Source organism: Gadus chalcogrammus, chromosome 14, assembly GCF_026213295.1.
Source record: "Gadus chalcogrammus isolate NIFS_2021 chromosome 14, NIFS_Gcha_1.0, whole genome shotgun sequence".
NCBI classification, from domain to species: Eukaryota; Metazoa; Chordata; class Actinopteri; order Gadiformes; family Gadidae; genus Gadus; species Gadus chalcogrammus.
This window is the reverse complement of record NC_079425.1, coordinates 21,963,765-22,022,241: the sequence shown is the minus strand read 5'-3', so window position 1 is coordinate 22,022,241 and position 58,477 is coordinate 21,963,765. Positions and strand designations below refer to the sequence as shown.

The window sequence follows — 58,477 nt, the reverse complement described above, 5'->3', positions numbered from 1 at the left end:
TAGTCTCAACAATCTCTCCCAGTCAACCCCCCTCCCCGCTCCCCCCTCCCCATCCCCACCCATCCCCATGCCTAGAGCAAATATCACCATCAGAGTTTTATTTTGCCAAGTAAATTCGCATCCACCACCATGTAAGCATGATTTGATCTAAATAGAACCAGAAGTATTTAAACTAAATATTAATTATCTTATGAATAATTGTATAGTTCTTAACATTATTTACTCATTAAGAACGCTACATGATGATTGAAGGAGGCTGTGAAGGGCTCAGAGGCAGTGAGAGGGCGAGACGCTAGGACATGTGCATGAGGCATGACCACTATAATTAAAATTAATACTAATAATATAGATTTACGTGTATATTAACATTTGTATTGCAGATGTTGATTCGACCCGTGAGGGCTGATAAATGTAAAATATATACAGATTTTAAGAAAAATAACACTTACTCTCATCCTTACTTAAATGTAGGTTTCTCGTTTTCATCTCGCATGACAAGTAAATAGGGGCATTTTATTTCTCCTAAAATTATATCATACACCTGTACAAATGCAGTTGTGTTTGGTCAATAAAAAAACACAGACACATAAAATAATGACACAAAAATACCATCTACAACAATGAATGAATCGAAAAATGAGCTGGCTATAAAATAGAAGATATACAGTGCATACGTCATCGCATGCTTTTTGTATGTGCTTGTTTAGGAAATGGACAAACTTTCTCAATGTCCAAGTTTGGGTTTCAGCAGCAGTGCTTCCAAAGCCCTCCGTCTTTTACAGTACAGCTGTGTGGTATGTTTGGCTGGAGCAACACATCTGAGCGATATACCATGAAGTGGATAGAGGTTGGGAAGGGGTCATGCTAGTTTGTGCTTATGCAAAAGTTTGTGAGGGTGTTTGTTACTCTGTGGGTGTGTTTGTGCATGCGTGTGTGTAAATGCATGTGTGTGTTTGTTTGTATGTGTATGTGTGTGCATAAATGCATGCATGCGTGTGTGTACATGCATGTATGTGTGTACGTGTATGTGTGTGCGTGAATACATGCAGGTTTGTATGTGCATTTGTGTGCTTACGTGCATTTGCGTGCGAACATGCATGTGCGTGCATTCATCCATGTCTGTGTGTGTACGTGGATGTGGGTGCGTACGTGCGTGTGTGTGGAGGCGGTGTGTGTGCGTGTGGTCCTGCAGAGATGATAGATGCGTGACGGGGGGGCCAGGGAGAGGCAGGGGGTAGTAAACAGTGAGCAGTGTGTGTAGGAGGTCTGGATGCAGACTGAAGCCAGAGCTGTCAGGATCCCAGACAGAGATAGAGAGCCATCCCATCCCTCTTCCCCGCTGCCACTCGGTGTACACGGCACATCGACCTCCCCACCTACGCACCGCCCCCCGGTCATTGGTCACTGACCATCTGACCAATAAACCCCCCGGGGTCAAGTCCCGAAAGATGGGCCCGTCAGGAGACTCCCAGAGCACCCACGTCTCCACAGTCGGGCTGCTGCATGGAAGGACCTCTGGTCGCTGCCGGGGCTCGGATTACAGCCCACGGATGAGGTACACGTTTGTTTGAATGGTGTTCTACTTTTAACAACATGGAAGTAAACGGCTGGTCATAGGGCAACCGAGGTTCACATCGTAAAATGGTTACATATGTATGCATAAAAAGTGTATAGTATGGTGTGTGTGTATAGCTGTGTTTGTGCGCGTGTGTGTGTGTGTGTGTGTGTGTGTGTGTGTGTGTGTGTGTGTGTGTGTGTGTGTGTGTGTGTGGTGTGGTGTGTGGTGTGTGTGTGTGTGTGTGTGTGTGTGTGTCAGTCTGTTGTGTGTGTGTGTGTGTGTGTGTGTGTGTGTGTGTGTGTGTGTGTGTGTGTGTGTGTGTGTGTGTGTGTGTGTGTGTGTGTGTGTGCTTGCGTGAGTGTGCGTGCGTGCGTGTGTGTGTGTGTGTGTGTGCGTGTGTGTGTGTGTGTGTGTGTGAATCTGTGCTGGTGTAAGTGATGGTCTGTGTACCAGGAGGGGGTCACACATCGTTCAGGAGGACGCAGACACACACACAGATAGATGGTCGGGCTGGCCGTTACCCAGGTTACGGCCACCCTCGAGTTATAGTCATTCAGATAATGTAGATGATGTCTAAATGTGGAACATCAGGATTCATTCTTAGTTTAAGGATGCATTTTCTAGGTAAAAGGAGATTAGGGTATGCTGTATCTCCTTTCAATACAGTTTTACACTGTTGGGCTGGGGTGTGTGTTTGTGTGTGTGTGTGTGTGTGTGTGTGTGTGTGTGTGTGTGTGTGTGTGTGTGTGTGTGTGTGTGTGCGTGTGCGTGCTGTGCGTGCGTGCGTGCGTGCGTGTGTGTGTGTGTGTGTGTGTGTGTGTGTGTGTGTGTGAGAATATGGATGCAGCATAAGTTTTTGAATAAAGCTTGGTTGAATGATATAAATGTAAATAACAGATTAAATGATGAAAACTTGGCAACTTCACAAAGCTAAATATGACCATATTTGCTTGTGAGATATGAAAACCATACTATACTGACCGCAACCCAACCAAACCACTCTCACATCCCTAAAACCTACAGTGCACAAACAGTAAAAACTAAAAGCGATGGTACACAGGTTCTCACATTTTAGAGGCCAGTGTAACCGTATTACCTCAACGCAGACGAATCGCATCTGCGTTACTAATAAAGAAGTGCACGTTGAGATTGCACGTTGAGCCCTGTGTGTTGCTGCATTGACGTGAGCATGAACAAAAAAACATTAGGCCCCACATTTCTCCCCTGCCAGCAGATAATGACATCATAGGTCACAGACGGACGGAAGACCGATTGTTCTTCCTTTCAATGCACACCACGCTCACTCTAATACCCTAGCTCTCTGCCAACTATTCAATTAGGCCGAATGAGTAATTAGGTGTGGATGAGGGATAGATCATCCTCAGACTGGAAGAGGGAAATCTTATTTTGTATGTGTGTGTGTGTGTGTGTGTGTGTGTGTGTGTGTACATGCATGTGTTTGCGAGTGTGTGTGTCTGTGTGTGCACGTGTGTGTTTGACTGCATGTTTGTGGGTGTATGTGTGTGTGTGTGTGTGTGTATGTGGGCGTTATTCGTGTGTTCATGTGTGAGTGTGTGTCTGTGTTTGTGTGTGTGTGTGTGTGTATGTGTGTGTGTGTGTGTGTGTGTGTGTGTGTGCGCGATGTGTGTCTTCATAAGCGTGTGCAAGTTTGTATGTGTGCGTCTGTGTGTGCCTCTGTGTGCGTACGTGTGTGTGTTTGTCAGGTGACATGTTGGAGTAACTACGTGACGGTTTTTTACGGTACACAAACTAAAGAGAATCACATTTATTGATCTTTACGTAATGAGGACCACAATGACTGCAGTATTGTTTGGCTGAAGGTAGTCCTTGGCTATTATTACAACATTGTTTAATATTGACTGACTATTAAGACAGTATAAATGGTTTTGTTGTAGCTGGACAGCAACAACGCCGCATACATAAAACACAAATTGCATCGATCGGGAAAAGAAACAACGATAACCTCTAAGTATTTATTCTTCTTCAAAGGTTTGATCGTCCTGTTTAGGACACAGGATGTCGACCCATATGTTTGACTGTTCTTCTTTTGGAAGAACCTGTTATCTGTTTAAGATTACATCTTCTATGGTCCAGCCGTTTATAGACTTATCTTAAGAGTGGACCGTTTTTATTTATCTGTCTTATCTGTTTTTATCCTCAATTGTATTTGATGTATTTTTATGTGCGTGATACAATGTCTGTTTGATTCAATTTAATAAATCAAATCAAATCAAATCCAATATCTTATGAGACTTTCGTCATCCTACCTCACTACTGCATTTTGTGGTCCATTAGAAATGTGCACAGTTCTCCCATGACACCAGCCTGGAATGCCTGCTTTCCTGCTTGTGCTTTCCTGTGTGGTTAACCTAACAGAAGGAGAGGAGTGGTCAAATAGGCATGGCATATCAACACAACATTTGCCACTCAACCATTCAGCAACAGAAATATGTTGACACATTGATTTGCACATTTAAAAACATGGAATCAGTATTTAGTCAAGATGAAATTGTGGAGATAGCTTTAATTAAAGTTATGTTAAAACGTATTACTCCTGTTATAAAAATTGGGGTTTAGCCCCGATAGGATTACAATTCAGCAAAAAAAAAGAAACAAATAAACAATTAGCAGATAGTGAAAGTTGATTCCATCTGTTTGTCCTAGAGGAATCATTTTGGAAAATGAGGGGCTGGAATAGCTTGGCCGGAGTTCGGCGTCCAGATGAGAAAAGATATCTCCATGAGAGCCTGGCCTTCATCAACCCACAGAGTCCTGGAGGATTTGGATGTGTGTGTGTGACGTGTATGATGACTTATCTCAAAGTTTTAAAGCCCCAAAGCCCCAAACACATACAAAAAGCATAATCCCCCTTTACAAATGACCCCATCTGTACATAATATATCTATAAATATATTTCATATAAAACGCAAATGTATATAACAAGACCATATCAGTAAATGAGTGATAATTTGCTTCGTGTGGCCATTTTAACTGCAACATGTAAGCCGGCATTCTCGTGTAATTATATCTTGCCACAAGGGGGCGATAAAGAAACGTACCTTCAAGGACATGACCGTTGACTCTATGACATAGCATAGAATAGCATAACAGTTAGTCCAGTGTACGCTAACCTATATCGAATAAAGAACAAAAAAGTCATTACTAAATTAGTCATTCGGTTATGATTATTTATTTATTTTTATTAGTAGTATTATTAGTAGTATTTTGTTATTGTTATTTTTTTAAAAGCTTTATCTCCTATGTGAACCTCTTCTGAACTTGTTATAAGCACCGTGACGTGGTCATACATGAGTTGCTTAGACGCTCCCCTGGGAGCCTCTTCCATCCGTGGGGCAATAGCAGAGCGTCACGGGCAAACGCACAGACAGAAATACACCCGGCCTCACCTGCTCTCTGCCAGATACGCAAATCAGCACAGATTCCCCTGTATTTTAGCTGTGCTCGTGATGTTCCCCTGTGGCTGTGCTGAACGTAATATGTGGAGAGCGGACAGTCCACCTTAGTCACGTGAAATGTAACCTATACCAGGATTCTGGCTTTTCAAAGAGGGAAGTGTCCCGCGCCCAATGTCACCGTACGCAGACGTGTGGTGAAGGACGGGGGAAAAGGCACGCCAGCCTCAGCTGCGATGGGGCCCTTTTAGAACAACTTTAAATAATCTCCATTGAAACAGCACGTGTGTTCTGGCCACAGAATGGCGTTTCCACATAACAGGTTGTGTAATAATGTTACCATGTCTAGGTTTAGACAAGGGTGGAAATGTGGTTGAGATTTTTTTCGAACCCACAAGCCTGCTGTGCCTCTTGCAGCAGGTAAAACAACACTAGGTTCTCATGTTATTGTGCAAATAAGTAAAGCCAAGGTGTTCACTGTTTGGTAAGAATGCAGGGTTTTGGGCAATATAATTGTTTTTCCTTTTCAAGTTTTTATTGATTAAAGTACATTTAAGAAACGATTACAATATACGACCTGCAATGTTGTAGCCTATACTCCCCACCCCCATAGCACATACACATATAAAGTTCGTCAAACCTGTGCACCAGTATGCAAATATTTTCCTTGCTACACAAAATTAAAATAAACGAAAGAAAAACAAATAAATAAATATATACACATCCAAAAATATAAAGAAATGCAATTTAGGGAACCTTAAGTGAAGAGCACATTCACCACGCCTCTTCCCCAGGTACCTCACCAACTCCTGCGGCTAAAGGCTCATCACACAAACCACTGACCTCACGCACTACCCAAGGCCTGATGCAAAGGCGTGTTACATTTAATTGGTTCCCCTTCATCTGGAGCAGACAGAGGAGCACCAGGAGAGAGAGGGTGAACTAGGGCCCCATACCAAGGGGAGAGTGGTCTTCTTATGAACCGTATGATCTCCATATGAGCAGCATAAAACCGGAATGAGAAACGTCTCAAAGTCTCTGCTGGAGCTGATAATGGGATGAAGCTAAAAAATAATAAGGGTTTGACTATATGGCAAACTGTATTATAAAGTTAATCATGATGGGGTAAACAATTTCATAAATATCGCTTATAGTTGATGGATAGTTAAAGTATGGTATCGGACTAAAACTAGTTTTCCTCTGATATTTTTCGAAGCTCCTATTTAGAGCGATTATAGATTTAAAAATAACTATAACTACCAGTATCGGTATAGATATTTTTTTAACTTATATGATGAGTAATACATGTTAGGATTTGACCAATACTGTTTATGTATCCAAACTTGTTTGTTGGGTGGAAACATCAATCATGCATTCCGAATCAAATAGAAAAGTACAAGTGGTGTGAAAATAACAACACTCATGACTGATACTGTTCTATTTGTAACTTTCAAACTTATTTTAACGCACGCAAACACACACATGCAAACACAACTCACAGACACACATCCTAGCACACACCTCATGTGCGCTGGAGCTTGGAGCCGTACTCATATTGTGTGTTTGCTCCGCTGACTCTTACCCCCCAGAGGGCCACAGTAATACCCTGAACCCGTGCTTACAGCCAACCCCGGACCCCACGCCAACCCCGCAGCGACAAGTTCTGTTTTACACAAAGACGAAACAGAAAAGACCCCTGGGTCTCAAGAGGAACTCTGCCACCAGGTTGCATGACCATTTTGAACTAAGCGGGGGTTTCTGCAGATGGTGCTTTTGAATTCTGCAGACCAGTGATCCTCAAGAAGCATCAGGGCAGCACCTTAGGATATGTGTAACTATGAAGCGTTGATGAAGTGGTCGACAACAGGGAAATCATAGTGAATTCATCATTTGTAATGCAACACATGAATACTCATTAGTAAGCAAATCATAAACAATTATCAAAGATGAATGAGATAAACATACACCTTTTATAAGGTGTATGTTAATGATTGACAAACAAGTTTGTGATAATAATGTTTTTTTAAACATTTAATTATTCTTTAATTAATCGTAGTTATTTGCTCACATGGAGACACTGGCCTTCAAATGCTTAAGTCTAGTTACCAATGGGTGTCACTCACGCCACACCTGCTCAAACTCAGATGGCTAAACTTTTCAATAATCTGTCAGAGTAAAAGAGAGACCTGACCTACTGGGTTGGAATGGAGCAACAGGCAGCACAGAGAGGTAGAGGAGGAGGAGGAGGAGGAGAATGTGCATTTATGTGTAGGCGGAATAAAAAGAGGAAGACAAGCTAATATTTCAAATGAATTTGTGCAAATTTAGTTGATCACGTAATTAAGCATGGGTTGGTCATGAGCGAAGCTGGCAAAAATGATTATCGCACCGATAAAAGAAAAAATCATTTTGTACACTTGAATATGAAACATGACTGCATGAGGCCAGAAAATAGATATTGTAATTTGTGTGTTTTTTACTTTTCATTAATCGCATCAGTTGGAAGTCATTGCCCAATAAGTCTGATTAATATACGGCCTGTGTGAATCATTTTGATAGAGAAAAGTCAGCTTTGAGTAAAGACAATATGATTTTGAATGAATGGCTTCATTTTGCAAGGGATTTGTAGACTGGGTAGCCCGGCCCATTCTGCCGGCGGTTCGTCCTTCGGAAGGGTCCGTTGAAGAGCAATACATTTCTTTCTGTTTCCGATACGTTTTTGCGGGAGCCAATCACCAAGCTGGCTTTACCCCTGGCGCGCTATCTGCTGGTTTAACCCAATGACGACAGGGAAGTGACGGCAAGCAGCCAATTGCGTACAGAGCATGGACAGGTACAGAGTCATTTGTACTCGGCCCATTGATCCCGCTAGCCTGGTCCTACCAGACCATCGTACGACGTACTTCATTTCATTTGTACAGAAGGTCTGGAACTGCTCAATTGACAAACGTTCAATCACTTGGAAGCGGGTGTCTGTAGAAGTTTTAAAATGATTGGATCTGCCCAGTGCCACTCTGGATCTGCGATAACCAATCGCATAGCGTTTGGTCGTGACGTGTGTCATGCGACGGGACCGGCCGGAAACTACGTTGCGCGCACGCGTAGACTGTACGCAAACAAAACAAGATGAAGCGTGAAGATGTCTCTGAACGATAGCTGCAGGTTTTGTTTATCTGATTTAAGAGTTCAAGGAACAATTGTACATTCTAAATTAATATTCGATAGTAAGGACAGAGATAATGTTTGTGGTCAACTTTTATTTAGCAGGTGCATGTGCAGTTTTGTCGAATTGCACAAATTACAAACACATTTACAAAATATGTACAACTGACACCAACCATGATCCTGCAGAAGTACACAGAGGGTTTAAGTGTTCTGATCACAAGCATCACCAAATTTACTGTTCAGACTCAGAGCTACTGACACGGCTCATGAGTGCATCTTCAACATTGTCAAAGTAGTTACTGTAATAGAGATCTGGGTCAGTTAAATACCTCTCTGAATCATATTGCAGATCCCCATCAATATCCCCCAAAACATCACTGATGATAATTAAAATCTCCTTCACTTGGTCCTCCATAAGTGCAACAAGAGGGGAGACGACAACAACTATCGGGTTAGCATTGCTAGCGTTCGCCTTAGCTAACTCCTTTACCACTAACGGAGCCAGCTGGAAAATCTAACTTTTCCCGAACCCGGTGGGGAGAAGCGCCACAACATCATGGCCACCAACAAAACTCAGCAAAGCTTGTTCTTGCTCCGGCTTTAATTGATCGATTATCGGCAGCGATCCCACAACAGACCGAATAGCTTCTCTCGTATCCTTCTCCATTGTCTTCCTCTGACAATTGAAACTGGCGCGCGACCTAGACGTCATCGTTCTCAGCCACTCCCTCTGTTCGCTGATTGGACCGCCATAAATCTGGTTTCCATGGAATGCATTCATATTAAGCAGACCCAGACCTAGTACTGAAGTGAAATGAAAATTGAGCGGAAGTAGGTAGGTCGGCGGTGCCAGGCTATGATCACGCCGCTTTTGCTGTAGAAAATGACAGCAGCTTCCCCAGACCAACGTGCAATCTACGATTGAGCTGAGCTTGGTCTGGCATTAGCCAGGCTAAGGGATTTGTGTAATTTTGCAAAAGTTTGACTTCTGCTCTGCTTTGTTTGTGAAATTGACATTTGACTGTTATACAATACAACAGGGCCACATATTCAGACAGAGACACAGAGACTGGCTTGGGTCAGATCTTTGCTACGGATGGCCCACGCAGAGCCGGTTCCTCTTTCAAAGGGAGAAGTTGACAAGGGTTTATAATGCTCTTCCTTGGCTAGTCTCCATGTTTCCTGTCCGAGCGCAGATCAGGCGCTCAGGAACGACTCTGGCCTATCAGAGCAGACTGATGCAACTCACTGTCATACCCCAACCCCCAACCCCCCCACCTCTTTCTATCGCTGACAGACTTTCTAACCACCTTAACCTCACATTTCCCTCATCAGAGTCTGGTTGTTTCTGCAGATATGTCTGTCTGCTATTGTTTTCAATAGTTATCACTGCACATTCAAACAAACACAGATTTGTGTGTTTGTATGATTGTGTTCATGTTTTATTTGCAATGCATCTGCTAAACAGCAGAGGTGTCAAAAGTATTCACATTCATTACTCAAGTAGAAGTATAGAGCGTTTAAAAATACTTCTGTAGAAGTTGAAGTATCAACTCAAGCTTTTTACTTAAGTAAAAGTATAAAAGTACTGGTTTCAAAACTACTTAAAGTATTAAAGTAAAAGTAATGCAAGGAAAAAATAATGCCATTAAGGACAAAAGCGTAGGTCGTGCCACAGGGGCCTATAGAATTACAATCAGCTTTTTTTGCCAAGTATGCTTACACATACAAGGAATTTGGTCTCTGCATTTATCCCATCTGTGAATTAGTGACACACAGCACACCTCTATAGCACACTGCCCCACTTCCCCCGAAAAAACATTTTTCTAAAGGCCATCTAATGACTATAATATTAATGTTGAAAAAATTGGGATGCACCTGTTTCAGACACATTTATACTCATTGAAAATGAACGCAATTAGTACAATGCAAATACATTAAAGAACCATATATGTGTACTGAATGTAGACGGGCTATGGTCATGCGCAGGTGCCATGTATCGCGTATAAACCAATAGGGTGTCAGAATGGTATATGTTTCTATTCTCATCCAACCAATCAAATTCACTCTATCCGATGGCGCAAATTATCTGGATGTTTTTTTTTTTGAACGCCGGCGGAATAAAAACAAGCCGAAATTAAATAGGAGTAACGAGGCCATTTTTAAAAAGTAAGGAGTAGAAAGTACAGATAAGTGCGTAAGTAAAAAGTAGGCTGAAAAATAATTACTCCAGTAAAGTATAGATACCCAAAATTTCTACTTAAGTAAGGTAACGAAGTATTTGTACTTAGTTACTTGACACCTCTGCTAAACAGTGGCAACTGATGATAGGTTATGTATACAACATGGTTATGCATATAATGTGTCTATATTTCATGTAGAAAAGTGTGTTTGTGTGTCTGTGTGTGTGTTTGTGTGTGTGTGTGTGTGTGTGTGTGTGTGTGTGTGTGTGTGTGTGTGTGTGTGTGTGTGTGTGTGTGTGTGTGTGTGTGTGTGTGTGTGTGTGTGTGTGTGTGTATGTGTGTGTGTGTGTGTGTGTGTGTGTGTGTTTGTGTGTTCGGTGTCTGTGTGTCTGTGGTTGTGTGTGAGTCCAGGTCTGTGATTGTGTGTGTTCGCATGGCAGTGCGGTGTGTGTGCAATCTGTGCGTGTAGCCGTTCTTCTGTGTTTAAATATAAGCGTTCTTCATGTCCGAGGATGTGGGCTGCGTCTCCACCTGCCTGCCCATTATAAGTGATCTCAGGACTTCCCAGTTCCCCTCTCCAGGGGCCTATTCTCATCTGTACTCTACAGCTCCCCAGAGTACAGCAGAGAGCAACAACACCTACAGAGAGCGTGTTGCACAATGCAATCTCTGCACGGCAAATGAAAACCATTCAACCCCTGTTTTTTTATATGTGTTCCCCTTGTGACTAGGATCGGGCCCTCTAAAACACATTTAAATGTTCTCGCTGGACTTTTAACAATTCTTTGTTCAAATCAACTTTATTTCTTTACTTGTGGGTTAGTTAAAATTAGTACTACTGAAACAAGTTCTACTCTCTTTTTTTAATTGATCATAACTCATATAACCAACCGCTTATACCAACATTTAAAAAAGAAAGTCACAAGCCTTTAAATTTGTCTTTCACTATTGATTTATACTTCCTTCAAGTGATGAATTCAGATAAGTGTGTATGTTATGTGTAAAAGAAGAGCAGAGAGCTTCCCAGCGTTGAAGTGCTTGTTACATGTTGTAATGGAGTACTGTAGGAAGCCTCAGACTGACACCACAAGGAGAGGTGTTGCAACACGAATATGTCTACTTTGCAGACGCGCAAAATGCATTAAAAAAAAAGAAGCGCGTACCTACGGGGCACTCTGAAAAACAACATGCGGGCGTTTGTATCTAAGAGAAAGAGAAAGGTAAATGAGAGGGACTGATTAGGGTGGCAGCAACGCTGACCATAATTGATCCTTTCATAAGTTCATTGAGAAACTGTTGAAAACAACATGATTTGTTGAGCGGATGCTCCTGATCTGTAGTATTCTTTACGGGCCAAAATACATTATTCTCTGCCAAACACAGACGCACACACATACAGGGACACAAGCACACACACAAACATTAACTGGCACAAACACAGACAAACAAACACACAACACACACACACTGGCACACACACAGACAAACAAAAAAACACACACATATACATAAACAGTCCCGCACGCACATAAACACACATACAAACACACACACCTTCACACACACGGACACACTATTTTGTCCAGCAATTTAGGATAACAACCTTTTAACCAAAAGGGTCGTAGGTGAACTGAGAGTTTGTGTGTGCGTGTGTGTGCGCTCCACTGTTTTAGCACCCCAGCTTTACTGCGTGTTCACATTACACCTGGAATTCCAGTGAAGCAACCTTCTATTGGGATTGACAACGCCGTGACTCGCATATTGGCCACGATGTAACACAATATTTTCGCTTTTACTTCCAACTCATTCTAAGGGGATGTCCAGCCGCCCCCAAGAGCGCGTGACATCCTGCTTTTGCTTTCAGTTGTCATATATTCATTTCATCATCGCAATGCAATGGCACCAAATGTCAATCATAATCACGGCCGATGATTCACTCATTCATTATCTATGGATTTCACAATCTAGATCAGGGTGCCCCAACTTGCGTCCGCCATAGGGGAAGATCAGGTAGTTCTACCCAGAGGGGCATCTATCCAGAGGGGTAGATGGAACCAATCCCTAAAACACCACCAATAGGAACCTCTAACTGTTACCATAACCGAAAACCAATCCCCAAAACCCAAACCCTAACCCCTTACTCTAAACTGAAAACGTAACCATAACCCCAATAGGCACCCTAGGGCAACATATAACCCCAGCTAACTACACAGGCAGTGCTCTCTTTTAACCCAGGTAAACCTTTCAGTCACATGCATAACACTAGCAAACTTGCCCAGGTACACTTTGTTGTTCTTAATTCAAATTTTCTTTATCAGGAACTATGACCATAAGTATAATTCATAAATAATTGATATCTATAGTTATGAATTTTTGTAACAGCAAGTAATGGTGACAAAGGTATTAGAAGTTTTGTAAAGAATTTATTAAGAAGTTCTGAAGTTTATGAAAGCTACATAACAGGAATAAGGAGAAAGTAATCGCCAGTAGCCAATACAGATAGTAAAACCTATCTGTAGTGGTTTCATTGCAGATTAATAAACAACTTTTACAAACATTTACTACACTCAAACATATAAAAATATAAAGTGTATGTGATTCTGACCATAGTCAATTACCTCCCTCTTTACAGTAAAATGTCAATTTGACATGCGTTTCACGAACACAGTACAAAACAAAGATGAGATGAGAGAAACGCATTCAGACTTAGAGAACAAATTCCTCATGAAATCATAATTACAATGAGTTCGGGGGAAAGAGCAGTACCTTCTACGATGGGAACAATGTATATCCACAACCACCGTAGTAGCAATAATGTACCGGGGTCTGTTGAGACAGTGTGTTCATGAGCTTAAAGCCCGGAGCTCATGCGGTAATGGTCATGTTGTCCCTGTAACAGTCTGTCCTCTGGGGGGCGCTGTAGCTGCACAGGTCCTGGTAGATGCGTGCCATCTGGTCACTGGCCATCTCGTCTGACATCTCTACAGAAGGGCTGTGGTTGTAAGACTGGACAGCCCGCATGTTCACAGCCTCAAGAAGCTGCTGACAGTTCATGGCGGTGATCTGAAAACACACAAGATGTTTGGAAACATTTTGTGGTTTTGTCGCAGTCGTGTTAACTTCTGTGAAGGCTTTTCAAAAGATTGTTACAAATATGCGACCTATTGATGAATAGGTTGCATATTTGTTATTTTTTTCCTTAGGCACTGGCTAGCATCACTACTTTTATGACGGCACTGTTGTTTGGTCAGCCGCACGTTATTCACCAGCCACATGATGAATCATGTGATCGACGTTAGTGGCCTTACCTGGACCAGGATGAGTTTGTTCTTGGCGTTGCTGAGGTCATGTAGTTCCTCCCCGAAACAGAGCGTCACCGTGGGGTCAGGTGCGGGGATCTGGCCTTCCTGGTGCAGTTGAAGAGCTGAAACCAAAACTCTTTCATTTTATAGAATGCTTACTCTTTTTTGCACCCTATACACATTTTTTTCTTTGTAGGTCAGCAGTTGAGGTGGTTGATGCTGAGTCTTCAAATACATTGGTAGAATGAAGTACATAAATAAGCAAAAATTACTGATGGGATAATCATTGTGGGAAAAAAGATTATGGTCTTTTGAGCCTTTTGTTTGTTGAGTTAACCAAGAGTTTGAAAAGATGTCACAAAATGTAAAAAAGGATGTAAAAGTTTGAATTTACAACACGGTTAAAGGGAGTTTTATAAAAAAGATGTTACGTTGACTCTATGATACTCAATGATTGAGTATGTAACTCTTTTAAACAACTCACCATTATAAAACACATACCTGATATATTTAACTCCCATAAGACCAAAAGACAGAATATTTACATAGGAAACTGACCGGTACACTAATCTTCAAAAAAAGATTTTTATATCCAAATTGCTGAATACATCAACAGTTGTTTTTCTGCTTAGTAAAAGTACAATCTAAGGCTAGCATTGCCTGTCGCCCGCCCTGTTGCCTTCACTGCGATGCTTATCATCCCCTCTATTCTTACAGGGAATCAAACACGTGTCAGGGCCTGGCTCTAGACGTATCCAAACGCTACGAAGGCTCACCGTGCAGGAAGCGGCCCGTGTCGAAGATCTTCACCACGGCGTCCCTCTCCAGCTTGCAGGTCACGGGGCCGTGGTGTTGGCCGTGCTCCCCGTGGCCACTCCAGAACACCCGGCTCTGGCAGAGCCTCTTGATGAAGACGCCCTCGCGGTTGGCCCGCACCAGAACGCCCCTCTCCAGGTGGCCCAGCAGCTTGCAGGTGACCTGCCGCTGGCGCTCGTTGTCGATGAGGTCGGCCGGCGGGAAGTGCACGCTCTGCATGGTGTCGGAGCTGTAGCCGCGGGCGACGGCGCGCTGCTGGGGCTGCACCGGGGAGATGCGGCAGCCCTCGGGGTGGGAGGTCACCGTGCTGTGCATCAGTTGGCCCCCGTAGTAGAAGGAGATCATCATCTGGGAGAACACTGTTGGGGGTGAGAGAGAGAGAGAGAGAGAGAGAGAGAGAGAGAGAGAGAGAGAGAGAGAGAGAGAGAGAGAGAGAGAGAGAGGGAGGGAGGGAGAGAGAGAGAGAGAGAGAGAGAGAGAGAGAGAGAGAGAGAGAGAGAGAGACAGGTAATTGACACAGATCTATCATTAAATCAGTTTCAATTAAGTCAAATTGGTGAATTACATTCCAATCTCAAATAAAAAAATATTCAGATCCATTTTGATGTTTACTTTTTGCTATCAACCATGGTAGAAACCACCATACCCGGTGTGACGTTAATGGACATGTTTTGTAATGCAACATCATTTAAATACCTGAGCTGAACCTGGCAGGTAAGGGAGTGTGGTGCAACGGAAAGACTGTTGGATGCAGAGAAGCAGGGGAACAAACGCAGAAGAACACCGTTACTGTGGACGTATTTACACTGGGTGTCCAGGCGACCTCGATCGCTTGCAGTCAAACAAAGCTATTCACGCCACATCATCAGAAAGCTAATGCCTTTCTGACCATGTCTCACGAAGAAATTATCGTCTTGGTCAGCAGTGCGACAGGATGTTAGCCAATTCCTCCATTGCAGAATTCATTGGTCAAGTAAACAACTGTGTGTGTTTGGCCGTGTCATTGAGCTTTTCGCTGCGGTTACTTTTCAGACACTTGGGTTTAACTTCCTCGAAAAGTGAACTAAAGGAAACTAATCTAAAGATAGAGGATGGGAAGATTATATGATAGACCATGATGTTTGCATTTGTGTGTGTGTGTGTGTGTGTGTGTGTGTGTGTGTGTGTGTGTGTGTGTGTGTGTGTGTGTGTGTGTGTGTGTGTGTGTGTGTGTGTGTGTGTGTGTGTGTGTGTGTGTGTGTGTGTTTTTGCATGCGTGAGTGTGTTTGTGGTGCATGTGACTGGTGTGATCCCTTACCGGGTATGCTGCCATGTGACCAGTACTCAGGGCTGGCTTGGACGTTAAAGCCATCCTCCTGGGGAGAGTAGCTTCTCTTGATGGCTGAGGGGTAGTCATCAGTGGAGGCCTGCAGGCCAAGGATAAACGGCCTTTAGATACTTTTTCTAATCTCCACAGCAGACAGTTGTCACTCAACCAAAAGTTGCCATCGACACCTTTGACTTTTACATTACAGAGTTTGTAATTGAATTGTGAGGAGGACATTTAAGTGACAAGAGATAGTGGTGGGATTGTGAAAAGGAAAAGAGAAGATAGGGGGAGTGAAGTGAGGACGGGTGTGTGTGTGTGTGTTTGCGTGCGTGTGTGTGTGTGTGTTTGGGGGGAAACCCTCACCACTTTGATCAACTCCTCTAGCTCTGCAGAGCTGCAGTCTAAGTCAGCGATGTCGCCAGCTGTCGTGACCATCGCTGTGGTTTTACCGACTGGACAAGAGAACACAATCCGTTAGTCTCAACGCCAGTCTTGTTAGTCTCACTTTTACAACACACACTTTTACAATGCAATGGGTGCATCATGCACGGTGTTGATTATAGGATAAAGGTTACCACTGGTCTTGGGTGATGCTCGGAGGGAACACATTATGAAAACATGATCCAATGGTAGGGGTATTAGTATTAAACCCTATGAAACTATACTTCATGCATGGGTAAGCTGCTGACTCCTTTCACTAGTTTGCTAACCAACCATGTAGGCAATATGCCTGTAGTAGCAAAGCAGGGCGAATCAAACCAGCAATCCCATGCTACATTTCCTTCTCTGTCTCTTTCAACACGCTTCTCTTTCAAAAAGCGCATACAAATATATATATATATAGTACGTTTTTATGAAATATTTCCACCCCAAACTCACGCTTCTGTTCCTCTTCAGGGACAATGCGGTAGACCTTGTAGGGCTCTGAGATGTCCAGTTGTGACCTGTCCGTCACCTCCTCAAAGTCTGGGCTCTTGTTCAGGGCACAGCGGAGCCTAGTTTTCCAAGTAGCAGGCTCAGCCTTCTCCCCCTCTTTAAACTTGCCCTTAAACACAGCCCAGGCCTGGAGGAGAGAAGAAAAGACATAAAGAAACAAGAATCATCAGAACCAGAAAATTCGATATCAGTTTAAAATCAAAATTTAAAGATAATGGAATACACATGAAGTAATCATTTTCGATTTAAATAGTTTTTGACAGGTGGTTGTTCAAACATTATTTCAGTATTTGAATGCTCCAGACAGCGATCTTCCTATCCTGCAAGTCTAATGTTAAACTGAATTGGTTGGGTACAGTTCACTGTGCCAACACCATTTATAACACAGTAAATAAACTAACTTGATGTGTATTTCAGTGCAGAAAGGGTCACACAATCGCAGTCTTTGGTCTATGTTTAATGTCTATATTTTAAGACTTTGTAGCGCTTCCGTAGTATTTGCTCAAGGCCTATCTGTTTCAAGGTGAGGTAATCATTTTCAATTTTACTCTTGATTATCCTGTGCCAATGGCACTTTTCTAATGTGTAAAGCTTTTGAAATATAGCCAATAACCAATACAATACAATACACTAATACAATCAATGAATGCTTTATATTTAACCATTAAATCGGCTCTGTTTATACATTTTTATAATAAGCTATGGAAAAGTTGTGTGAAAAAGCAACATCATGTTTTCTTTATTTTAAATATGCCTGCCTATAATATCAGATTGAGGGCCAGGCAGTAGACGAAAGAGGGCCATCAAGTTTTAGTTAGTAAACGTTTGGATTGTCTGCTTAGGTACCTGTTGGTGGACATGCATAGCCTATGATGAAAATAAGGCCTGCATAAAAAGTTTCAAAATGTAATAAGGCATCATCGAACCTTGAAGATGGAAGCATCGACCTCTTGGTTATAATCCTGCTTCCCAGCATGCTTCCATGGGATGCGGAACATGGTGAGGCTGTCATCCTCCCACTCAAGCCCCGAGTACTGTCCGCTCTTGATCTGCTCAATCAACCACTGCTTCAGTCTTCGTCCTCCCGTGTTCGACATCTTGACCTAGGAATACAACGTCGTGGAGTTATTACAATATTTTTTTTTTGTTACTGCCAGCTGGCATAAATAAAATCCTCTTCATGCCTTTCGAAAGGAAAGTATTGCACTTAATTGTTAAACCATATTATGCCAGCTGTCCTGTAGCAATTGACTATCAATCTCAATCAATCACAGCAATGTGGTGAAAAAGGTGAAGGTGAAACTACACTAAAACTCAAATCGAAATAATAAATCCAACGGGTTTTCAACTTACTTTATACCCACGAATTATTTCCAGCTCCAGACAGATGACACCTTTAACCTCATTTAATGGAATGGGCTTTATTTCAAACTGTCGATCAATGTATGAGCTGCGTGATAACCTATTCAGCAAGACGATTGGCTGACTGTCACAAATTATATCCAATGAGGAGCGACTAGATACACTAGGACCGCCCCTTTCCGGATCAATTCAATCTTTCTTTTAACAACACAAATTTACAAGAAATCGCTTGGAAGATATGATATCGACTGTTGCCTCCCACGCGGAAAGTTTGTCAGTATATAATCCAGGTGTACAAGATCATGATATAATCTTATCACCAATCATCCTTTTATATATTGCCATAAACGATCTTCTGGACTTTTCCACACTATAAACCTATAATGAGAGCTTTTTATTGTCCTACTGCTTCCCCTGCCAACGCTTACGAACACCAACTTACTACACAGAGGCTACTGACTATATCATTTACTATACCGATAATTATGAACATGCTCATCAAATTATTATAAGTCAATAAATGTTTACATTTCACCAGGCAATAAACAGGGTCATCATAATAATGCCAAAGCGTCAACTGTACGTGATCCCACTCAGTGCTGTAGAGTTCCTTAAGAATTTAACAATAAAGTGAGGCAAAAAAAATTATGCACATAAAGAAACTGAAAACTGGGATTGATGTTACGTGAGGGGCATTCGATTTCAAACTGTATGGAATACAAACCTATATTGGGAAGAAAGTGAAAGCACATCACATGATCCCTCCTGGGACTCGGAACAAGGCCAACCCGCTCATATTTACTTTGCTCAAATCAAATATTGATTTAGCATACACTAATTTTACTGACACACACGCAGGCAGGCTCTCAAACACATACAGCTACTGGGAAATTAACATCGAACCCAAAGAATAAAAACCAGCAGATTAGGATTGAATATTTTATATTTGTAATAACTTTTGTCAATAGCATTTTTTAATACAAGTTTGAATCCTTTTTAATAGAAAAAATAAAAAAGCAAATTGAACCACCATTTTTTCAACAAATTACTTCATACAATTAAAATACACAATCAGGACGATTTGAAAGGCTCTGGAAAACAAATATCCATTGTTACTAATCCCTTAGATACATAGTATTCAGCTCCTTTTGAACATCAGCACAATTAAAAGCTTTTTGAAGGATTACATCACTTTAAAGCACAACGAAGAGAAGACAGATAAACTTTGAACGGAATGTATGTTAAACCTTTAACAATGAGGTTTAAAGGCCTATGATGAGGTCCTTATATATATAAACAAGTATATAAGGTTTAAGAGTAAGGCTTTGGTCAGTATTCATGTTGGTCGAAATCGACTTCCTGGTTTTTTTAAGCTACCACAAAACACGGGGCTCATACGCAGTCCGCACTGTTGTCCCTCAAAGCGTTCAGGTTACCCGTCTTAATCCTGAACGTGGTTCCTGGCGGCCCCTCCGTGATGGTAGGGGCCAGAGGATCAGCTCCTGGCGCCGCCGGGCCCTTCGCCCTCGTCGATGGGGTCACTGGCCAGAGAGGGGCCAGCTGTGTCGTCCTTCCTCCAGCTGTGGTCCGGCGTGGCCCTCCCCGCCGCCGCCGGCCGCCGCTGCTCTGCTAGCTGCAGCAGCGCTCCCACCTGCTCCTCGTCCTGAGCCGGGCCGGGCCGGAGGCTGTCCCGCAGCCAAGCCCGGTACTGGGGGCCGCAGGGAGGGGGGTGGTCGGTATGGAGGAACATGCCGTTACTTTTACAATCCATAAACCGTATTACTCAAACCGATGGGTACAATGATAATTATTATTTGTTATATAATAAATGTATGAATTGATTAGTTCATACTGAAATGGAAGTTTTAGTTTTTTTTTAGAGATTTAGCAGAGATACATATATTTGGCGTACTACAATGTAATAACCTATAGATAAAATCTGCATTATGATTAAAATTCAATGAAATGACAAGGATGCATATTAGATATTGCATGATTGAAGGGGGTCGTTTTGTATCCTTTTTTAGATGGAAAAAGAAAAAAAGAAAGCACCCATCGCCCTGTTTTTGTTCATGTGCCCATTATAGATAGCAACATCTTGTAGCTGCTGGACACGCTTTTACTTTGAAACACACCGATTTGTGGCTCTAAAATGAACATAAAGGCATATCATATTAACATTGGTGAGAATTGCTTACATTCAGCCCGATAGTGTTGTCTCAGCCAGTCAACAGGGTACAAAATACGAGCTATGGTGGGTCTGTGAATATATATTCTGCCAGTATGACTAAACCCTAAAAAAGCTAACCAAAGCCAGCTGATTTCCCCACAGATTGTCAGAAATCGTGCCGCTACATCTACCCAACAGAAAAAACTGAAGTTATGATGCAAGGTGGTGACAGCCACACTGAACACGTGACAGTTAATGCAATCCCAGCAAATCCCCTCCAGTTCCCTTTACTCGCTGAGACAACTCGGCCAGCAGCTATTTAGCATGTTTAATTGGTATTGTGACACAAGTGAGTCACTTGTGTCAAAGTGATTCTAATCTATTTTATTTAAAGGTACAATTTATAGTATGGGTGAATTAAGCATAATTTACTGTAGAACAATGGATTAAGCGGTATTTTCAAGTGCCCATATTATTTGCAAATATTATTTGCTATTTTTCATTCATGAACAATGCAAGGTTATGTATTGTATTCACTTGAAATTTGCCCTTGTTTTTCTGAATTAACAAGTTTATTATCTCAGAATTCTGAGGAAAGATTTCATGGCAAAAAATGTTTTTCTGAATAACGAGATACCTCAAAATCGCAGGATAAGCACTCATTCAGCTAAGAGCTAAATTTCATAGAAGCCAACATGTCCTGCCTGTTTAAGCAAGTTTTATTTTGGTTTATTTTTTAGACAATAGGATATCGACCCCCTACCTTAAGTTACCTTTGGAGGGTAAGGCTGATTAGCAGAAGCAACCATACTTCATGCAGTCCCATTCATCCAGAAAAACAGAGCAGATATTTTTTTATCCATTAAACTTTTCTCTGAATGCTGAGATAATTACGACGTTAATTCAGAAAAAAAAGAGCTGAATTCATTTTCTCAAGTGAATGCCTTAGGCTTCCGTAATTATAGTGTGCACGTGGTATCAATATGAATAAGCACGTAACTCTTCAAAGTGAAAGTAGAACCACTGAACGCTCAGCCATAGGGGTGTAACGATTCACGATAAGAATCTGTAACCGGTTGGATTACCACAGAAGCGACTACATTGATACATGGGCTCCTGAATCGATTTAAAATGACCAAGAATAGGTCGATGCGCAGATTTAAACGTTGCGAATCGGTTGAATGAAGCTTGAGCCTGATATTAAAGGGTAATTCCGGTGTAAAATGGATTTGGGATATGTTTTGTATGATAACGAGTTGAAACTTTCGTTTTGGAGCACAAAAAACGCATATAGACGCTTTCTTCAGTTGGCTGTTTTAAGCCGATTCTATCAAAACCCTATAAACTTGGAACGATGGGGGCACTGGTTATGGTAAAAACTAAATCGCTATTTTAAACCACTTAAAAGGCTAAAAGTAGCCCGACAATTCTTTGGTAGTATAATAAGGGTCTTAACATATAAAACGAGGCCTTGAGAACTTTGTTAGTGTACAGATTGTTTATTAAAAAGGACATTTTATACACACAATACCATCAGTAGATCACCCGTCTACGCCATTTTGTTTTTATGACTCGATAAGTAGATTGGAGAACACAGAGCTTGCGTGTTGCTGACGGATGTCACAATCTCTGTGTTCGTCAATCTACCTATCGAGCCTTAAAAACAAAATGGCATCGACATTTATAGCGTTTCGATAGAATCGGCAAAAAAACAGCCAACTGAAGAAAGCGTCTATATGCGGTTGTTGTGCTCCAAAACTAACGTTTCAACTCAACAAAACATATACCAAATCCATTTTACACCGGAATTACCCTTTAAGACCGCATTGTCAACTCATTTCATTCCATTTCCATACGGATCTGAAAAAAAATATTTAAGGAAGTGGGCGGATCCGTGTGTGTTTGTGCGCGTCTCTGCATCTCGCTAGCATGGAACAACTGTCGGAGTTGTGTGCAAGCGAAAATCAGCCATATTAAAAATAGAACAATGCAACATGTCCGAAAACAGTGAAATGATTTTCGGTGCACCAGCGAATCGGAAATCAAACGTGTGGAACACCTTTGGGTTTTCTAAGAAGGAGGGGAATATTGACAAAAGCCTCGCTCATCGTTAATTTGTGTTTTCTTCGACCAATCACATTGCTACAAATGAATTATTTTTATCGACCAATCAGTTCGCTCAAATTCTTAGAGCAATCTGATTGGTTGAAAAATGTATATATCTTGTGTACCATAGCCATGTAACTAGAGACGTGCCAGCATGCTTGCGAGGCATGAATAAAGGATCACCGGTGAGGTTTAGGACCCTGCCGCCAACCGATGATTCCTATTGGCCGATGTACCGCTGTCGGTGATGACCCATTTCAGTCATTCATTCATTCATTCACTGTGTGGCGCGTGTACCTCAGAGACGCTGGTCGTCTGGTACTCCTGCAGCTGCTGCTGGAAGCCCGCGTTTGGACCCACAAAGGGGCGGACGGCTTTCACGGCGGTCAGGCACTCCTCCCAGCCATAGGGTGTGACCGTCATCAGGTAGGCGACCACTACGGTGGTGCTGCGCGACACACCTGCCAGGCTGGGGGAAGAGTACAGTATCCACTAGGGTTGGGCAATCGTCTACAAGCTTCCATCGTCCGATAGCACCCCCTAGCAATCGCCGATTGTCGATTCTATCGGGGGGGGGGGCATCTTTATAATAATTTTATAATATTAATTATTTATAATAATTTATCACTTTGAAAAAAAATCGCGTTTTTATTTTTCGATTTTTTTCTTAAAAACAAATACGATGGTCTTCCCCTTGGACCAGCGTGAGCCGTGAGCCTCCGCTGATTTAAGTTTCGATGCGTCGGCGACGGCGGCACTGTCATGATGACACACGCTGATGACACACAGCTCGTAGCTGTGTTCGAAATCGTTCCCTATCACGGATATAGTGCACTATATAGGGTGCTCGCTATTTTGTAGTGTTGTTCGAATTCTCACTGGTTAATTTCATGCCCTATATAGTGCACTTAAAATACCCAAAATGTGAGTGTACATATGATGTTCCCTACGTGTTACTCCCGAAATGGTATATGAACTACTACATATACCACAATGCAATGCAGTCGTGTTTTTCCGGAGGAGAAGAAGCTCAATAACCGCAAGCGGTGAAAACGACTACATTTAATGATGGAGTCTCCGGCTTTCGTTTAGAAATATCAACAATTTATTTGGGATTTAACAAGAAAAGGAAACATTCAAAATTAATAAGAAAAACCTTGTTCAAGGAAATGTAACATTCAACATCAATACAACCTCCAGCTTTCCTCTAGAGTGCCCGGTTTGTTTACACAATCTGGGCGCATCTGTCTGCGTCACACAAATACCCGGCGCATTTACTGACGCAAATGACGTTTAGAAATGTTCAGCGTAGTGTCCGAATTCTCGTTTGTTCGTTCCCTATGTAGTGCACTATATTATGAACACTATAGGGAATAGTGAGTGAGTGAATAGGGAACGATTTCGAACACAGCTCATGTACCACAGCTGTGGGAAATGGTGCAGCGGGGTGTGATGTCATTTCGTCGTGCGAGCGGACCGGTAGGTTTCGAGCCCGTCCCCTCTCCTCTCGCAGCAGTGAGTGAATACGGCAGGTCAGCGCTACATAGTATGTTTTCCACCGGTGCCAGTTAATTTCAATTACAATTTGCGGGGCTTTTTAAGTTGAAAAAATAGCTACCACAGCGCTTTAAAAAAACACAAAAAAAAACCTTTAAATTATTAAAATATAATTATCGCCTTTTTATCGGCTACTTGAGACGATCGACGATGGAATCCATCTATCGTCGATAGTCGATAGAATCGACTATCGGCCCATCCCTAGTATCCACATTAGACGAGTGAGGGGGATGGGTTGGTTGGACCCTGAAAAGCCTTACTTTGATAATGGGGAGACTTACCAGTGAACCAGACAAGAGCCCCCTTTTAGCCGACACTCATGGATGAAGGCGATGCACTCTTTAAAATACTGTGACCTGAAAACATGAACAATTAGCATGGAGATAACACACACACACACACACACACACACACACACACACACACACACACACACACACACACACACACACACACACACACACACACACACACACACACACACACACACACACACACACACACACACACACACACGTATATTTAGGTATTATTGTGGTAAGTACTGATTTCGAACAAGAAAATCCCTTTTTTGCCAGGTGTTTGAATTAAAAGTGGAGCCTGGAGGATATTTCAGGTTAGAGATTATAGGATATGAAAGAGAACAGAATGAACTGAAACCCTAGAGCCCACCCCCGACTAAGCATCAGCCACATCTCTCTGCATCCTAAAGTGAACACGGCTTCTGGTGAGAGGGGGCCCGCTTTGTTTGGGTTATTTTCAAAATAAGTGCATGTATTCTGCTTTATTTGACTTCAGAAAGACTAAGGTTAGTTCCAATCAAAATAAAACCAATAAGTATCCAGTCGCACTATGAATACCTAAATAAGGAAAAAACATATATTCCTAATAGATATAATAATTGCATCTTGATACAAGCTATAACATAAGCTAGAAGAATCACTTGCGTGCATATCTTGACAAGACAATACACAGAAGACACAAAACAAAAATCTGTTCTTCATGGAAAGGCCAGCGCGTAGCTACCAGGAAACACTGGCGGTGCATTGCACAATGAAGAAGCTGATGGCAGCTAGGACTGTCTCCTGGGGAGTACTGACTGGTTACTCAACAGCCAACAGACTTGTGCTAAAATAGATAGACGCTGCCCTTCTTCCTTCTTCCTGCCATCCAACTCCAACCTCTTCTAAAGATGTCCTCTCAGCACTTAAATCTGTCTTTCTGCCTAGAGGTTTCCGGCCATCTCGTTTCATTTGCAGAATACTGAATCTGGTGTGCATGATATCAGGTTGTAACTGGCCGACGTGAATGTATTCCAGGAGACTCTGATTGCCAGCTAATCATGTCCACGATGCTTTTACTCTGCAGCCATGACCCTTCTGGCTGTGTGACTGGCTCTATCCTGTGCCACGTCACATAGAGTGTGAATGTTTAACCATGCATGACAGAGGGATGATATTTAGTCAAAACATGAAATGCCATTATGAAGCAGTTCTTGTAAGGACGCCTTAAAGTAGACTGAGGACCCTTAAATCATTCTAACAGGTACCACAATCACCATCACAAATGCACAGGGCTCAGCCAAATTAGCCTTGCTGAATAAAGGCGATAAACAAGTTCAATAATGACCCAGCAAATAGCGACAAAACACCATCAAATATTAGATATTGTATATATTTATGAACAGAGATTGAAAATCCGAACCTACAGAGTGGTTACAAAGCATCTAAAAGTCTAGGTTTGTGGTGACAAATTAAGAGAGGGCCGTAAATGTGGCAGCACCTCCTTATCTGATGTGGCAAGGTTGAGTGTTTACATATCTATTTAGCCGTGTGCTGTAGCTTTGGATAACCCCGAAATGATAGTGACAAAGACCGTCGCGCAACACGTTTAAACCTGTGGAAGATTGGAGATTGTTGGAGATTAAGATAAAGGGCCTCTTAACCCAGCCCAAACTATTTCTGAAACTCCACATAAAACAAGGAGATGGACCCAACCCTAGGATGTCGTCATGACGACAACATGCTGTCAGTTGGTCTCAGCCCTCCAATCAGTCACCCCAGAGATTGTGACAGAGGGGTTTTATTACGGTCCTGGGTGGTCGGAGGCCACAGCCAGATGGCACTGCAGGGTTTCCTTCCTCTGCTGCCTGAGGGAACACTCCTTGATTGCGACAGGAGGTCAGACACCCCGCAACCCGGCCCAATCAGCAACGTCCAACCGAAAAGCCCAAACCTCAATCCTCATTAACCTCCGGTCGACCCAAGTCGGTTCCCCGCGCTGCGACTTGCTGGTGCGCCTCATAGGCCGCAACACCCTACGGCGCGCTGGTTCACTCAAGAGTGGACGTAGAGGTGGGTCAAATCCCTTGGAAGCCTCAGCCTCTTCCCCGTCTTTGGCATCACACCCTGTAGATCTAATCGTTCTCTCTTGAGATCATGCTAGCTTATCGCTAGATGCAAAAATAAAAGTGTAAGCTAAATAAGTATGTAATGGAAGTTCAAAGGAGCTGTTCTGATATAGCATGTGCCGCCTTAAAATGGTTAAGGGATTGTTTCATGGATGAGCATTGCTCAGGTGTCTTAAACAACCCAAAATGAGATGGTGCTATAAAGTATCAATACACACATGTTAGTTCTGTTGCCAAAAGCAGCAGCCAAGGAACTGATTGGGCATAGGAGCGTGACCTCTTGTCACCATGACCTCCACAACAAGAGAGAGCCATGGGTGGAGGAACAACTCATAATTATTTCAACAGTGTGTGTCATCTCCTAAAATGACACACACACACGTGTGCGCATTCTCAAACACACGCACACTTTAGGCACTTTGATTATGATGGTATGTACGTACGTATTAATAGGATTAAAAAATGGTTGGCAACCAAATCAATGATTCAACAACAACCAAAAACAACACAACCAAAAAACACAATTTTATTTAGGGTGAGCTTTTTTCATTGATTTCCTAACTGTCGAAGTATCTTATGGAATCGTGACTAATGGAACCGTTGGTCCTGGGCTGTTGTCACGCCCTGGAACCACAGCCAAATGTCCTTCAAACAAATTGAAGGACCAACCAACTAAACCAACTAAACAACATCTGTTCTTAAAAAACGTTTCATTGGTCATTAATCTCTACAACAATAATAAAATTGACTGATTAATTGCATCCCTTTCCGAGGATTATTTTTATTGTGTGTGTGTGTGTGTGTGTGTGTGTGTGTGTGTGTGTGTGTGTGTGTGTGTGTGTGTGTGTGTGTGTGTGTGTGTGTGTGTGTGTGTGTGTGTGTGTTTACCCACAGGTTCTGGCTGGATGCATCAGCTGCATTTATACATAGGTAGGTCTTATCCTGGAACAAGAATAGAACAAGAGAGGCAAAGAACTTAAATTAAACACTTTTTGTTTAATAGTTAAGTCGCTTAACTACAAACTAGGAGGGTAGAAGGTGTACTCATTATGAATATTGTCTGACTAATGGTCGGACTAATACGTCTACATAAAAAAATGAAAGCTACGTTGACAACAACCAAGGTCGAAGATAGTGATGCGTACTTCATATTTAATGAAAAAATTGACCATATGATAAGAGATTTTATGGAACACAGTGCCATTGAGTCCATCATTGTAAATGCAAAATAGCTTCATCTAAGAACAAAGACCACAGCACTTTTATAAATGAATCATCACTACCCCCAAGTGGCTATCAATACTCATTACAACTATCCGATTATTGACAACCTATGGCCAGTTCACTTGAAACATCTAAAAAGAAGAGGTAAAAAGGTTCACCTTCCTAAAAATAGAATAATGTTCTGCAGAGGACAAGGTTTTGACACTTGGTGCTATGCCTCACGAGATGAGACCTCTCACCTCCAACACAGGCTTGGCATTGTTGTACACCGATAGGATATGGGTGATGCCATTCTGAGACAGGCTCCCTCTGTTTTCTGAATCTGGGAGTGGAACGGGAGACAGAGAGAGAGACAGAGAGAGAGAGAGAGAGAGACAGAGATGGAGAGAGAGAGAGAGAGAGAAAGAGAGAGACACACCCACACACACACAAAGACATAATGAGAGACAGCGAGACCCAGAGAGACAGAGAAAGAGACACAGAGACAGAGCAAGAGACAGAGACAGATAGAGAGAGACAGAGACACATACAAACAGACATACAGACAGACAGACAGACAGGCAGACAGATACACAGACAGAGAGAGATCAACTTTAGTACTTTAGCAAATTCCACAACGGTTAATAAAGACTTTTCCAACACCCAGATGACCATATGAGTGCCTCTTTGGGGTCAGGGGGGGGGGGGTTACTGGAGTGTTGATTACTAGAGATCTATTCTCAGCCTCAGTGCATAGGCCCCCGTATACGGTATGGTTGAGGTGGATCCAGGACAAAGAATGGAACGCTATGGTTTTGGTCACTGGATTCCTTTAGCCCTCTTCAGTGGCGGTTCTAGGGGTGGGGTCACAGGGGCCCTGGCCCCTGCTGAAATCTGATTGGCCCCTGACGTGCCCCCCCCCCCCCCCCCCCGTCAACAACCCAGCGCAAGGCCGATACTGCCCCTGAATGTAGCATGTGGCCCCTTAATGGCCCCTGTTTCAGAAAAATCCTAGAACCGCCACTGGCTCTGTTCTTGTGTACTGTGACGTAGGTGGGCTACTGATAATTCAGACAGTCCTCAAACAGAACATGAAAGTCAAAGAGCTGTCTGAAACACAGACATTTTGGTTAAAAATCCGAGATTATTTATGTAAATTATTTAAAATCAACTTTCCTTTAGAACCAGCAGTGGGTCTTCTAGGAAAACAAATAGAGGGAACAACCACAAAAAAAATTCAATATTTATTAGACCTAGCCTTCCTTTCAGCTAAACGGTTAATCCTTATGAACTGGAAAGTGAAGAAACCAAATTGTTTTGATATAGTTAACTGGCAGAAGGACTTTCTGGAACTTCTTTCTATGGAACAAGCAGCTTCTGTCTTGCAAGATTTGGGCAGTGACCACACAGTAGATTCTCTGAGTCAAATCATGTCACTCTTGAAAGAAAATCAAATTGATGAGGATATATCCTGATACAACACTGACAATGATGAGCCATTTTGTTCACTCTTGTTTATTGAATTTTTATTTAGTTATTCACTATTATTGTTGTTGTTATTGGTTCTTTGGTGGTACCTGTCATATTACTCCAAAGAAAGAGGGGGAAAAATGTGTGTGTGTGTGTGTGTGTGTGTGTGTGAGTGTGTGTAGTTGGGGTGACTCATGAATGTATTCATGAACTTTCATTCATGTTTTGTTTTTTGTCTTTGTTTTGTTTTTGTTTTTCTTGCTGTTGTTGTTGTTGTTGTTTTTGTTGCTGTTCCTGTTGTTGTTTTTGTTGCTGTTCCTGTTTGTTATCTTTGTTGTTCATTATGTAAATTAAAAAATATATAAAAAAAAAGAATAAAAAAAAAAAGAGCTGTCTGCGATAGTCTTATCAAATGACATTTGAGATAAGTAACAGCTTTGATTTGTGATTGAATCGGAAACATCGACCCTAATGATGCAAACGTTACATTTGGAACATATTGTCCAAGTTTGAGAAGTTGTTTGGGATGTTACTGTTGTCGCACAAACATTACTTATTATTATACAAATAAAAACTGTAACCCGTGCATAAGAACTTTACCTTATTTATCACTAGCACGTCCATAGTTTTTACATTCCTACAATACGGCCTTTTAAGTATAATCTATAAGCATAACCTGTTTATCATCTATAAACATTTTAAAACCTGCTTAATACAATTAAAAACACTTAAAGTTTAATCTGCTTTTCTTACCTCTTATGTTTCCCAAGTAGAGTCCATCAACCACCTGTGAAAAAGCCATTGCAGTCATATTAGGTTACTGTAGTAACGTGACTCCTCATACAGTGCATACCCATAAGCGTTGGAGCTCTAGCTGTGCCTGTGATACAAGGCACTGCTAACTCCATAAACTGGGTTTAGCTATACTGGCAAAGTCCAGAATGGGCTTAAAGATTTAACGTCCAGGGTCAGGTCTGTGCCAAGAAATAATACTAAGGCCAGAAGTGATGAGGCAAGTTTATAAGGGCAAGGAGGCGTGATTATAAGGGCAATGTGCTAATCAACGGTTGGTAAGGTGTTTTTAATTGATAATTTGAGAGACACTCCTTAATAGCTTGTATACAACTGTAAACTTAAATTATATAAGTATTAAAACCAAACCCAGATCTTTACTTATACCAATATCATAATTCATATGCATACATTTCACCTGCTCTACATATTGATAAGGGCTGGACTAGTTAGTAGATTTGGCAGTGCCCGATAAGGTTGGCATTTATGCAGACGCAGTGTCTGGTCAGGGGGACGGGGAGTAAAATGGCATGTCCTGTAACATCCAGAAAAAAATATTGATAACATTTCTTGTTTTAGGAACATAATACACTTTTTCTTCTCATTTGCCTATTTACTTGTGCCACATGATTCACCTCCTGAAATTGAGTATTTAGGTCCTGTAGGGTAAATACACATTTAGCCTGGCATGACCTTATGGTCGGCCATGTTTTTTCGTGAGTCAACACATCAACGCGACGAAGTAATTGTAACACATTGCCCTCACAATGTGGTGGAACTTCACACGTTACTCAGCATTTACATAACATGTGTTACTAGTCTACTCGCTGCACGACAGTCTAACGTCACGTGATTGATAATAAACCCATGCCCCCGGGTCCAGGCGACCACAACGTTTACTTCATGTCACTTGCGATCACAACATGTGTGGAATACACAAATCCTACCTTGTTCATGCCATTACCCATGTCGACTTCCCAGCGGGGACCCTTCTGTGTTCTGTGCACCGTTGTTGTGGCAATGTATTGCTTGCAAACCTCGATTTTTGCAACAGCAATTCGACCTTTGACGTGGGGAATGCTATCTATTATTGACCCACTGCTGTCTATGTGTTTTGCAAAGCCATTATGCCGTGTAAGCACTCACAATAAACAATATTATGGACAGAGTAGTTCCGTTGCATTGGTCTTCCGGGTACTTTTTGAACAAATCCAGGCGCCGATTCATCCGGTAAGTGACATCACGGCAACAGTGAGATCATTACAGGTTCCGCTTTCATAATCGATATTAGTTACGTACTTAAATTTCTAAATTATCCAGCATTTTAATGATATGATTGAAAAAAAATAAGAATTTCTTCTTGAAAGATTTGTTTAGACACTGAGTTGGGGTAAGCCTAATAACCCGACGGTATTTTTATTTATTTTTTTAAATCATACAAAATAATATCAGTTCTACATTGAGCTTCTTCTAACATGCTAAATATTACTTTCACTTAAAACACTGATCGTAGTGCAAATATGTATGCATGTCATTGTCCATTTGTACAATTGTGATCAAATATAAATAGAGAACAATTTGTTGTATTCTATATGCATACCCTATATGTAAAGTAAAGTGGCCACAATTGACTTGACAACATATCTTGGGGAAACATAGGAACTTTTATTCTCATCTCTAAAATACATAACGACCGTAAGAGGAAGAGGCCTTCCAGAATGCAGAGTCTGAGGTAATTTGAACAATTGATAAATACAGAGATATCTGTTTGGACATATCCTTGTGTCGTCTGTCGTCTTATTTTATAGGGTGGCGGTGATTGATGGTCCCCTTGGGCGATTTACTTCTTCCATTGCTTGTTCTCGTAGTCCCACTGGGAAGAGAAGCCCTCCACTGGGTTGACCCTCATGTCAAGCATCCTCTGAAGCTCCTTCTCCTTCCACTCTTTTTCAAAAGTGTGAGGCACCGGGCCGTACACTGTGGAGAAAACAATGGTCAGCACCACTCAAAAACAGCAGACTCACAGTACAGAAGGCCACGGATACAGCGGCCATTTCTGCAAGAGACGATGCTCAATACAAATCCATTGTTGCTCTTTTGATGAGGCTTGACTCAACAGTGATTGAACTCAATATTTAAACTAGAGGACGAGGCTTACTAGGGTTTACACATACACAACACTCAAAAGAGAGAAATTCAACTAGCGATGGGCAACGATCGTCGAATAGTCACGTAGAATATCAAATAATGAAGGTGACTATCGTTATTTATTACACGGCTCTTATCAATGCTGTTGAACATTTCGTTCACTTGCATGGGCCTTCACAACTTCCGGTGGTGAATAATTCACCGTTGCTAAGCATATAATGACCGCTGTCAAGGAAAGTTGATTTTTTTCTTCCATTGTATCGCTACGGAAGTAGTCTGGTAACTTGTCAACCCCAGCGTCCTCGGTTGCTAAGCCACGTCAATGTCTTATTGGCGGACTATTTCTCTGCTGATCAACACTACGAATGCTGGTAACAAATAAATTGTAAAAAGACACAACGTGTGAAGTTAATTTGGGAGTTTGAGTGTTGATGGCGCAGTTGTTGAAATAAACAGATTGATATCATACAAATCATAGAAGCCTCTCCCTGTGTCATTGTGTATGCATGTATACAAGGTGCGTTTGTGCGATCGGGGTACTTGATTGACCGATTTTTGAATATTATTCGAATACTTCTCAGCAAATATCGAATAGTATTTTTGCCAGAAATGCACATCCCTTATTTCAACCAATCTGCATCACACCTTGGACGTGGTACATTCGTCAATTATTAGATCAATTAGATCTAAAGCTTTATTTGTCCCACAGGTTGCCATATTAGAAAATTGTCTTTGAATGAAGGCAGTCTGTTCTCTAATTGTGTCTTATCAAGTCTTAACAATGACTCAATAATTTTTAATCACAAGTCTTATCAATGACTAAATTGTTTTTGATACACACCGAACTTCCTCTGCCACAGAACCACCAGGCCGGTCAAGCCGAAGAAGAAGAACATCCCCGCGACCACCGACTTCCACTGTGCACTGCCCTGGTTCATCTCAGCAAAGCTCTGATTGAAGCTGATGCGGTACACTGTCAACATTGCACACAAAAACCCATCAACTCATTTATAACAAAACCCATTTTCGTGCACCTCATTGTTGACATTGAAACTTACAAACATCAAATCATCAGAACATCATGCTTTTGTAATGGTTGTGTTTATGACAATAAACCATCTTGAATGGCCTTGAATCTTGAATCAACCATGAAACACATAGGGTTGGATGGGTAGTCTTACGTGCGATCTTCTCCTCATTGGAGAGCGTGGCCCAGGAGCCCTTCTCCTTCTCCTTCAGGGACTTCTGCTCCGAGCTCAGGTCCTGCACATAGCGGATCTCCGGCAGAGGGTTCTCCCGCCGGTCGAAGTAGGCCGGCAGGGCATAGTCATCTACCTTCGCGACTCCTGCATGGCGGGGAGAATACTAAAGGAGTCAGGTTCGGCTAACTAGCTATAGTCATTATATCAAATGTGTATTGATTAGTAATAAGGAAAATGCTTTTGAAAAAAAATGGATGTAATAAAAATCTGGCTGGTCCACACACCCACACTGAAATCAGTTATTTGAATTATAAAAAAAAAAAGTAAAAGATCAGAAGGTTATTGGAAAGGTCATCACCTTTCATAGCTGTTAAATGCCTATCTTGCCCCAGTACCCTTCAGTTTTTAAAACAGCCACGAGCATTTTGTCAGTGAACATTTTAGTGCAAAGGGGTTGCTATCTTTTGGTTGCAAGTTCTTCAACTCAAAAGTTAGGAAGACCAAGGACAAGTTAGGAAAATCATATGGAAAGCAGTGACCTACCATGTCCCCCACGTACACAGACCGATGTGGAAATGGCACGTCTGCCAACAAGACGAAGGGCTCTGGCGGCCAGCATTCTGTTAAATTATATTATATGAAGTAGGGTTATCTTCTTGGGCCCATTCAGAATGTACACAACTTGGAACATTTTATTAAATCTAGACAAGTTTGCATAATAAAAATATATTATTTGCAGTAAGACAATAGATTATAGGAAAACGACTATGTAATACACTTCTGACGAGGAATACATTCCTAATTGATCCACTTAGCCATGAAACAACATTATAGCTGTCAAAAGCCAATTACAATTAAATAAACGTGAGGTGCATACTGCAGCAATGACTGTCCGACCAAATAGTAAAGCGACTAGTTCGTCCCTCAGACTGTCTCTACAGCGATACATCATGGATCAATCAACTCAATGTTTCGCAAATGTTGCCTCATATTGTGCAGCAGTATATACTAACATAGCCCACGCGAATTCCGTCTAAACGTTATATACCTGTACGGTGCAGCTAGGCTATCGGATAGCACAAGGTCACAGCGCCCGGTGCAAAACCAGCGCTAAACCACTGGTTCGTCAAGGTGGAACGATCTCTATTTAACCTAAAGGCTTAGAGGACTAGGTCAGCGTTAAAGCGTTAAACTTCAACCCTACACGATGCACCACCATATATACCCCGGTCCCCGCTCCGGATGATAGCCGTGTGCTAACCAGAACTAGCCTCGAATGTAACCCAGCCGCTACTCTTCCTCCTCCGCCCTAGTCAATGTCAAACATCACTAATCGCTTCTGGTCAAACCCACTCGTTCCGCATCCACTGAGTGATCAGCTAATACATCCTTTGCTGTGATAAACAACGTGAACGTAGCTCGCAGTACATTTCGAGAAGTATATAGTAGAGGGAATAAACAACCTACTGTGCCGTTGTTGCTTGCTTTCGCGTTAACCTAGCCGTAAAGGGAGTGCGACGGGCAGCGGAAAGCCGTGCAGCTTAACGGGGTGTCGTAACTTGGTGCCGTAAATATAAACTGAGTGTCGTGACGTCTTTGCTTTACGGTCGCGCTCACTGGGGGAAGCTGTCGTCACGTCGTCGCTTTACGGTCGCACTGACTGTACCGAGTTGAATCCACCTGTGCCGTCGGTACCGATGCAAATATTAGATACGGACTGTCGGATTCTCTGATGCTTGTGTTGGATTAGAAGAAGTGAATATTTGTCTGTTTGACTGCGGGCTGTATTTGCACATCTTTGCTGGCCTAACGCTCTCCACCTACCCTGGGATAGAGGGTGTCATATCATATGCACCGGAATGAGATCCAGCTAACGCTAGTAGCCTAAAAACGACTTCCACTGCTATTTAGCCCATATATCTGAACTATTCTGCCTGGGACTTTGGGGGTGATTTAAACATGCCGATCATACTGACCACGCAGGCGTACTGTAAAATGCTTTTACACGCTGCCAAATACCCCCACTGCGCCGTGAACGGGTTGCTAGTGGCAGAGAAGACGAAGGATAACAAGAAAGACCCCTCTGCCCCCGTCCTATGTGTTGACTGCGTGCCGCTCTTCCACGGGACTCTGGCTCTTGCGCCCATGCTCGAGGTGGCTCTCACACTGGTAAGTCAATGGATGATGGTCACATTTAAAAGGTTACATCTAAACCAGTCTTTGCTTTGAATGTCTGTCACGTTTATACTTTGGTTGAGAGACTTTTGGTTATGTTCACAGATTGATACTTGGTGCAAAGAGAATCGATATTTCATTGCTGGGTATTATCAAGCCAATGAACGCACCAAGGACTTCAGGTAACAAAGTTTGGCGGTTCATATTGAAAGCAGAACTAGGTATAGTGTTATACTGTGCTTGTCAAAGTGTTTTTATTTTTATTTACAGACCTAACCAGGTTGCTGAAAAAGTTGCTGCCCGGATAGCTGAGAACTTTGGCGAAACAGCCATTGTGATGGTAATAACAACCAGAGGTTTGGATGAATACGAACGAATATCCCAGATGAGTTATTGGAGTCTTTCTAATTTCGATTTTACTTTTCCTTCAGGTGGATAGCAATAGACTGACAATGAGTTGTTTTGAGCCCATTGTTGTGATATTCGACCACCACGAGAACAAATGGAAGAGCAGAGATGTGAATCAGTAAGTTTCAAGCTAGACAGTGTGACCATCACACCATTGATATCCCCAGTTTTCTGTAAATGATCAGGCGTGACATTTTGGATGTATATCGTTTTCCAACGGAGCCTTTGAGGCACACAATTTACACCTTTCGCTGACATATCATTGTATAAGGCATCCAGAAGCTTGCACAGTACTCGAGTGAAAAGGGAAGTTATGTGCAATCATGTGGATGTGCAATACATACAAATGGCTTCACTTAAAAGTAGGGCTGCTCGATACAAAAAAGATGCTGTACAGATGATAATGTACAGATATGTATCAAGCTGTTCTGTACTTTCTATAAAATATTTAATGAAAATAAAAATAAATTGAAAACTTGATTATATTAGTTTTGTGATCGTGTGATGCTAAAATAGAAATCGATCAAAATTTGATTAATCTCCCAGCCCTACTAAAAGGCGTTGTGTGCTGTGTGTTTCAGGGACTGCTTTGAGGATTGGTGTGAGGCCCAGAAGATCACTTCTTCCTTGCTTGAAGGCCGCTCCTACGAACAGCTGATTGACTTTGACAACCACCTGGACGACCTGAGGAACGACTGGACCAACCCAGTGATAAACAAGTCTGTGTTGGACCTGTGCTAGATCCAAGCCTTGAGCGTATCGGACATGGACAGAGATACTGCCGATACAGCATGCATGATGCTACGCAACGCGTAGCACCGGGAACAAAAAGTACTAAATGCTTAACTTTTCAAAGTCTCTCACGTTGATGGGAGACTTGTGGGAGCATTGATGGCCAAATGTTTCAAGGGCAAGCTCATTGGTACTGTACGCACTGTTGGTGTGCTGCCACTCCCTGGAGTATGGGATGCTGAGGGGATTACGGTAGTTTTCTCTCAGAATGAAACTTAACATTTATTTCTTCTCCAATGTTTCCGATTTAGTTTATTTCATAATTGTTTTGCGTAACGAATTTTTAGAAAAAGGTAATATATTTTGTCCTGTAATTTCAGGGTTAAGCTGTGGATAAAATGATTGATACTGAATCTTATGAAAACTGTTATAATGGTAATTTACTAAATGCAGATTTATTAATAATGTTAATACATAGCTAATATAGACGGAGCCAGAGAAACTAATTGTCTGTGTCCAATCATAACTGTAATGTTAGAATGACTGTTGGATATGTGTTAATGTCGATGGACTTATGATATGGTTATGAGAACTAAACCATGCAGGATTGATAGATGCTGTATGAAATGTATTTTTTTTTTCTATTGCTGTCAGAGAAGGGCTGGTAATCTACGTGTGCAGCTCTGCTCAGTCTCTCTCCACAGATATGTCTGTAATCTCTTTGCTCTATTTCATTAAACTTGTTAACTTGTCGACTTGTGAGGTTCCCAGTCCAATGAGACGCAGACCGGGGCTAAGTTGCACACATTTGGATCTTGGAGGGCAGATCAGAAGAAAGTCATTTCTGAATTCTTCATAGAAATCTTTTAGAGGCTGCAATGTCTCCTTAAAATTGGTGATGAGGATATCTGATCCCTAATTTAAAAAACAGCACATCTGTCTAAAATTTACTTAAAGTCATTCATTTTTAAAGATAACTACAAGTTTGATATTTTATCGAGGCAAACATTGAAATTCAGTTTCGGCAACACTTTGCAGCTTAACATTTTTATTTGCATTTATAATATGATACCCTGGGATGTAATATTAAGTATGCAACTCGTCTGAAACTGAATGATAAGACAGTTTTATATTTTATTAATCCTAACTTGTCATTTTGTATTTGCTCATCACTGACAAACAATGGAACATGCACAATGCAGTAATTTGTGCCAACAGTGGGCTTGTTTTGGGGAAATCGAAGGCAGGCGCACCTTACCCAAAATGTATGTCACAGGATTGATGCGATACCCCGAAGTTGTACCTTACTGCCACACTGCCACCATGTGTCCAATTGTTGTTACTGCTACAGACGAATGCGATGGTTTTACCAGATCTCGCGAGAAGTACTAGGTCAAGCGTAGAAATAAAAAGCTGGAGAAGATAATTACGTTATTGCCAAATGGGGACCTATCTCGAGTCACACCCTATTTTGTTATGAATAGTAAAATAAACATCAAAAATCCTAAATATTAATCGTTGAACGTTCGTTGTTACCTCTGAAATCCAATTTCTGACGTTTCCTGACACCGCCTCCTTGGAAGTGACGTCACTTGCGCGGGAACATTTGCCGGGGTCTTCCATACAGTTCGTCGCACACTATTTGTTGTTTTATGTTACCACCATGGATCCGACTGAAGTTGAATTTCTGGCAGAAAAGGAGATTGTGAAGATAATCCCAAACTTCAGCCTTGATAAAATATATTTAATTGGTGTAAGTACATTTTACGGTACATTGTTATTGTCAGAACAGCAGAGTCAGAATACTACTTACGTTGATCGGATCCTAATAGGGAGACCACTTCATATTTTGAACCGATAAAAGTAATGCAATTTTGAGTAAGTCAGTGTTAACAGTCAAGCAATGTACAGCGTCTAATCCTAACGTTATATTTTAGATCAGACGCAGTAGAGCATGCCATCGTATTTAACCTTACATTACAATACAAGGCTCATGGTTACCTTATCTATTGTGTCATGTTTCCGTGTTATCAGGGGGATCTGGGGCCCTTTAATCCTGGCTTACCTGTACAAGTTCCCGTTTGGCTTGCTTTGAATCTGAAGCAGAGACAGAAATGTCGAATATTGCCTCCTCAATGGATGGATGTTGGTAAGATGCACACAATTAACGTGGGGGGCGTCACCAGAATGAAAGGGAGTAGGCTACAATCAGTAGTCGACCGGTCAATTAAGCAATCATCTTACTGTTGGCCCTAAGCATTGCCCAATGGCAGAACATATTGGTTACCGCGTCATTTTGTAGTGCTTTTAGACCTACTGCACCACATTTCAAGGATAGTTCACACACACACACACACACACACACACACACACACACACACACACACAGACAGACAGACAGACAGACAGACAGACAGACAGACAGACAGACAGACAGACAGACAGACAGACAGACAGACAGACAGACAGACAGACAGACAGACAGACAGACAGACAGACAGACAGACAGACAGACAGACAGACAGACAGACAGACAGACAGACAGACACTTGAAACTACATTGTAAAATCCAAGCATCTTATTATATTTGGCAGCAGATGCAAGTAAATCATCATTTGCCAAGAATACGTTTACAATGACATTCTTCATGTGCGGTCCGCAGACAAACTGGAGGAGGTGAGAGAGATGGAGAGGAAAGAGGATTCCTTCACACCGCCTCCCAGCCCGTACTACATGGAACTAACCAAGCTCCTTCTGAACCAGTGAGTAAACCTGAACACACCACCTCGCTACTCGGGTTCTCCCCTGATGTCCTTCCCCTGACTAGTCCCGTGCCTCACTGTATCCATGTTCCTCATGTATTTTGCGTGCAGTGCATCTGACAACATTCCCAAAGCGGATGAGATTCGGACGCTAGTGAAGGACATTTGGGACACGCGCATCGCTAAGCTGCGGCTCTCAGCGGACAGCTTCATCAGCCAGCAGGAGGCCCATGCTAAGGTGAGGAGCCCTCGGTTTTCTTTTGCCGTTTAAGTATTGTGTATGTTACTATTACTGTCCTTTTTTAAATAATTCGATATGATTTATATTCACCTTTTCATTATTGCTAGCAAGCATTATTATCTGCTTGCTATGGTTTTAATGGTGATGTAATCTGGTATACAATCTATTATTTTTGTGCTGGCCAATATTTATGAAAATGTCTAAATCAGGATAGTGGTCGTGGGCACATAGGTAGAGGTTAACCCCAGTCGCGTGGTTCTGATCTTCTCCTGTAGCTGGACAACCTGACGCTGATGGAGATCAACACCACGAGGAGCTTCCTCCTCGGCTCTCTCAACTGCATGTTCAAGCTGCGCTCCAACATGCAGCCTGGCACCAGCACGGGGAAGGGCCCCGACTACTGACCGTCTGGGACGCCGACGGCTGGGTCGTCTGGGTCTGGCAGCGACATGGTGTGTGAAGAAGTGACATGGATCTGTTCTGAGCTGGTCGGAAACTTGGTTTCTGTTTTTAAAGGGGTGATATTATTATGCCACCGGGGGAGAGTGTGATTAGCCATGACAAGTCGTTTGAAAATCAGCCTTTTTCTGCGTTTTTGTGACATCACAAGTGGGCGTGTCCACCTAGATGTATGCTGGATAGACTAGTAACATTTGCTAGTCCACTGGGTAGGCTGGTAGACTGATCTATCCAGCACACATCTAGATGGACACACCCACATGTGACATTACTAAGATTTTCAAACGGCTTGTGATGGCTAATCACTCACACCTGGTGGCATAATATCACCCCCTTAACAACCAGAGGCATAGGGATGGCTACCAACGGGTTGGGTGGTGTTCCCTGGACTGGTTGATAAGGAAGATGCGTCTATCTGCTGTGCAGGATGTAATATGTGGATGATATGCTGTACCTGGACTCAAACATCAGCATGCTTCCATCATGTGCTTGGGTTTCTTTTTTTATGATGGATGCTTTGTGTAGATATTGGAAAATGAATGTTATTTGACTTGTTAAAGCTTCGGTACTGTTGCATCATGTCCGCAAGCAAGTGGATGGCAACAAGTATCAAACATAGTTTAATAACATTGAATCTTTGAAATGTTAAATCAATAAACAGAATTTAATAATGGCTATTTGGTTTGTGTGTATTGAACAGCATACAAACAGAAATGAGAATTCTCGCTTTCTTACAGGGTAATGAGAATCTATTGATTTGACTGCTTAAAATTATATGGAGGGTCTTTGACAAAAGTTTGAAAATTGTTTGGGAACCTCTTACCATAGAGTTGAAGGATCGGACAATTCCTGGATCGCACAACTACCAAAACACACCAGCAAAAAACAAAATGACACTTTGAAATATTTTATTTTTGTCTGAAATCACAGCCATATTCATAAATACCTAATTACCACATTCAACAAAGAATATATTACATTACAAGGAATTCAAACAAGTACATTTTTTTTTGAAAAACAGAATTTCACAGCATCTAGACATCCTCCACTGAGTCGGGGGCTATTGCGCAGCGTGCTTGGACTGAAGATGCAGGAGTATGGAGACGGAGGCAGGTCAGGGGGGGGGGGGGCGGGTCAGGGGGCGGTGCTTACTGCTCTGCCCGCCGTGCTCATTGGCAGCTCACCTCAACATGAGTGCTCCCGACTAATCTGATAGGCTGTGTGCTCTTTGCTATGTTCTGCTTCATGACATAAAAAAATAAAAACGACGTTCGACCGGTCTGAGATAAGGTTGGGTGAGACATGGGTCACAGCGTGGAATCGTGTAAAAAATACCTCTGTTAGTATCGGTAATGTGATGTGAAGTGTTCACGATTATAGTTATTAAAAAATAATGGGGTCCATCGTGGTTTAATCCTGGGAGTCAGAGGTACAGTCCCACGATGGATTACCAACTTGTAGTTCGAATCCCACACCCTTTGACTCTGCCCTGAAGAAACCCCCTGGTCCAGTCAGCTCCTACAGAGCAGTCAGTGCTGTACTACAGGGTGGGGTTGAGGGAGGGGGGGTGGTACTAGGGCTGGGTGGAGGAGGGGGGGCGGGGGAGGTGTCAGGAACAACAACCAGGGCCGGTCTGAGTGCATGTACAGAGTTCCAGTGTGGACATGCTGAAGTGCCTCATTAGGGACACTGACACTCCATTCACCGCGCAGTGGTTCGGCAAACAGAACAAGGATGGGATGGAAATGCAGTAGCTTTGATTTGCACCTCAGAGGCCCCCAGCATGGAGAACAGGTGAGGTCCTTGAGATTTGATAACGATGTTGGCAAACAAGAACCTTTGGATGACGGATCAAGGTGTCTCACGCTGGGGGGAAATGGAGGGAGCGGATATTTACGACAGAATTGACACCAATGGAAAATGGGGACAGAAATAATGTGAGTTGGCCGTCATGGTTGGAATCCTGGTTGCATTGGCAACCTAATTGAGACTTATTATAAATTGAGGATCCAATATGGTCTTACAATTACCCTTTTTTTGGCACACTCCTTATATGGCTCTGGCAAAGTACCTAACCTTGTAAGGCATAATATGCCACCTCTAATTATACACTGTGTTTTTACTATTTTAATGATGATGACATTGAAGTCCAGTGAGTGGCGATTAATTTGATACCTTTGGACGTGGCTGTAGGATTTGTTCAGTAATGGACTATTGAGTGTCTCCCTTCATTTAGACAATAAACAAAAACAGGCACCAACGAGAGAGGAACCCTCGCTAGGGTTGGGGGGGGGGATTCGAACCTAGAGGCACATAGTGTGGGGAGAAGGGGGGGGTTCAGCTCAGTGACCTCTAAGTACGCTTGGCTGAGCTCAGAGACGGGGGGGATGAGAAGGGGGTTAGGGTGGGGGGGAGCTGTAACTGGGTGTCAGATGCACAGAGTGCTGGAGAGGAGGACGACATGGAGAGTTGTACCCTATTTCTCTCTCCCACTCTCATAATGTTACCTCAACATGAGCTAGCCAGCAGCAGTACACACACTAGAAGCAGGGCTTTATTGACCCACCCACCCCACCCTCAAAAAAAGCATTAACATATATAAAAAAAATGGCAGGCTTTTTTTTTTCTTTTAAAAGAACATTGATTAAGTAATAAAACATACAAAATTCTTTTAGTCTTCATATTATATACAATACAAGGCTCAAGCACCTTTTTAAAATTCTTATTCTCAAATTTTTCTATTTTGAAATAAAACATTTCCTTTATTCTTTCCAAAAATGTGCATTTTTTCCTAAGTTCTCTCCTTAATGTGAACAGTTCTTTGCCGCATCAGAGTACCGACATTGGTAGCTCTTCACGCATTCTTCTTAAGTGCATTTTCCAGTTCAAAAACTAATGCGGCCCCCGTGACTCCGTCAGTCTGATGGGCCGGGGACATACTTATGCTTTTGGTGATGTGGGGACTGGGGGGGCTGGGGGGGGGGCGTGGTCACCCGCTCATGGAGTGGCTCTTCCTATTGGCAGAATAGTCCTTGTGGGCGTGGCTGTGAGAGCAGTAGGGGCTGAAGCAGGGCATGATTTACACTACATTGAGAAGTTCGGTCGTGTGTGTGTGTGTGTGTGTGTGTGCGCGCGTGGCGTGTTCTGTGTCCGTAGTATGTGCATGCGTGGTTCTCCTGCTACTCCGGCCCAACACTCTCACGGATCCCAGGGTTCGGGTGAAGTTGGCAGACACAAGTGGCTTGTGGCACCGTCCCTGGCTGGCCGTGACCCAGAGACGGTTTGTCCTTCATCGTTTGGTCCTAGTGCCCCCCCGTGCATTCGCTCCCGTCTCCCCAACGTCGATTCATCCACTGAACCGGCCAGCCAGCCAGCCAGCTCCTCTTCAGTCGTCGAGCTATGTTCACAACATCAAGGCCATAAAAAATAAACTCTAGGTGTGTGTCTGAGAGGAGGATGAGGAGAAGGAGGAGGAGGAGGAAGAGGTGGCAGCCGGGGCCGGGGCCCTTGGGTAGGGGCCCGTCAGCTCAGCAGAGCGGGGTCACCTGGGTGGGTATCCCTTGTAGTGGCCCCCTCTGGGCCAGTGTGTCTGTGGCAGCGTCAGGCACTTCCTGAAGTGCTCCAGCTCCGCCTGCAGCTTCTCTCGCTCCAGCGCCAGCTTCTGCCTCTGGGACATCAGCTCCTACACTCACGACCAGACGGGGTCAGGAGGGGGGACGACAATACACCCAGTCAGCACTGTGGTTTGGTTTGGAGGATGTTGGCTCCCACCGCAGAACGTGTCTCAACTTCTAAAACGTTGTGTGAGGCTTACGCTACATCTAGCCATGCGACACGCAACGCTATGTTGCACACGTTTGTTATGGCTTCACAGGTACACTGGCAGCCGCTCACGCACACACACACAAACACACAGACATTCGCACTCACTCACACACACACACACGCGCATGCAGGCACACACACACACACACACGCGCATGCAGGCACACACACACACACACACGCGCATGCAGGCACACACACACACACACACACTCAGTGTGTAGCGCCTCTTACCCCCATGCTGTGGGACAGCTGCTCAGCCGTCAGACTGAGGTTGTAGTTCTGAGCTTCTAGCCGCCGGCACTGGCTCTGCAGCACCTGGCGCTCCACGCCTTGCTCTGGGAGAACAAGGAGACACAAGCGGCGCAGAAGAATGAGGACCCCGCTCTCTTTCTCCGTCGCCGCACAACACAGGAACCCCTTCGACGCGGATTCTCCTTCCGTGCGTTTCACTGTCTTGAATGCCGAGGGGTGTCTCACGAGCACAAAGCATCCACACTGCCCTCTAGTGCTCGTTCATCATAGAGCATGACACTAGTGGCGCCAGATTAAAATGCAGCTGGTTGAAATAAAACGGTGGTTAAAATATTACGCATTCAGGTAATCAATTGTAGACGGATACCATGCTTTTTTGGGGGGGGGGGAAACGCACTTTTCACCAACAACCCATCTACGCTGGCGTCCAAGTGCCTTACCTTCAATATAATCCTGATAGGCTTCGAATATCGACTCGATCCCCTGCCACTTCGGCGCGGGGGGCTCCTCTTCCTCCTCTTCTTCATCGGAGTCCTCGGGGCCGGACACGTCGGGCCGGGCCCCGGGGCCCTCGCGGTGCGGGGCCATGGGGAAGTGCTGCCCGTTGGGCTGGGGGAGGCCGTGGCCGTGCGGCGGGGGGTGCAGGTGCTGCACCGAGTGGGCGAGCGAGGAGTGGGGGTGAGCGAGGGCCTGGGACGCCCGGCCCGGAGCACACTGCAACTCGGGAATGTTGTAGCGCACCGAGGAGTCCTGGGGGTGGGAGGACTCGGGCGCTCCCGTGACACCGCCTGTGGGGAGGGGGGGGGGGGGGGGGGGGGGGTAGGGAGTTAAGACTCTGACGCACGGTGGGAAAGTCCCGGCTTTCTTTAACAAGGGCTTTTTTTTCCGCCCATGCAATAAGCTTTGTTGTATGTTTGCTTTAACTTTCTGCTAAATCTTAAACACTATTAGACTTTCTACAATGCATTATTTTTCTTTGCCTATGTTTCCTTTACTTATCTATTTTCCTTTATTATTTCTAGGTGAAGCACTTTGAGTCTGCCTTGTGTATGAAAAGTGCTACATAAATAAAGTTGCCTTGCCTTGCCTTTGGGGGCATTTATCCAGGCATATCTTATGAAACAATACTTTTTCTACGTTGCATGATAGACCAACCGTCACTCTAATGAAAACAAATTCTGGACCCACTATGCAAATCCAGAGTCAAATCCAGAAGCCTTTATTTTATTTTCAAACTGGTGCACAACCATACACCGGTTCACTCTCCCAGAGGCATGCGTGCTTGTGGTGTTGCCCAATTTGACCGTGTTTGTCATTCCAGGAAATGTTGTTCCTCTTTCTCAGAAGCGGCAGAACGCTGGTCCGGAAACACATTGATGGTCTAATTAAGCCCCGAGTCTAATTATGCCCACACGTCTAATGAAGCTCAAAAAATGAAACAATCAATGCATTAATTAACCACGCTACGGGGTCAAGTGTGGTTACCCTACTCTCGCTGAGCTCCACATAAAAAGGCATTGAAATGAACCGATCGAATCGCACTCGCTCAGGGAGTCAATGATAAGAGAACCAGTTCATTAATACCGATCTGACTGAAAGCTTAGCCGTGGTGCGTTATTTAAATCTAGGAATGTGTTGCAATTTAAAGGATTGAGAGTGTGATTAGCCGGGTTTTAGTGAGCGGACCGATTGCAACCTTGCGCCTCGATGCAAGGTTACAATCTTTGAGAGGCGCACGTCAGGCCCTCGCGGTGGACGCAAGGAGGGTCCGCAAAGACGTAACGGGTCCGTAAACCCCCTTGTGTTGCGTCAACGTGGAACCATAATCAGCCCTTAAGACCCCCCGCCCCCCCCCGAGCGGGGGGGGGCGGGGGGTCTTAAGGGCTGATTTTGGTTCATGGGTAGCTGCCGACCGTACCTTTGTGTTTCTGCAGGGCCTTCTGGGTGGACTGCAGCACCGACTCGTGGAACTGCTGGGCGAACTCCTCGGGCGTGAAGCTGTCCCAGGGCTTGGAGCGTCCGTTGAGGCCGGCGGGCCCCTCTTTGGGCTGCATGGGGAGCGGGGCCGGCAGGCTGCCCAGCAGGTTGGCGCTCCTCTTGGGCGGGGGCCCCCCCTCGCCGCCGGGCCCCCGGGACTTGTCCGGGTAGACGGACGGGGCCAGGGGTTCCTTTGGTCTCAACGTGTCGCCGCCCAGGGGGGCTTTGGGCATGCCGCCGGGGGACGGCAGGCCGTGCGCGGGGGAGGGGCTGTGGGGTCGGGCGCCGGGCGCCTCTTCTGATTGGCCGGGAGCCTGGGCGGTGTCGGATTCTGTTGCCGGGGGAAACACACGGGGACGGGGTGAGCGCCAGGATGCACGGTCGGTTCAGGTATGGAAGGACATTTACATAATGGAGCACGTTCACTTTAGATGCTCCGGCAGATTAAAATGTATTAATAAAACAAACACATGGAGGTGTAAACAACGTATGTATTTAGCCTGTTCCTTACCGGGCGAATGTGCTGGAGGGCTTTTACACAGAGGATGGGTAGCATGCCTGATGGTATCTAAGGTAACACTCTTTTCTTTAATAGCCTGAAGCAGCTCCACTACCCTTTCATTGTCTGAATGAGAGGAAAGAATGGATGCAAGACAGAGGGGCAGGCAGGGATGGTAACAGAGAAATGGGGAGAGGGAGGTAGAGAAAGAGAGAGAGAGAGAGAGAGAGAGAGAGAGAGAGAGAGAGAGAGAGAGAGAGAGAGAGAGAGAGAGAGAGAACTTGTAAGTCTCTTGTGGTCTTGGTCCCAGCTGTGTATACCCAATACAAAAAGGCCTTAAGCACTACACTATCGCCTATGAGAATAAAGACGGTTTTCAGGAGGTGGAGAGAGTGAGAGAGTGTGTGAGTGTGTGTATGAGTGTGAGTGTGTGTGTGTTTGTGTAAGAGAGAGAGAGTCGAGAGAATGAAAAGGATACTGTGCACATGCATCTGTCAGAGCATACATTTTGCATGAGTGTGTGTGTACCGAAACAAGACACACACAATTATACCCGCCAAAGGTAGACAAAACTGAATGAGCAGCCAATGCATAGTGGCTACCTGCGTAGTGCGCGCCGAGTGCTAAGTGCAGTCAGTCAAGCTTACGTGATCTCTGACCGCGCATAATTAACTCCAGGGTAGAATCAATACTCCTGCATAACTAAGAGCTAAAGAGGAGCAGGCCTCTGCAGTAGAAGGGATGGAAGGGTTCAAGTAAAGGAACATAACCTGTCGGTTTGCTAGTCACAGTTTGGGGGCGTGTATTTGCATTCTTTAATACATCCATGTTTAGGAGACGTCACTTTTTTGAAGTCGTTTCCTTGTTCGATAACTAGAAGTAGGCCATCACTCTTGGTATTCAAAACTAAACTGTTTTGAATACCACAGTGTGCGTTACAATTAGTGTGACACGATTTGACACTGATAAGGTGTTTATGTCCCTTATCCATTTCTGGAATGGAAAGGCAAAAAGCAGTTTTTGACAAATAATGTTCAAATCGTCAATTCTGGATACCTAACTGAAACAAAAACTGTGACCCTAAAACCGTGATATGAACAGAACCGTTAATCTGTGAACCGTTCCACCCCTAGTATGTGGGCACGGTACCTCTGCTTGCATGAACTACAAACTTCATAATCACCTAGAAAAACTGACGAATCAAATAAAAGGAGTATTTAACGGCAAAATTGGTTTCCGGGATCACGCTAAAGGTCAACTTCAATGTCAAAAAGATATGACCTTGCATTCATGGTGATGCAATACTCATAATGCGGCAGAGAAGCCGTATGTGTGTGTTGGTGTGTATCCGATAGTGTGTTAGCATGTTTTTGCGAGCGTGTGCCTTCTCATGTGTTTCAGCGTGCGTGTTCCTTAGCATGTGGTTCAGCCAGCGTGTGTGTCAGTGTGTCAGCAAGTGTTAGAGTGTGTTAGCGCGTGTGAGCTCATGTTAGCATATGCTAGCATATGTTAGCTCATGTCAGCGTCTGTTAGCTCATGTTAGCATATGTTAGGCCATGTAAGCATATGTTAGCTCATGTTAGCTCATATTAGCTCATGTTAGCATATATTAGCTCATGTTAGCATATATTAGCATGTATTAGCTCATGTTATCTCATGTTAGCCAGCTCCGGCACGCACTGGGGCCCGTACCTCTCCTCTGCTGCGGCGTGACGTGGGACAGGCTGAACATGGTGAGGAAGCGCTTCTTGTCCTCCAGCTCTGGCGCGCGGTCCATCTCCTCGGGGGTGAACCGCGTGCTGAGCGGCGGCGCGGCTCGCTTGGCGCTCAGCGCCGGCGGGGAGGGGCTCCGCTCCCGCAGCATCCTCCGCCGCTTCCGGCGCTTCTGCTGCACCAGGTCGTCACGGCGACCCACCGTGGTCAGGCCGAACACGCCCAGGAAGTCCAGTTTCTGGAGCGGAGGAAAAAAGGGGGGAGGGGGCAAGGTGGGGATGTCACATTAATACAATACAATTTTAGTTGCTATGAAGTAAAGCAACACATGCATGTAGTGTGTTAATTTCATGCAGCGTCGTATCCTGAAGCAATTCTCGACTCGGTAGTATTTCAGGATTTCCCTAAAGTCCCCCAAACAGTCATTTGTGCTGTGTGTGAATAAAAATATAAATAAAAAATGTAACACGGATGGCTGCCTTCGTAATAAACGCTGCGGTCTCTAATCAGGTATCAGAGGTCGTGGAGTTCTGCCCGCGGACTCTGAGACTGCTTCGCGTTGTGAGCTGAAAATACCGTGCTAAGGGCTAAGCTATCGCTCCGTGTGTGCACCGCGGTCCCGCCCCGGGTGGGGCCGGTGAAGGTGCCCTACCTCCATGGAGTCATCCAGCTTCAGCGGGGGCTGCTCCGCCACCCTGCGGAGGTGGCCTCGCACCTCCTCCTCGTCGCTCTCGTCGTACGAGTCATCCAGCTCGTAGTAGTAACCTGCAACGCGCACGCAAACACACACACACACACACACAATCAGTACTCACACCGTTATACATGACCTCCGTTTTGTGATCCCCCCATGAGAAATGTTTCTATCGGTTTGCTTGTATGTTTGTGTTTGTATATGTGTGTGTATGTTTATGTGTGTGTGTGTGTGTGTGTGTGTGTGTCCGTGTGTGTGTGTGTGTATCTGTATATGTGGTGTCTGTATCTGTGTGTGTGTGTGTGTTTGTGTATCTGTATCTGTGTGTGTGTGTGCCTGTGTGTGTGTGTCTGTGTATCTGTATCTGTGTGTGTGTGTGCCTGTGTGTGTGTGTCTGTATCTGTGTGTTTATCTGTATCTGTTTGTGTGGTGTGTGTGTGTGTGTGTGTATGTGTGTGTGTGTGTGTAAGTGTCTGTATCTGTTTGTGTGGTTATCTGTATCTGTGCGTGTGGATCTTTATCTCTGTACCTGGATCTGGATCTGTGCATGTGCATGTGCGTGTGCGTGTGCGCGTGTGTGTGTGCGTGCGTGTTCTGAGCTCCACCCACCCTTCTCCCGGGCCTCCTTCCTCCTCCTCTCCTCCAGGTCCAGCTTGCTGACGGCCCGCCGGTGCTGCTGCAGGAACTCGTCGAAGACCAGCGGCGTCTCGGGGCCCGCGCCCGCGCTCGTCAGGCTGGTGGACCCGCTCAGCCCCAGCCCCAGCCCGGGGACCCCCGGCAGGACCACTGCCGCGGGCCCCTGGCCGTGCCGGCTGGGGCCCTGGTGTCCCGGTGCGAAGGCCTTCATGCCGGCCACGTGGGCGGGGCCCCCCTTGCCGGCCCCGCCCACGTCGCTGTACTGGCTGGAGAGCGACAGGGAGGCGCGCTGCTGGCTGAAGAACGACTGGGTGGACTTCTCCAGCTCCGCCAGGAAGGTGCTGGGCTCGGGCAGGCCCGGCGGGCCCCGCGGCGGGGGGTACTTGTCCACGACGCCCCCGTCCCGCCGCCGGCCCCCGTCCTCGTGCTTGACGGAGGAGGGGGGCCCGGCGGCGAGGCGGCCGAGGTCGTAGTGGACGGGCCCCGAGGGCTCGTGGCTGCGGCGGGAGTCGGAGGACGTGTCGATGAGGGAGACGGGGTTCCATAGCGTGGCGGGCGGGGCGACGTGTTCCCGGGGCGGCTGGGGCGGCTTGGGGGAGATGAGGGGCGGCGGGGCGCCCAGGTGGGACAGGAGGTCTCGGCTGCCGGGGTCGTGGTGGTTCTGTAGAGATCTGTCGGGAGACAAGAGAGGGGGGGGGGGGGGGGGTCACGTTGGGTCTACCCAACCGGGAATCGGGGTATGTATACGTGTGCGTATGTATGTGTATATGCATGCATGGGTGTGTGTGTGTGTGTGTGTGTGTGTGTGTGTGTGTGTGTGTGTGTGTGTGTGTGAGTGTGGAGCTGTGTTATCAGGCGGAGGCAGAGTAGCCTGGAGCAGAGAGAGGATGTGGCCCAGCCCCACTATCTATCCTCCAGATATACAGTGCTGCTTTTGATCTGCAGGGCCCGTTTTAGTATGACACGCACGCACCCATGCGCCCGCACACGCACGAACACACACAAACACACACACACACACACACACAGGGAGGGGAGACAGGGGGAGTTCAAGAGGAGGTCTAGTGTGGGAGATGCTTGGTAGAAATGACAGGCTGCTCTGACAGCTGGCAGAGACAGAGACGTGTGACTGACACAGGTAATGGAGATAGTGACGGATCACCACGGAGGATGACAGAAGCAGTGGAAATGTAATAAAACAGTCGGGAGTGTACGGAGGGCGGCGGCGGCAGTGGAGAGGGACGTTTAAAGACGGGAGGAAGAGCGATGGATTGCCAGGAGAGGATGACAGGACGGATATGAAGGCAAGTAAAGCTTCGCAGGACATGGACAGGAACAGTGAATAATACGGGGGGGGGGGGGGGGGGGAGAGAGAGAATCATTGTAAATATGCAGGTTTAAATAAAGCCCTGAGAGGACGTGTAGACCTCGATCCTGATCAGGCTCGTCGGTGGCACCGCTAAACGCCGGGCCAATCAGATTACGGCCCTGGCCTACTGGTTGCGTTAGTGTCTTTGCGGTTGCATGTTTTATCTGCAATCTGCAGCCCCGCGGCTCTGAATGTACTGTCGTGTTACTGATAGCCGACATGTGTATGGTCCGCGCACTCTGGCAGTTCAGCATTAACCCTGGTAAATAATCCCCCCCCCCTTCTGCTTAATCTCCTGACGCGTCCACACACAAACACACCATCACACACACACACACACACACAAACAAAGTGGGGTTTATATGCTTAACCAGGTATAGTGAGGATTAGCCTTTGTCTTGATGAGCTTTTCTATACCCTGCTCATCCACTCTGAACGGGAGTGCAGCCAGTGGGCCCTGCACCGCGCATCAACGCCTAAACGCCCTGCCGCTGTGATCCTGTGTGCGTGTGTGTGTGCGCGCGCCAGGCGGGACTGAAATAGACCAAAAGAACAAACGCCACGGTTTCTGACAGGGTTCATTTGTTTCCCCCGGTCCCGCCTGAACACAGCCAGGCCTGACAGCCTCTGAGGGTACCCCAAACAGTCCCCCGGCGGGACGGCTCTGGCAGCACCACAGTTAACCAGACGCCCCCGTGTGCATGGGTGTGTTCAAGACAAGAGAGGGAAGAGTTGGAAGAAACGAGTATGTATGCGTGTCGCTGTTTGCGTGTGTGTTTGTCTTGTGTGCGTGTGCGTGCACGGGTGCGACCGGACCTGCATGCCACCGTCCTGTGTCGCTGTTTATCTCTGAGTGTATCGTGTGTGTTTATCGTGTGTGTGTCTGTGTGTGTGTGTCTATCGTGTGTGTGTGTGTTTAGTGTGTGTGTGTGTGAGTTTATCGTGTGTGTGTGTGTTTAGTGTGTGAGTTTATCGCGCGTGTGTGTGTGTGTCTATTGTGTGTGTGTGTGTGTGTGTGTGTGTGTGTGTGTGTGTGTGTGTGTGTATCGTGTATTTGTGTGTGTGTGTGTGTTTATCATGTTTGTGTCTGTGTTTATCGTGTGCGTGCCTGCGTGTGCTGGTGTGTGTGCGCCCTCACCTGTGTGCGTCCGCGCGGTGCTCCGGCGCTCCGTCGGGCCGGCCCAGGTCCAGGTGCTGCTCCAGAACCTGCTGCCGGAACTCCGACACCTGGTACTGCCGGTCCTCCTTCTCCTGCCGCAGCTTGCGTTGCCGCGCCAACCAGCGCTCCTCCTCATTGGTCCGCTGCAGCATCATGGCCGACGTGAGGGCCGTGCCCACCCCGCCGGGCCCCAGGTAGAGGCCGTGGGCGGAGACCAGGCCCGGCACGCCGTGGTGTGATTGGACCATCGCCGGGTGGAGCCCCGGCGGCATTGGCTTAGGGGCGGGAAGGACCGCCTCTTTGGATTTGTCTGCGGAGGAGGAGGAGGAGGGGGGGGGGGCAGACGTAAGGACTTTGGTGGGAAATGACAACGAATGAACGGCACAAGACAGAAACCTAAAGCAGACAAATATCTTTGTCTGATTGGCAATGCTTTTAACACTACAACTGTGAAAAAAGTACAGCAATGACACGTGTAGGAACCAGGGCAAACAATTTGGGGAAATAAACAAATTGTGATTATATGTGTATTATATAAAGTTCCATATGTTCTGTATGATTCACCAAACATAATAGTGACAATGTTTTCCTTTACAATTTGCAAATCGCGTTCTATGACATTGCGATGTCGGTGAGATTAGATTAGTCGTTCAGCCCTCGTGGGAACAGCGGTACGTGTGATCAGCGGGCTCCAGGGCGACGAGGTGGGCTTACCGGGCCGGTTAGGGGTGAGTCTCTCTGGCTTGCTCCGCTCCTCCTGGCCCCGCATGGCGTGCAGCTCGGCCAGGTAGTGGCTCTCCATGGCCTTGGCCACCTGCAGCTCCTTCTCCCGGAGCGCCCGCTCCTTCTGCCTCTCCATCTCCCGCTCCCGTTCCCGCTCCTTCTCCCGCTCTCGCTCCCTCTCGCGCTCCCGCTCCCGTTCCCTCTCGCGCTCTCTCTCCAGCTCCTTCTCCCTCTCCCTCTCCCGTTCGCGCTCCCTCTCCCGCTCCTTCTCGCGTTCCGCCTCGCGCTCCCTCTCTTTCTCCCGCTCCCGTTCCCGTTCCCGCTCTCGCTCCCGCTGCCGAATCTCGTCCTCCAGCTGGAGCCTGGACGGGAAGGATGGAGAGAGCGGAACGCCACCGTTAAGAGTCACACAACACCCACACCCACACCCACACACACAAACACACACCACGGACAGCAGGAGTTCTATAGGCGCGGGTCTACAGGGGATTGGTGTTTTTTTTTCCTTGCACAGCAGTCACATGCGTTACCTCTCGGACAGCCTCTCGGACTGCAGTGCGGACAGGGAGGGGTGCGAGAGGTCCCCGGGGTAGCGCACGCCGGGCAGGTGCATGTGGACGGCCGAGGGGTGTAGGGGCGGCAGGCCCCCGCCCCCCGGCAGGGAGTAGAAGGGCGACCTCAGCGCCGAGAGACAGAAGGGGTCGTCCATCCTGAGAGGGGGAAGGGAGGGGGAGAGAGAGAGAGAGAGAGAGAGAGAGGGAGAGAGAGGGAGAGACAGAGAGATAGATAGAGACAGAGACAGAGAGAGAGAGAGAGAGAGAGAGAGAGAGAGAGAGAGAGAGAAGAAGAGAGAGAGATGGAGAGATAGATATAAAGAGAGAATAAGTGAGAGAGAGAGAAAAAGGAGGGGGAGAGAGAAAAGGAGAGAAAGAGAAGGAGAGAGAAGGAGAGTGAGAGAATATAAAATAAAGAGGTCCCCGTGGTGCTGCAGTGCCTGCTTCATTAACCTGTGTGTCTCCAACTCCCAGAGGAGCTCCATCACCGGCTCTTCCATCTTCCAAGGAAGAGACAGTCCCTGTCAGCCCACCTCTATTAGTACACAGCAGCCTCACACGCCGCACACAAGCACGTGTATGTGTGTGTGCGTGCGTGCAATGCTATGTGTGTGTGCGTGTCATAGATGGCTCGTCTCATTAAATCCATTACAGTGGAGTGTGTTGACGGGTGCTGCAGTCCTTTGAGTCCGTTGCATAGCCTCAAGGAAGCACACAAGTACACACACATGGTGTCAACACACACACACACACACACACACACACACACACACACACACACACACACACACACACACACACACACACACACACACACACACACACACACACACACACACACACACACACACACTTCAAACAGCTAGCTGCACTATGCTGTACACGATCCACCACAAACGCGACGCCTGCAGAGAGATCACAGGCAGGACGGGCGCGCTTGGGTCGCTCACCTGTACGGGGTGAAGGAGGGGTGGGGCAGGTAGCTGGGGTGGTAGTAGGCGGCGGCGGCGGCGGCTGTGGCGGGGTCCAGGCCCATAGGCAGGGAGGGCATGCGCATGGCCTCCTCTGCGGTGGCATAGGGTCGGAAGCCGCGGAGGTACTCCTCGGGAACGGCACCAGGGGGCAGTCCGTGCAGCTGTCGGGGCAGGCTGAGCACCGCAGAAGAAGAAGAGGAGCAGGAGGACAACGCAGGGGATGAGTGCACAGGGCAACGGGAGGAGGCTAACCACACAAGTCAAGCTAGGGCTGGGCTAGCTATCGAAATTTGATTTCAATTTGGATTATAGCGTCAAACGATTACCAAACAGATCTTTTTTTCATTAAATGTTTTAGAAAAATTGCAGAGCAGCTGGAACATTTTGGTTCTCAGTTACAAAGTGTATATTTGGTGCGGAATAAATGCATCTTGTTTTCCCTATTTAAATCAATCTGGATTTAAATAGAGACCAAAATAATCGCGATTCCGACTTTTTCTCCATAGTCGAGCAGCCCTACGCCAACCTCCTAGAGAAGCGTTCATCTCTGCTCGAGGTGTGACTCATAACTGCGAAGACTCACTTGAGTGGTTGGAAGCGGGAGTCCTGCATCACGGCGCCGGGGCTCAGCCCGAAGGCATAGGGGTTTCCCAGGATGTGAGCAGGGACTGAGGGCCCACCCTTCTCCTGGGAGAGGCCCCCCTCACGCTCTCTGCTGGCCCCACGGGGGCCCGACTCTGACTGCATGGAGAGAAAAAGATAGAGAGAGGAATAGATAGAGAGAGAGGAAGAGAGAGAGCGAGAGAGAAAAGGGGAATGAGTGGAAGAGAGAAAGAGGGAGATGGAGAGATTAGCCATTGTTCCTGAGGGCCTGTGACCGCCACGGTTGTCCATGCTCATGGAGCCCATCCTGAGAGAGAGGAAGAATAGGCCTGTTTGTGGAGCCCCAGCCTCCCTCCCACTGCCTAGCTTCCTTTCACAGTCTGTCACACACACACACACACACACACACACACACACACACACACACACACACACACACACACACACACACACACACACACACACACACACACACACACACACACACACACACACCTCTGTGAAAGGATCTGATAAAAACAAAAAATGGGAACCTTGAATTGAACGGTTACGGGAAGACAGCTGAAGGAGGAAATAATTACTAAGCAGCCACCAGTTTCCCCGCTTCTCGCCTCGTTTCGTTGAGCAGCCAGCGCCACCCTTATGATCAATGTCGTACAACAGCGAGTCTGCACGGAAACAGACTTTGATCCAACAACAAAGTGTGCATGTGTGTGCGTGCAGGAGATGTGCCAGTGCCACTGTAACATTTACCGAGAGAAAACAAAGGCCACACCAGCATTTTCCCTCCATCTCACTCGCTCTCATATCTCCCATTTGGCTGCAAGCCTGAGCTCACTTATCCAAATCTACAACAAACACATAAACACACAACACACACACACACGCACATACACACACAAACGCCCAGCAGGAACATTCAACATTTGAGCGGCAAACAAAGGTGTCCTGCGGAGAGTGGGAGTGTGTTTCTCTCCTGCTTTGGTTTCTCCCCCCCACCCCCCCACCACCGGCGCCGATAAATGCAATCACAGAACAGAGACACATGCGGCCCCCCGAGGATGAAGAGGGGCTGGGGTAGTGGGGATACGGGGGATGTTTCCTAGCGGGGAGGTGACTCTGTATCATTGGCTCTGCAGAGTTAAAGAGTAGGCAGCGGAGAGAGGGAGGAGACGGGAGAGGATGAAAGAGACTGCGGGCAGTTGAGAGAGGAGGAGGAGGAGTGCAGGAAGGTCTTGCCCCCTGGAGATTAACCTCTGCCTTCCCTTGGATTAGAGAGACCTTCGCACAGTCGTGCTGTCCTCTCTCTCTCCCTCACTCTCCCTATCTCTCTCCTCTCTCTCTCTCTCTCTCTCCTCTCTCAATCCCACTCTCTCCCTTGTTCTCTCCCTATCTCTCTCCTTCTCTCTCTCCCACTATCACTCTCTCTCTCACTCTCTCCCTCACTCTCTGTGTCTTCCTCTCTCTCTGCCAGAGATAAAATAAATCCCATTTAGTGAGCTATTGCTTCCAGGCTCTTGTTCTGAGGCCACTGACCCGGACCGACACCGGTGCGCTAAAACCTCATATCGAATGCTTCTAATGTTTGGGCCTCCATCCCTTGCCGTCTTCCACGAATGCCCCCCCCCCCCCCCCCCCCCCCGACCCCTGTCCCATCCCTCACGCCCCAACTCAGCATCACCCTGACCTAACTCCCCCCTCCCCACCCCCACCCATCTCCCTTTCTTTCAAGCAGTTTAACGTTACCATTTGCTCCTTGTTGTTTGTTCCGCTTCAATGGGCGGCCTGGCAGTCTCCTTGCATTTGCCCTCTCCCCCCACTTATTCACACACACACACACACACACACACACACACACACACACACACACACACACACACACACACACACACACACACACACACACACACACACACACACACACACACACACACACACACACTCCTAACAGCTTTGTGCGCAAGGGGAAAAGGTGAGCTCTCTGTACCGATGAGCAGCCGGGTGGAAAAGTGGTTCAGATACGTCAAAAGAAGTCAAAATCACACACCATCTGGGAAAACACAAGACGCCGCCGCAGCCCACCGGCCCGCCACCGGCCCCCCACAACCCCCCGTTTCCTCTAACGATGGATGGGTGGCCGTCTAGAAGCGTCAGACTCCAACCAAAATCTCAAAATGTTTGGCTGACCAATATCCAGTAAATTGTGCACTCCTTTAACACGAGAGCCACTGTAAAATGAACACACACGTCATGACAGCAGGGCGTTTAACAGGTAAGTGGGCATGCCATGGACTTACTATTGCAGATGCTGAGGAGTTCCTCAAGAGGTACAGTATGGTAGGAAACACAACAGGCTACAGGTAGCTAGCCAATAACAGGGGCGAGTGAGGATTACATATGCTGCAGATTTAGTATACAATAATATGCAGTCTAATTAATGCAAATATGTTAGCAATAGTTCTGTTACGATGTGTCATAGCACTGCTATTCATTTTATGCCAAATGCAATTCATTTAACACTGTGTAAGATTTGTTGGAATCGTGCCACCTGCTCTATAGGAGGTGAAAGAACAACGTTTAAACTGCAATAAAAGATTTACAATCTACTATCCCTGGGAGCGCAGACTAATTCAACGCCAGAATATATTTCTGAGCTAATGCGACCGCTTAGATCAAATTAACAGACCCAGCTAAACAGAAAGAAATTTGGACTGATTTTTTATATATATATAATATATATATTGATACATGTATGGAGTGTTATTTCCGTATCTGATTCAATCTGAAACTGTGAGACTGAGATAGGTTGGCGCCACTAGTCAAAAACATGACCTGACTGTTGTTCTCAGAGTTTCACTATTGTAGGTGTCTAAGGTCAACAACACATACGCACACGCACACACACACCGCAACGTCAACCCTGCTCGACTTATCACACGGAACAAAATAAGATCATCTTCAAACACGACAGACAAAACACAAACCACGTACATGCATGCGTGGAAACTCCCTGAAGCATGCATTCATTAATAAGTGTCTTCACGCAAGCCATCCTCTAGGGGGCTTTGCACCCTTTAGCTTGGGGATGGGAGACCCTGTTCATCCGGGAGGGCTCATTTACCCCTCCTCAGATGGAGCTATGAATCCAAATTGCCAATTAAAAAGCAATTACAGACGGCAGTGGGAACAGACTCCTGCAGTCATTAAAGCAAAATGCCAAAGCACTGTACACACTCCCCCCCCTCTCCCCCCCAACCCTCCCTACTCCCCCACGCCTTCCCTGTGACCCCCCTCAGAGAGACACAGGCTCATATCTCAGCGAGAAACACACTAATCAACCCCTCTTATGCATGGAATACAAGGTTCAGATGTTTGCACAAACACACGCTTTTTGGGATTTGCAGAATGCAGCTCCTGCATATTCTAGCAGTGTGCATACTTATCCATTCGTCGTGTGTTAGTGTGTTAGTGTGTGTGTGTGTATGTGTGTGTGTGTGTGTGTGTGTGTGTGTGTGTGTGTGTGTGTGTGTGTGTGTGTGTGTGTGTGTGTGTGTGTGTGTGGGGGGGGGTATTTGTGTGTGTGTGTGTGCGTGCCT

General features: G+C 45.3%; 5 protein-coding genes across 10 annotated transcripts in view; 2 read left to right on the top strand and 3 right to left on the bottom strand.

The window, feature by feature from the left end:
• Positions 1–12,746: 12,746 nt before the first annotated feature.
• Positions 12,747–31,322, bottom strand: irf8 (interferon regulatory factor 8). Of its 2 annotated transcripts, XM_056607102.1 has the most exons (14): positions 30,721–31,322; positions 29,735–29,768; positions 27,772–27,854; positions 27,201–27,250; positions 24,180–24,254; positions 22,639–22,810; positions 17,630–17,806; positions 16,647–16,830; positions 16,131–16,219; positions 15,756–15,864; positions 15,155–15,199; positions 14,419–14,817; positions 13,649–13,764; positions 12,747–13,403 (listed from the first exon to the last, which is right to left on the bottom strand). In XM_056607102.1, the coding sequence occupies exons 1-14, from the start codon at positions 30,739–30,741 to the stop codon at positions 13,206–13,208; spliced, it is 1,752 nt and encodes a 583-aa protein (XP_056463077.1). In that variant the 5' UTR covers positions 30,742–31,322; the 3' UTR covers positions 12,747–13,205. The 2 variants fall into 2 exon arrangements, with proteins under 2 accessions (XP_056463077.1, XP_056463078.1); XM_056607103.1 differs by lacking the exon at positions 15,155–15,199.
• A 96-nt stretch (positions 31,323–31,418) lies between these two features.
• Positions 31,419–38,703, bottom strand: LOC130403009 (cytochrome c oxidase subunit 4 isoform 1, mitochondrial). Of its 3 annotated transcripts, XM_056607107.1 has the most exons (6): positions 38,504–38,703; positions 37,975–38,125; positions 33,667–33,743; positions 33,103–33,267; positions 32,763–32,894; positions 31,419–31,750 (listed from the first exon to the last, which is right to left on the bottom strand). In XM_056607107.1, the coding sequence occupies exons 3-6, from the start codon at positions 33,740–33,742 to the stop codon at positions 31,614–31,616; spliced, it is 510 nt and encodes a 169-aa protein (XP_056463082.1). In that variant the 5' UTR covers position 33,743; positions 37,975–38,125; positions 38,504–38,703; the 3' UTR covers positions 31,419–31,613. The 3 variants fall into 3 exon arrangements, with proteins under 3 accessions (XP_056463082.1, XP_056463081.1, XP_056463083.1); XM_056607106.1 differs by lacking the exons at positions 37,975–38,125; positions 38,504–38,703 and adding an exon at positions 34,591–34,728; XM_056607108.1 differs by lacking the exons at positions 37,975–38,125; positions 38,504–38,703 and adding an exon at positions 34,587–34,675.
• Positions 34,728–37,374, top strand: emc8 (ER membrane protein complex subunit 8). The gene is made up of 5 exons (XM_056607104.1): positions 34,728–35,292; positions 35,404–35,480; positions 35,569–35,638; positions 35,730–35,824; positions 36,288–37,374. Exons 1-5 carry the CDS (start codon positions 35,083–35,085, stop codon positions 36,445–36,447), a joined length of 612 nt encoding a protein of 203 aa, XP_056463079.1. The 5' UTR covers positions 34,728–35,082; the 3' UTR covers positions 36,448–37,374.
• On the top strand, positions 37,894–40,593 carry gins2 (GINS complex subunit 2). Its single transcript, XM_056607105.1, has 5 exons — positions 37,894–38,191; positions 38,473–38,587; positions 39,101–39,200; positions 39,312–39,438; positions 39,717–40,593. The coding sequence occupies exons 1-5, from the start codon at positions 38,102–38,104 to the stop codon at positions 39,843–39,845; spliced, it is 561 nt and encodes a 186-aa protein (XP_056463080.1). The 5' UTR covers positions 37,894–38,101; the 3' UTR covers positions 39,846–40,593.
• A 1,922-nt stretch (positions 40,594–42,515) lies between these two features.
• Positions 42,516–58,477, bottom strand: part of gse1b (Gse1 coiled-coil protein b) — a 39,712-nt gene continuing 23,750 nt past the window's right edge. For 2 of the 3 annotated variants that reach the window (XM_056607837.1, XM_056607840.1), the window contains 13 exons: positions 54,862–55,019; positions 54,255–54,452; positions 53,281–53,460; positions 52,742–53,112; positions 52,007–52,337; positions 49,473–50,170; positions 48,822–48,934; positions 48,149–48,407; positions 46,469–46,582; positions 45,899–46,288; positions 44,421–44,768; positions 43,960–44,063; positions 42,516–43,582 (listed from right to left, as the gene is read on the bottom strand). In XM_056607837.1, the coding sequence (XP_056463812.1) occupies positions 43,442–43,582; positions 43,960–44,063; positions 44,421–44,768; positions 45,899–46,288; positions 46,469–46,582; positions 48,149–48,407; positions 48,822–48,934; positions 49,473–50,170; positions 52,007–52,337; positions 52,742–53,112; positions 53,281–53,460; positions 54,255–54,452; positions 54,862–55,019 (3,405 nt within the window). In that variant the 3' untranslated portion in view covers positions 42,516–43,441. The remainder of the gene's footprint in view (positions 43,583–43,959; positions 44,064–44,420; positions 44,769–45,898; positions 46,289–46,468; positions 46,583–48,148; positions 48,408–48,821; positions 48,935–49,472; positions 50,171–52,006; positions 52,338–52,741; positions 53,113–53,280; positions 53,461–54,254; positions 54,453–54,861; positions 55,020–58,477) is intronic. The other variant, XM_056607839.1, reaches the window with a different exon arrangement.

Excerpts from the sequence above, each read along its gene's own strand:
- LOC130403009 (XM_056607107.1), bottom strand. The coding sequence starts at position 33,742 with ATGCTGGCCGCCAGAGCCCTTCGTCTTGTTGGCAGACGTGCCATTTCC. Across the intron at positions 32,895-33,102 it reads CAATGAGGAGAAGATCGCAC|TGTACCGCATCAGCTTCAAT; the intron begins GTAAGACTACCC and ends CAATGTTGACAG. Across the intron at positions 31,751-32,762 it reads TCTGTGGCAGAGGAAGTTCG|TGTACGGCCCGGTGCCTCAC; the intron begins GTGTGTATCAAA and ends TTTTCTCCACAG.
- gins2 (XM_056607105.1), top strand. The coding sequence starts at position 38,102 with ATGGATCCGACTGAAGTTGAATTTCTGGCAGAAAAGGAGATTGTGAAG. Across the intron at positions 38,192-38,472 it reads ATAAAATATATTTAATTGGT|GGGGATCTGGGGCCCTTTAA; the intron begins GTAAGTACATTT and ends CCGTGTTATCAG. Across the intron at positions 39,439-39,716 it reads AGCAGGAGGCCCATGCTAAG|CTGGACAACCTGACGCTGAT; the intron begins GTGAGGAGCCCT and ends CTTCTCCTGTAG.
- emc8 (XM_056607104.1), top strand. The coding sequence starts at position 35,083 with ATGCCGATCATACTGACCACGCAGGCGTACTGTAAAATGCTTTTACAC. Across the intron at positions 35,639-35,729 it reads GCGAAACAGCCATTGTGATG|GTGGATAGCAATAGACTGAC; the intron begins GTAATAACAACC and ends CTTTTCCTTCAG. Across the intron at positions 35,825-36,287 it reads AAGAGCAGAGATGTGAATCA|GGACTGCTTTGAGGATTGGT; the intron begins GTAAGTTTCAAG and ends TGTGTGTTTCAG.
- irf8 (XM_056607102.1), bottom strand. The coding sequence starts at position 30,741 with ATGGGTAATGGCATGAACAAG. Across the intron at positions 27,251-27,771 it reads ATGCCAAGCCTGTGTTGGAG|GATAAGACCTACCTATGTAT; the intron begins GTGAGAGGTCTC and ends TTCTTGTTCCAG. Across the intron at positions 22,811-24,179 it reads GGCTCTTGTCTGGTTCACTG|CCTGGCAGGTGTGTCGCGCA; the intron begins GTAAGTCTCCCC and ends CTCTTCCCCCAG.